This window comes from Enhydra lutris, unplaced genomic scaffold (genome assembly GCF_002288905.1).
Source record: "Enhydra lutris kenyoni isolate GAN:26980312 unplaced genomic scaffold, ASM228890v2 scaffoldscaffold25, whole genome shotgun sequence".
In the NCBI taxonomy this organism is placed as follows: domain Eukaryota; kingdom Metazoa; phylum Chordata; class Mammalia; order Carnivora; family Mustelidae; genus Enhydra; species Enhydra lutris.
Window position 1 is genome coordinate 26,480,003 of NW_019154109.1, and position 72,089 is coordinate 26,552,091.

Below are 72,089 nucleotides of genomic sequence, written 5' to 3' on the forward strand. Positions count from 1 at the left end.
GAAACTCGGGCAGGATTTCTCTACTACAGTCTTGAGACAGAACTCTTCAGAAAAAAATCATTTTTTGCTTTTATTTACATAGAATCACACAATATGTTCTGGGTCTGGCTTCTCTCACTCAGCATTGCGTCTGTAGGAGTCCAATACAACCATGTGTGTCATTGGTTCATTCTCACCACTCTTTAGGATTCTGGCAGTACGTATTGGGTTAGTTTTCAGCTTTGACCTATTGCAATAATGCTGTTGTGGTCACCCCTGCACGTGTCTCTTTTGGTGAACGCACGTGTGCATGTCCGTCGGGTGCATCCCCGGGAGTGGAACTGCTGAGTCGTAGAGGATGCCTCTGAACTCCTTCAGTAAAGATTGCCAAGAGTTTTTCAAAAGTGGCTGTACCAATTTACACGTGAACCACCAATGTACCATTGGGCACGGGCTTCATGAGAGCCTCCCCGATGTCTAATGTTCAGCCACGTTTGAGAACCATTTTTATAGAAGCTTCCCAGAAGCCTCAACGGAGTGATCCAGATTCTTTCTTCTACACTGTTTCTCAAGAAAGTCCTGACATCCTTCCCAACTTTTGAAATTTCCAAGCCTGGTTACTATACAACTATTCTTTGACAATTGTCACACACACACACACACACACACACCCCACTACCACTACGACTAAGTAATAATGTATTGTGTATAGCATGACATCATGTACATCCTGATAGTCACATCTCTAAGGATCTATACCCCCATTCGTATTCGATTATAACCACCCTTGTCTCGTGGGCTTCCTGTCAGATCTATTCAGATGTAGGTCCGCACACAGTGGAAAATCTCTAGTTAACTTCCAACGACCCCTCAGCCCACCTTCTAAAGCTACTCTCAGCTGTCAGGGGTATGTCAGCAAGGACCTTATTCAGAATCTGGTAGAGAAAGATTTGTTTGTATTATATCTTAAAAGGGCAGAGATATAAGAGTAGATAAACAATAATTGATCTCTTTGAAAACAGCATTAGGTCATGCTCTCCCTGTGGCTTAGCAACCAGACCATGCACATGTGGAAGGAATGTCACATGGAAACTGAATCCCAGGGGTTTGGAGACTCAGCTCACAGAAATGAGGAGGAAGGTCGGATACTGCTCAAACTCCGTCTAATGAAATCTTGTTGTAATGGTTTCATTTCTAGGAATCATGTTCTTGTTTTGCAACAACTGGGGACCAATTTGTTTCTCTGAAGCAAATTAGCTACCAAAAGCAGTACTCTTCCTATAGCAAAAGGAAAAGGAAAATGATAAACAGAAGCCCCCACCCCTCAGCTTTTTCTCCTTGTAAGCTCTTTGAGGGAGAGAACAGATAACTTTTATTACAGAGGTAACTGGAATATTCGGACTGGAATGGGGAACACAGACTAAATGGAATTTTGTAGAACCAAAAAGTACTGTTTTGGAGCCTAACCTTCAGATTTCAGTGCAAAAACATACAAAATCTATTTACAGTCTTGTTAGCAAGTCATTAAGAGTTTAGTACAAACAGTTGCTTCCGGTTTACAAACCCATAGCTTTCAAGGTCTTCCAAAGTCTGAATCCAGCCACTTGTTCACACCTCATTCCCTCTTTTCCTTCCACCTATGTTATCCCATCAAGCTACTCATTTTCCCTAAACGTGCTATAGGTTGTCATGACTTTGTGACTTTTCATCTTATTCCCTTCAGTTGGATGACTCCCTCCCCTCTTCACACATTCCAATCTTATTTCCATTCTTATTTTCAGACCAGCTCAAATATCACCTCTTCCAGGAAGTCCTCCTTAAATTTTCCGAGTATTAGAAGGTGTTTTTTCTCTCTGACCCAATAGTATTTCTTTACACTTTTGTTTAGTGTTAACTATACTGAATAATTTTATTTAAACTTTTTATTCCCTATTGCACCTGGACCATATCTTGAATTAGATTTGTCCAAGAGAAAAGAGAAGGATTTATGGCATGAGGTTAATGATTGTAGAGAACTCCCTGTATTAAAAAAAAAAAAAAAGAAAAAAGAAATGAGTCATCTGATGGGGCATGGGAATGGCTCCCTTTTATAGTGACTCTTGGGCCCCCTACTGTGGCAGGGGGATCCCCCCAGGCAATCTTCTCCTTAGACATTCTCAACACCAGCCCTCACCAAGATCACTGCGGGTGCATGGCAACTACTGACTTTATGAGAATAAGCTTCCCCTATGGACGAACACGAAGAGGGAAGATCAAGCAGGGCTTCAGGAAGGGAGGATGGAGAGGGGCTTCAGGCAGTTCATCTCCCTCCATGATCAGAGAACACAGAGGGGAGAATCGATCAAGGGTGTTTTCATGGGATTTAGATTGCTTTTGTCTTGATTAATCCCTGTAGGAAATAGGTTTCGATCTCTATAAAATAATGATTTTCTTTGCAGCAGCTCCGGCTCACCAGCCACCCCCATGTGTCAGGTCTCTCACGTGGTGGATAGCCCAAGCCTCCTTCGCCAGCCCTCCCCCACTCCCAGGCCAAAGATTTCATGGCCTAAATACATTCTATTTGATTCCAAAGAAGGATTAGGGTAATAGCCAGAAATTTTCCACTGGATCTGAGTAAGAATAACAAGGGAGAATTACAGGAGTCTGAGGAACAGTTCACTGGCTTATTCCCTTGAAGGCATTCCCCTGTAGTCTCATTTCTCTTACATCAGGCTAGGGCTCCATCAAGTTTTATGACAAGTGTTGACTTATGTTGAACATTTATTTATCTTTTGGCCTGTGGCTTTATTTACTAAATGCTTCTGTGTCTAAACTGCACTCATCTCACAAATAATTTTTCCTTCATGAAACCCTCTTGCCTGATTTTTGAACTACTTAAAGGAAGATTTCCGTAATCTAGTCTTTAATCAAGCAAGTGACATGAAGTCTGTGTTCTACTTGATCTCTCTACCTGCCTCATTTGTCTGCCTGTCCCATACAAACTTTAATAGGAACTGATTGATTTAGACTAGTGGTTCTCAAATTCCAGTGCGTATTGAAACCAGTCAGAGGGTTTCTGATTCAGCGAGTCGGGTACAGGGTATGAGAATTTGCCTTTCTAGGAAGTTCTTAAATAGGGCTAATATTGCTGGTCCAGGGATTATCCCTTGAGAACTACTGATCCAGAAGAAGCTTGTCACAGATTGAAGTGTGTTAGTACAGATTACTCTCTAGATTACTTCTTTCTAGAAGTACTTTCTAGATTAATCTCAGGGAGCTCTAGATTACCAGCTCTAGATTACTAGCTCTAGATTACTCTCTGGGAGCATGGATGGCACAGTTGGTTAAGCATCCAACTCTTGGTCTCAGCTCAGGTCATGATCTCAGGATAGTGAGATCAAGCCCCCTCCAACCCCCCAAAATATAAATAAATCCTTAAATTACTCTCTCACCTCCTTAACTCAGACCATAATATTTCAGGGAGATTTAAATCTTATACAGCATACACATTCCTTCTTAGGCTGGTTTCTGCCTGCCTTTGCTTTCTTTCCAGGATGCTGTGCTGTTTTGGTGGTCTCCTGAACATCCAAAAGGCTTTTTCAACTCCTTCGCACATGTTGCTCCTTCTGCCTTGTCTGGCAACTTCTTCTTTGACCTTCAAATTCAACTCACACCCCATCTTTCCTAATGATTTTCTCTGAGCAACATCCCCTCTCTGCCTCCCCCCAGGCTGCTCCTTCTGACCCTCTCCATGTGCACACACACAGTTAACTCATTTGTCCTCTAGCTACCACGTGATGGAGTATCTGCTTCTACTTGTACTCACCACACTGTCATTCTGTCATGCTGGCCTCTTCTGAGTAGCAGCTCTTTGGTGGCTGGGATGATGTCTTGTCATTTGGGGGCCACAGCCAATGAGTCCTAATATGAATGCACATCTGAGGTTTGATATGCGTTTCATGTGGCTGTCGTGAAATAAGATGGGGAGGGAATAAAGGCATCACGGTGGTGAATGGGCAAGAATCCTAGAAGGCATGGCAATGACGATTAGGGGGATGTGGACCAACTACTTGAATATGGCCAGTGCCCATGGCTGTAAGGCTCATGACTGTAAGTTGTGCTAAAGATAGTGACAACGGTTAAGGCAAGAGCCAGATGCCTTGGGTGTACTGAAAAAAGCAATGTGCTCCACTCTGACAGGTCCATCCTGAGCAAGAAGCCCAGCGAACCGCCTTTGATTCTCTCCAGAAGTCACCTTCCTTGCTTCACCAATAGACTTTTCCATTGACGCCATTTGCTCAGAGGGAGGCTTGCTAAGTGCTTCAGAAGAGTGCCCTGGCCTTGACTCCAGAGATTCCAGGGAGAGGTGACACGCAAAGATGGGAAAGTCGGGTAGTGCGTGCAACCTTGCAAGACCAGAGATGAAACAAGGGCGATTTGTCTCTTTAGACACATGAATTCCTAGGGCTCTGCAAATACACATGTAATGAGATTTTTAAAAGAACATTTCCAGTCTTTGGAAAACGTAGACCCTCCAAATTGGCAGTGTTCCTTTTGTGTGGAAGGTGCCAAAGAAGGAAGAATGTTTACCTGTGGTCCAAGTATTGCCCCCCGCCCCCCCCCTAAGAGAACTGGTCAAAAAAGTCAACACTGTCTTTTTGCCTTCTGGCTTCATCAGTTCTGTTGAGGAAAGAGCCCCACCCTGGACACATGGCTTGGCTGTGCTGCTCACGGCAAACCTGGAATGGGGAGGATTTGATGGGGGTGGGCGCGGGGGGGGGGCGGATTTCCATGGAAGTACCTTTGCCCAAATATGGATCTTCTCTGGCATTGAGCTCCCCAGGACTGAAACCAGGTTACATTCCAAAGCCCTCAGCTGGGAGTGGCCTTCCAATGCCTACGCTTTAGTCTAAAGGAAAAAGTCTGTGCAAGGAGGGCTGAGAGCTGATTTTAAACAGAGCAGAGCAGAAGGTGACAGATGCAGTGTAGAGAGGAGAAAACACTAGGGAAAGAGTCCAGCAAGAGATTGGTGGATTGGGGAAAATGTTGTCACTGTGCTAAGGGTACAAAGGGACCCTCTCTTTCTTCTAATGTTCTCTGACTTCCCATTTGAAAACTGGCAATGATGACCACCCCCCACTCTTGCCTTTTTGATTCGGGGACAACCTTTTTCTTTCCACAGAGAACATATACTCCACAACTGCTACCATTTTTCTTCCAGCCACCCATTTGGAGCCTTAAGTTCCATAACTTTATGATTCTTCACGATAAAAAGTGGGAGGGTATAATTAAGTATGTGCCAATTCCTTCTGATTAGTTGAATTTTTGGCAATGACGAGAGTTTGTAGTCGGCTGTGTGAGGTGCATGGGAGGGAGTATTTAGGTTCATAAGATATAGGACACTGTAAGGGCTTTAGCCCTGCTCCAGTCCTCCAACATTACACTTTATTTGGTTGCAGAAAAGCATGTGGGTGCACCTGAACTGGCCAAGAAACCACTTGAATTCTGTCCCGTGAGATTTCCATTAGAACTTTATTTTGTTTTGGTGTGGAGCATTCCAAAGCAGGATGGCTTTGCAGAATGGGACGCAGAATCCATCTGTTCCATTTGGCCTATCATTTCCCAAGCCAGATGTGGCCTTACCTTCAGCACACCCTGCTGTCTACCCCTAGACTGGACTGCCCTAGTGGTCCTAAAGGGAAGATGACCTTACAGGTTCTCCACTTCCAGGGGCCACTTTATCTTTATCCCTTATCCCTCTGGAATGCTCTTGGGCACCTGGCTGGTATTAGATCAGGAATGGCTGTGCCCAATGTCTCCCACCAAAGTAGGGGAAGTGATTAACCAATCTCCCCTCCCCACCTGGGGCATTAGGTTAAGACTCTTTAAATATCATGTAGTTTCCAAGCAGTGTAGAATTCTTTCTCACCTCTCTCCCTTCTGCCTTCTGGGGATCCCTAGAATCAAAGGTAGCTATGCCAGGTCGCTATTTCCTCGGGACACACGTTTTCCTTACCTGGTTTGCCAAAACCCAGTGTCATGGCTGTGTGTTCTGGCAGTCTGGCACATACTTCTCCCTGCTGTAAATGGCAGCCTGGTGTTTCAGACAGCACAGCCCCGTGTGCTCATGTACAGATGTATGCATCCTACCCCTAGGCATGGTTCCCTCACTTCCTGACCGTCTGGGGGCCCTTTAGGAGCTCAAGAATAGATAGGTGTTGAGAGGTAATCACAAAGATGGTGCTTGCTGGGAGCTCTGGCTGGGGACCAGGAGCAAGCTCCCTCAAGGGTCTTGGGCTCTCTGACCCGCAGCAAGGTTTGGCACTGCGGCGTAAGAACAGAAGGGAGCGGGGGGGAAAGGGAAGGGTAGTTAAGCCACTTCACCACCTGCTTCCTTCTTCAACCTCATGTCTCCACACAGGAAACTTTTCTCACACCAGAGCTCTACATACAGGCAGGGATCTGAGCTACATCAAAATCTCAAGAGTTAGCAGGTGCTGCATCGGCCACATCAGGGGAGAGCTCCTTGAAGATCATTATCCTTGGGGTGGTGCTGGTGCCTGGGAGAATCCAGGGGAGGAAGAGGAGCTGGAGAAGCTCTTGAAGAGCTCTCTTTTCTCTGCCTTAGACGGCCAGGAGCACCTGGACCACTCCTGGGGCTGCCAGCTTACTTGCCTCTGACTCACAGGATGATGGTGATTAAATTTCATTATCATCTGGTTTCCAGCTCTGGAAGCTTTTGGGTGTAGGTAGGCCACACACTTCAGCTCTGCCAAGGGGTTTTTGACTAATGCGCTCTGGCATTGAATCACCATAGCTTTTCACACATTCATAATTACTCTTCTGAAGTAACACGTATTTCACTGTTATCTCCGGATAAGAGGAGCAGAAAGAACAACAGTGTCATTTAACTCTTTTCTTCTAAGAGATGGAAGCAATTTGTGACCTAGTTTTTTGTTTGTTTTTTGTTTTGTTTTGTTTTTTGTTTTTTTGCTTTAGTATCCTGAACTCCCTTGAGGCCAAAGAAAAGAACACAGCCTTGACAGCTGCAGGGAGGACCAAATGAGGAAATGCAATCACAGCCCCCATACGTGGGAGCAGAAACGCAGGTGCTCTCCAGAGGCACAATTTTCACATGGACGCTTCTTTGGGGATAGGATCTCAATAGGATCTGATTTCCTCAGATGCGCCAAGGGATCCATGACCCGGGGAAGGCCACATCGCAGCCTTGGCCAGTGCTTTACTCACCGTGCTGGGCCAGGCACTGTACATAAAAATACAAAGAATGATGCCCATGGGTGATTTGATGGAACCCCATTATTCTCCAGTTTTAGTTTGTTGTGGAACAGGTCGTTTTGGTTTTCTATCTCCCGTGGGTTCCTCATTAGAAGGATGTTCAACTTACATGACAGTTTCAAATCAGGGACCCCCAAATACAGGGTAACAGTGAAGTTGAGTTTCCAGAACATGCACAATCTCATTTAAGACTTTGGGCAAAAAAGTGGAAGAGCTCCTCCTAGATCCATGCCAAGCCAGGAATAAGAGAGACAGGAAACCGGCTGTCTCGATGAGTGTTCAAAGAAGCCCAGATAAAGGGGCCGGAAGCTCTGTACTCAAAGCAGTCAATATTCCCAAACCACATCTACATTTGAGTAACTGATTTTCCAAACACCTAAATGCACCAGGGCATTCTAATCTGGGTCCATATGCTCTTGGTTACCCCCCCACACACACATTCCCTCCTCAGTGGTTTGCTTCTGTTGGTCGACATGGGAGCTCTTGCTGTGTAAGTGGGCGTAGAAGGAGGAATTCTGGTCACAGACAGAGGGGCAAGGTAAAGATAGAAGCAGAGGGGGTGGAATGGAATCTTTTCCTACATTTCTTCATCTGAAAGAATGAACACTCTGACCTCATCATCTCCCTTACTAATATTTGCTGTTTTATCATCAGGAATATTACTACTAAGGAGTTACTCTCCAGGATCTATTCTTAGCCTTCCATCTTGCAGACCAAAAAGGAGGGAGTGACTCTTTAAAGGTCGCATGGCTCTTCAGCAGTGAAGCCGAAGTTAGAAGAATCGTCAGACTTCTAGTTCTGCACTGTTCCCAGGGCAGGATCTCCCTTCTCAGGTGTATTACAGCAGAAACAGGGACTCCCGGTGGCCAGGAAGCCCTTCACACTCCAAAAAAAGAAAGAAAGAAAGAAAGAGAGACAAAGAAAGAGAGAAAGGAAGAGAGAAAAGAAAAGAAAGAAAATGGGCATTCAGTAAAGTGACAAAGTAAGTGAGAGAGATTTGTATTCTGTCTGCTCTTAGTGCAGTCTGGGAGCAGGTTGGTTTGTCTCTGCCCCACCTCTGCACAAGTGGCCCTTGGTATGGGTGGACCAAATATGCACGTGGCCATGGGTATGGATGGGCCACGTAGACGCGGGAGGCCATCCCTGTGGGCGGCATGCTCACTACTCTTCTCTATGACGAGTGATGAGCACATCCTTTATTTGATAGTCTCCACTGTGACAGGGGCCTTAAGGAAGGGAGACCCAAGCCTCTGAACGAGGACCCTTTATACTCATGTTTATATAAAGAAAGATTTATATTTCTATAAAGCCAGAATATCTGTCTCCTGGACTAGAGAACCATATTATGACCCCCACAAATTCAAATAAATCACGTACAAAGTGAGCAGGGTGAACATAAGGGGTAACATGGCAGGCAGAGCAGGCAATGGTTCTTCCTACTTGAGGATGGTCTCGCGGCTGCCTCTCCAAACCAAACCCGATCAGTGCCAGTAAAGCTAATTTGGTCTGAGTTGCTATGGGAACGAAGAAAGGAGTTCCTGGAAATGGAATAATAATTGCTGTCATCTGAAAGGGCAGCTTTCTACTTCAATATCCTCCCATATGTCTGCATTGAAGTGGTGTTAGCAAAAGGGTGTCAGAAGTCATTTGCATGCTTGTTGGTAAGAGGATAACTTCCAGTGTGGGGTGTTGCTCTGCTGAGCTGATTTGCCGAAGGACAGTTTTTCCATTGTTTCTGGACCTGCATTCTTTTTGCAGTCCTATATGATTTAGCTGCCTGGGAGAGGATCCAAGCATTGTGCTTCTCATCAGACGTCAGACTCATGGTCCAGGTCAGACTGGGAGCCACACATTTGCATGTGGTCAGAATGTATAGCTTGGCACCATATTTTTTTTAATATTTTATTTATTTATTTGACAGAGAGAGACACAGAGAGAGAGGGAACACAAGCAGGGGGAGTGGGAGAGGGAGAAGCAGGCCTCCCGCCAAGCAGGGAGCCCGATGTGGGGCTCGATCCCAGGACCCCGGGATCATGACCTGAGCCAAAGGCAGACGCTTAACGACTGAGCCACCCAGTTGGCACCATATTTTTGACAAACACCTGACAAACACTAGAAACTCCCTGGGCCTCTTTACCCAAAGAAATGCTTGTATTTTTGCAGAGGTAGGGAGGAAAGGGAATGCTCATGGATACAGGGTGCAAAGAACCAATGGCATCAGAAGCACATACCTGAAAGATGGTCTTTGGGGGATCAACTGGTCCTTTGCTATTTGAAGTGCAGCCCATGTGCCAACAGCATTGGTGTAAGCCAGGAGGTAGTTAGAAATGCAGAATCGCAATTCCCTTCCCAGACTTGATGAATCAGAATCTACATTTTAACAAGATCCCCAGGTGATTTGTTTGCACAATGAAGTTTGAGAAACACTGGTCTCAGGTTGTGTTTGGGAAACACATTTTCCTAATTTTACCAACAAGGGATCACAAAGCAAGCCCTGAGAGAAGGAATGACTTGCCCAAGACCTGCCTGAGGATCCGTAGTGGAACCAGAACAAAATTCCAGTATCTCTGAGGGAGAGACTTTTGTCACTACTCTATGAAGCTTCTCAGAAGCTGTGGTTGGGAAAGAATTTTAGAAATGGCAACCAAGGAGCACCTGGGTGGCTCAGTTGGTTAAGCATCTGCCTTTGGCTCAGGTCATGATCTCAGGGTCCTGGGATCAAGCCCCACATTCAGCTCTCAGCTCTCCCTCAAATAAATAAATAAAACCTTTAATAATAATAATAATAAAAGAAAGGGCATCTAAGAATTTCTGACCTTGTCCTTAGTTTTATGCCATCGCTGGCACTGTCCCTTCCAACCTCAAACTGGCAATATTGTTAGCCCTGCTGTGCCTGAATTGACCAGTCTGAATACCAATTTTGTGAGTGCTCCATTGGCCTGTGAAAGTAACTCATAGAAGTTCTCTTCAAGATGAAAGCAGAGGCAATTGAGTCTCTGCCCTTCTCTTCCCTCTCTGCAGGACCCCAAGAGGGGCAACTGATGGCTTGGTAAATTACTCCAAAGAGGAATTCTTCTTTCATTCTCTAAAAGCTGGAAGCAAGAGCTTTTCCTGATAATTATATGAATGAACAAGTGAAAATGAGGGACATAAAGAGACATCAGATGCTTTTGGCCTTCTCAGGGATCAAAAACAAAGCTCTCTCTGGGCTAGAGCATGTTGGGGTGGGTGTCCCATGTTCCATATATGAATCAGCTGTGTGTGGGTGAATGCAGACTGTGATAGTTCTTGCTCTCCCTTGGCACCCTCTACTTCATCTCACCCGAAAGATGAGCCTGTTAGAAAGTGACACACGTCCTGCTTCCAGACATAAGAGATGCCTGGGAACATAATAATTTTCTGTAACTCTCAAAGCCTGGCATAAACTTGGCATTTCTCATTCCTACTGTCCCACTTCTCCCTGTTCTGGGCCAGTTGGTCATCACATCATGGAACTCTTGAATTCCTAGTTCCCTGCTTTTGTGGTAGCCTTTTGTTTCTGGTCCCTGTTGCTGTATACAACCCACCCCAAAACTTCATAGTTTCACACAAATAGAGTTTTATTATCTCTCATGATTTGATGGGTTCCTGGAGTCTGTATCTGGGCATTTCTGCTCTACATCAACCCTGCTGAGACTGTAGTCATCTGGCATCTTGGTTGGTGGGAATATCCAAGATCATATGCCTTGGCAAAGACAGATGGAGAGCTGGGCTGATCTGGAATGTTGGTAGAACTGGCCATCTCTCCCTTCTCTCTCTCCACTTGGTCTCTCCAAGTCTTCTTGCTGGCAAGCAAGACTTTCTACATGGCAGCTCAGGGCTCCCCCAAGCACAAAAAATCAATGTTACCATGCCTTTTTAAGGCTTAGGTCCTGAACTGGCACAGAATTATTTCTATCATATTCTGTTGGTTAAAGTGAGTCACAGGAAAAGCATGGACATATCAACCACAGGATTCTCACAAAGCCCTCTAGGAACACACAGTTTCCTCCTTTTAGTGAATGACTATCCAGTACCTTCTTCAAAATCAAGAGTTTTTAACCAAGAAGTCTATAGGTGGGTTCCAAGGGAGTTTGTCAATAACCTGAAGTGGTATTTTTACACAAATTTTGAGTCCTGATGAATATGTACACTTTTCATATGTTTGCTTTTCTGGGGATAGGATCCCAGGCTTTCATCAGATTCTCAAAGGGATTCATGACCCAGAGAAGGTGGCATCACAGGAAATGTATACCCTGGACACCCTTCTAGGAATGAGTCACACCTAGCTCTTCATATCATCTGCTCAATATTCATGTGTTGATGTGGATCTTTGGAGGATACATTATATGTGTTCATGGTGTATCTCACTACATAATTTTGAAATTCTACTAGGTAAAAGCCATATCTTTTATTTATTTCCAGAATCCCTAGTTTTTAGTGCAGTCTTTTAAAATAAGAGATTCTTCATAGCGCACCTGGGTGGTGCTGGACATTTAAGTGTCTGACTTTGGCTCAGGTCATGATCTTAGCATCCTGGGATCAAGCCCTCCACCCCCCAATTCTGGGCTCCATGCTCAGCAGGGAGTCTGCTTGCCCATCTCCCTTTTCCTCTGCCCTACCCCCCAGCTCATGTTCTCTCTGTCTCTCAAATAAATAAAATCTTTAAAAAGAATAAATAAAAATAAAAATAAATAACAGATGCTCCATAAAGGATGTAGGCTGATTTCCTATGAAGGATTTATTGGATCTCGATTTAAGAGGAAGGTACATAGAACACTAACCACCACTAGCATTATATTTATCGTATATTTGTGTCCTCCTTTCTGGTATAAAAAGCCTTTATTTTATTTGCTACTTATCTAAATAGATTCTACAAGTTCAGTGGAGCAGATATTACCATAACGTTATTTTGTACCAAGGAAACTGAGGTTTTCATAATCTCTCTCAAGGAATTAGAGAAAGAACCAGAGCTAAAATCTGATTCTCCTGATTTTTACTCTCCCATTGTGTAGCATGAGCCTCAGCGACGAGGAAGGGGAAGACAGGTGGCCCAATGTGAAAAGCTAAAAGAGTAAAAATTCAGGTGTATGGAGCCCAGACTTTGGAAGTTTGCAAGTGGAACATAGTTTAGTCTTACAAGAAACCAGAGATGACATAGTGTGGGGAGAGAGCTGTCTTCCCATCCCCTGGCTATGAGGCTTTCCTTGGATGCAACCTCTTTGTGCCCCAATATTCTCAGCAGTCAAACCAGTGAGAAGTGGTTCCCATACTGACAATGCAAGAACCACCCAAGTAACTTCTCGAAATTACACACCTCTAGCTCCCATCTCAGAGATATGGAGTGCAATTCAGAAATTGATTTTCAAAAGTCTCCATAGATGATTCTGCTGATTATCCAGGCTTGGAAGGCTTGAGCTAGATAACCTATAAGATCCCTCTATCTTGCTGTCCTGAGATATGGAGAAACCCTGGAGTGGTGCAGGATGGCTAGCTGTGCAGAAGCTTTTGAGTTTGATGTAGTCTCACTTGTTTATTTTTGCTTCTGTTGCTTTAGGTGTCATATCAAAAAAAAAAAAAAATCACTGCCAAGACTAATGTCACAGAGCTTTTTCTCTACGTTCTTCTAGTTTTATAGTTTCAGGTCCTACTTTTAAGTCATTAATCCATTTCAAATTAATCCTTGTGCATAGTATAAGATGGGACTAGAAACCCAACAAATCCTGTTCTCTATGCCCTAACCCAATGTCTAGGTCTTTAAGTCTTTGCCCCTAGGAGATTCCCCTGCTCCCAATACCCTTAACCACTGACTGTTTTTCTGAATTAACCCACATGAACCCTCAGTCAAAACCAAATGTCATCACCTACTAGAAACTAGATACTGAGACCTGATATCTCACACGTCTTCTGAGATCATTGATTAGGTACCTGCGTACTCCTGAATTTGACCAAAGGTCACTAACATTAGCCCATTGAAGACTATAAATTAGGAATACTGGCCTCTATTTATGAATCCTAATTATCCACTATTTAGGGAGTCTTTTCTCTAGGGGTAGGATCTCTCTGGTAGGCATATGGTCTAAGTCAGTAGTTCTCAAGCTTTTGTACAAAGGAGGATTACTTGGCGGGCTTGCTCACAATTGTAGGTCTCACCACAAGACTTTCTATTTAGCAGGCAGGGACTGCAAATTTCCATTTTTCATGAGTTCCTGGGTAGTGCTGATGCTGCTGGTCCAGTCTGAAGACCATACTTTGAAAGATTCTCATCTAACTTATGCTCACATATGATAATAAAAATTTATCTGAGCCTACAGTTTCTATGTATATTCTGCTTGGTGATGTCCAAGATATGATGATCATTCATTCCCATTTTATACCCAGAAGAGAGTGGGAACATTTCCCCAGCCTGAGCTGAACACATAAACATCCTTATATATACCTGTCCTCTCTTGAATGAAGGAGAGAATCCTGGTAATCAGATGTTACAATATCCTCCATTTTCCATCACTATTAGGAGGAATTCATGAGAGAAGAGTCAAGAGGGAGGGTCCCTGAAGGATAAGTCAATAAAGTGGACCTTCTTGAATGTGTAAATGAGTGTGAGTGTTGCCCACTCTGACAGCAGATGGTTGGCTGCATCAGAATGGAGAGTCATGCTTATACCAAATTATTTGGATCTTAATAATAATTTGGCAGATTATATCAAGAACTAATTTTCTTCAATACTCCATTCAATTAACTTATTTGCCTGGAAACTACTTTATTACCAATTTTGGCAACACTCACACTTAAGGTCATCTTGCAGTGCACAGAGTATACTTTGGGGGCAGTTTTTGTCCCTTGCCCCTTTAAGGGCTCAGACTATCATGAGACTGTTGAAAGGATCTATCATTTGCATTGGGAAAGGTTAATGTATTCCTTTCAAATATACACTCCTGTTTATGCAAAAGCATGTCTCTTCTATTAGCCCTGCCATAGCCCTAGTCCAAGCTTGTATTTGAAAGCGGATGATTTCAGGTAGATATAAAAGGATTTCTGGAGCAGAACATGTTCTTGTTAATGAATAGGATGGAGTTTTATGTAGTCAAAATCACCTGGAAAGGAACTGGTTTTCATCATATAGAACATTTAGATTCCTATTAAATATTCCTGTGTGTTATGAGAAGGACAGTTCTGCCCAGTAGTTGTGCAGGCAGACACTCTTTACCCTGTGATGGAGGCCATCTAAGATGGGGGACACTGCCACATGTGTATGGCTGCTTGTTAGCAGAGCTATTGACCAGCTCAGGATGATTTGTGGGTCCTCACTCCACAGGTCTTCTCTAACAGTCCGGCAGTAGAGAGAGGGGCAAGGGAACCCAACACACACTTTTCAGAGGAGGAACCTCAGGCACTGTGGAAAACAGATGGTCTCAAAGTACCAATGACAATTTTAGAGAGAACCAGCTTCCACAATTTTCATCCATTGACTCTGACAAGAATTTGGGAATGTGGCCATTTTAAAGTCATGTAGTGAAAACTACTTGCTTGACAAAATAGGAAACTGAGGGCTATTGAAATTAACTCCTAGTTAATTAACTCCTGTATCTCTTCAGAGATACAGCTAGTTAGAAATAGAGTCTGGACTTAGACCTCGCTGCCTTGACTCCTAATTCAGTGTTTGCTCTGCAATCTTCCTTCTCTTTGACTGAAAAATTACATGCGGAAGATCATTCTCAATCACGAGAATAATGTTATCATTAAACAGACACTTTTATGGTATGACCTAAGGAAGGCCTGGGTAAAACTCCTGCTCCAAATATCTATCCTAAGGCTCATTAGTTTGTCACTGGAGTTCTACCTGTGGAATCTCAAGACTTTTTGTTCTTGTGTCTTTGTATGCCAGACCTCTGGGAAACCTTGACCTTACATCTTGTTAATCATCAGTTTAAGAACAAGACCCTGAAGAAGTCAACCTGGGACCCCTGAGGGGGCTCGATGACAGCCAAAAGAAAGGTCAGTCAGGCCAAAGCAGATGCCCTGCCAAGGTCTGTAGGGATTGAATCAAGCCCAGGAACTTTATAGAATGTGACAGTCCCTGAGCAGAGCTTATCATAGATACCTCTCTGCCCCCTATATTCTCAACTCTCCTAGGGTGTAAACTGGTTACATTTTTTTCAGGGAGATCAAAGGAAAACACTTGACACCAAATGGCAGTAGGAGGTGTGTGTGAGAGAAAGAAGAAGGACTTTGCTGAGATGGACAAGGTATTTATATGTTGAGCGTTTATATCTATTTTGTCCTATTTTTACCACCAATTAACTCATCGTCTTCTCCCCAGATGGATGCCTCTCTGAATCTAGTTACAAAGGAATCCCATCAAGTCATGGATCAGAGCATCACCCCAACTGCCTGGGACCTGGATCTGTGGGACTCAGGAGTGCTTACATGTTTCTATGGGATGGCTCAGGATTGTAGGCATAACTTCCCCTTTCTGATTAAGTCCCCATCCATTCTGAGCATGGAGATGATGGAGTAAGAGACACTGGCAAGAAATAATATAAGCCAGGAAGGTAGACTTGGAGTCAAGTTCAGAATCTTCAACTTGGGAACTGGATGATCTCACTCAAGAGTTTCCTCCAGATGATACTTACAAATACTCTATCAGAGTCATTGTTCTCAGACCTATTGCCCCAGACTGCAAATCTCTGTTTCCTATTGTGTAAAATGGGAATTGTTTATCATTTTATTGCCACACACCATACTATCTAGGGATTCAGTGAAGTAACATGTGAGGTCTTGATCTCTAAGAGGCATATATGTGACAGCTATTATTTTGGTTCTGCACATAATATCATTCCTTAAAGTGTGTGTATGTGTGTGGTGAGGGATGAGACTGTAAGAGGGGATACTGTGAAATCTTCGTCAAATTCTCTCCTATCCTCAGGTTGAACATTTAATTGACAAACACGGTAAATCATTAAATAATTCTTTGTAGATCATTGCAGACTCTTTTGTGTTCCATTTTTCTACATATGATGAACCAATATGAGAGCCCAGATTGAAGATTTCAGGGGGATTTAACTCACTTCCAGAGCCCTTGGGTTTTGACAACTTTGTTTCTCAAAGTGGGAACCCAGCCTCTCATTTCCCATCATCTGACTCTCCAGTTCTTACTTTAAGGAGTGAAGCTCCGTGGGGAAATACCGTTGACTACGCATCCGATTCCTTCTCATTTGGATCACTTTCTCAGCACCCAGTTCATTTCCAGAAGCACATCAACTCCAAGATATGCAAGAGTCTGGGACAGAGCATTCTCTCTCCTCACCTGCTAACGAGATAAGTTCAGCAAGTTAAGGCAGCCACAGGAATAACAAACCCCCTAGCACACACTTCCTCTAATCACCATGTTTGTGTTCTTGCCAGTCTGAAAGTGATTTCTGTGATGAAGCGAGGTCTCACTCCATTTCCTCCCCTCTCCTAATTCTGGCCTCCTCAGGAGTATCTGTAACATTTCCTCCTTTCCTGGTAGGGTTTTGCCACTAATTAATGCATTTTTTCTACTGATGGCATTGTGGGTTAGCTTAAGCATCTGGATCCCATCTGCTGCCCTTCCAGAGTCTGAGAGGGCAGTGGGGACAGTGACGGGTCGGGGGACAGAGTTTATCACTAACCTTCATCTCTGGTGCTTTGTATCTTGGTGAGAAGATCAGAGATAGAGGGGGAATTAAATATCACTTATGGGGCACCGGAAGCACACCTTCTGATATTTGTACAAGTAATCAATTAGTAGTAGATTTTTACAATAGATCTAATGTCCTGTAGCTCCTAAGGGTGATATAAAACCCAAATATGGCATGGGAACTTGCAGAGAGAGAAAGAAAAGGAATAAGCACAAAACCTCTGAGAACAAAAGGATCTACATGAGTTCACTTCTATGCCCCTTATTAGGCACCTTACAGGACATCCAGTAACAAGAGTGACCATTTATTAGCACCTATCATATGCCAGCTGCTATGATAGATCTAAGCCTATACCACCTAAGTGTCAGCCCCAGACGGTCCCTAAGTGCTCCAGCTTCCTAAAGTCTTGTCTTTTCACATGGAAGTAACAGTTGGCTTGAATGTCCATCTTAAGTGTATCCGGATACTCAGAGCCCTTCTCAGTATCTCCAAGGAGTCTCAAGGGGCTCATAATTTTTCCAATCCTTCCTGGTTCTCAGTTCCTTCTTTTAAATAATGTATGTGACATTATCTTGCATTTTATTCTGAAAACTAGCAAAACAGATGCAAAAGAAAAAAGAGTGTAGCAAACCTTCACATTTCAATCACCGAGCTTCAACCATCCATGGTTGAATTTATCTAATCAATTTCTTCCCCTTCCTACCATCACCAGATCATTTTAGAGCAAATTCCAAACATAGTATTATTACCAGAAGCGATACTATTTTCATATATATATATATATATATTGTATTTTATTCAGTATATGTGGCAAACAGACTCTAATGTGGTTCCCATGGTTCCCATTCCTTGGTGCTCACATCTTTGTATAATCCCCCTCTCTTGAGTGTGGGCAGGACATTCTTCTAACCAGACTTACTTCTAACCAATAAAACATGGCACAAGAGACAGAATGCACATGATTAAGTAACATGAGACTGCAATATCCATCTTTCTAGGAGACTCTCTCCCTTGGTGGCTTTGCAGAGGCCAGCTGCCATGTCATGAGCTTTCCTAGGGAAAGGGTCACAGGGCAAGGAAATGAAGGTGGCCTCTAGCTGAGAGCTAACAAGAGACTAAGACCCTCAGTCAGGTAGCTTGCCGAATTCTGCCAGCAGTCACATAAGCTTAGAAATGGACCCTTCCCCATCCTGGTGGACACCCTGACATAGCCTTGCAGAGAACCCAGTTAAGCTGCATTCAGATTTGACCTACAGAAACTGAGATCATACGTGTGTGTTTTTTTAAGCCTCTGAATGCATAGTAATTTGTTACATAGCACTAATTAACTACTACAATAAAAGCATAAAGACTTCTTTTTTTTTTAGGGGCACCTGGGTGGCTCAGTGGGTTAAACCTCTGCCTTCGGCTCAGGTCATGATCTCAGGTCCTGGGATGGAGCTGCATCAGGCTCTCTGCTCAGCAGGGAGCCTGCTTCCCCCTCTTTCTCTCTGCCTGCCTCTCTGCCTATTTGTGATCTCTCTCTCTCTGTCAAATAAATAAATAAAATCTTAAAAAAAAAAAAAGACTTCTTTTTTTATTTTATCACAATAGCATGACCACATTGAGAGGTAATTCCTTAATGTCATCAAATATCCAACTTCTCTCCAAGGTTCCCCAGTTACGATTTTCTTTTACGGTTTGTTTATGCAAATCAAGACCTAAAAAGTCTGCATATTACTTTCAGTTGCAATGTTTCTTAAATCTCTTTTAGTTCTGAGGTTACCTCTCTTTTTTTTTTTCTTTACATTTACTTATTGAATAACTGGGTCATTTGTCCTACAGAGTTTTCCACTTTCTAAATCTGTAAAGCTCATTTATTTTATTTTATGTTATCTTATGTTATTTCATTTAATTTTATTTTTAATTCCAGTACAGTTGATATACAGTATATTAGTTTCAGGTGTATAATACAGTGGTTTAACACTTCCATGCATCACCCAGTGCTCATCACAAGAGCCCTCCTTAATCTCCATCAGCTGTTACCCCCATCCCCCTACCCACCTCCATTCTGTTAACCATCAGTTTGTTGTCTATTGTTAAGTTAACTCTATAGTTAAGAGTCTGTTTCTTGGTTTGTCTCTCTCGCTCGCTCGCTCGCTTGCTCTCCTCTCTGTCTCTCTCTCTCTCTTTTTCTCTAAAGCTGTTTGACTTTCAGTAGTGTTAACATGATCCTTTAGCCCCTATATTTTGAATAAATTTATAGATCCAGAGGTGTGATTAGATTCTCATTTTTTTTTTTGAGAGGACAGGATTACTTTCTACATATTGTTGTGTACGTCTGACTGCATCATACTGGAAACTCATAATATCTAGAATCTGCTTTGGGGGATGTTAAGAAAAATCATTGGGTATAGGTATTGTCGGCTTGATCGAATCATGATAAAGTCTCTCAACAACCTTTCACTTAATAAACTTAATAAACTTACCTGCCATTAATGATCCTTTCCGAGGCTAATACTTCATTATGGTTACAAAATAATAGAACTAAATTATTGCTCTCCACTTTATAGATTTCCTCTTTCATGTGCCATCTTTTCCACTTGGGCTCTTGCCTCCTGACATGGTGCTAGGGTGACCAACTTGTCCCTGTTTGCCTGGGATTTCCCTATTTTAAGCACTGAAAGCCCCACATCCAGAGAAATCCTTCTGTCCTGAGCAGACATGGAGAGTTGGTCATCCTACTTGGTATTGATGCCTCTTCACTTTCCTTTAATGCTTTCTCCTCCTTTATTACCTGAGTCCAACTCCTCAAACCCTTCTTCATTTCTTAAGTAGTCCTAGCCTGAGTCTGGCCCATCAGCTTATGCCCAGAGGCCTCACCTTCCAAGTAACCCTTTCCATAATAATCTGCTTCTTAAATAATGAGAGCTCCCACTCTTTGAAAGGAATTCTAAGCTCAGTTCTTAAAGTAACAACTTATTATAGTCCTGCTAGACTTATAACCATCATGGAATATAGGTATTTTATATTCCCATTTAAATTTTTTTTTTTTTTTTTTTTTTGTCAGAGAGAGAGGGAGAGAGAGCGAGCACAGGCAGACAGAATGGCAGGCAGAGGCAGAGGGAGAAGCAGGCTCCCCGCCAAGCAAGGAGCCCGATGTGGGACTCGATCCCAGGACACTGGGATCATGACCTGAGCCGAAGGCAGCTGCTTAACCAACTGAGCCACCCAGGCGTCCCTATATTCCCATTTTAGAGATGAGATCCAAGTAACACATATGTACAAGTATTATATAAATAATAGAGTGTTGCAAGAATGGGGAATATTTCAGTGTAAAAAAGGAAGTGGTAGGAGATATAGCTCCATTAAAATGGATAGTAAAGGGTTTTTTGTTTGTTTGTTTTTTGTGTTTTTCTGTTTTGTTTTGTTTTTTTACTTAAGATTTTTGTTAAAGAGTTTGAACCCTACTGCTATGGGCTGAATTGTGTCTCCCTCAAATTCATATGCTAAAGCTCTACACCCCAGTGTGGTTGTATTTGCCCACAGGGACTTTAGGAGGCAATTAAGATTGAATGACATCATAAAAGGTGAGATCCTAAGCTAATAGGATTGGCAGCCCACACCATACCCACACTATGGAAAAGCCATTTGAGCAGTAAGAAGGCAGCCACGTGTAAGCCAGGAAGAGGGCGCTCAGCAGAACCCAAACCCACTGGCACCCTGAGCTCAGACTTCCGGTCTCCAGATGGTAAGAAATCAATTTCTGTTGCATAAGACACCCAGTCTATGGTATTTTGTTATGGCAGCCCAAAAAAACTAATACACCTACCTTATAGACAATGCTGAATTACTGGAAGATTTTAATAATGAAAGCAACATGATCAGATTTGTATTTAAGGAAGGAGGATTTGTGGCAATGTGGAGGGGTGAGCACAAGTTGGGAAGAGTTAGAGGCAAGAAGAAAGCGAGGAGGCTGGGGAAGCTGGCCACATAAGAGATGGGGGGGGGTGGGGATCCTAGAGTGACTAATCTGCATTTTATTCTGAAATGTGTCCTTCAAGTAACTTATCACTGACACCTCACAATCAAGTAGTGGAGTAATGAACTGAAATATCAGAACCATTCTCTTCAACATTTCTAGAGAGAAATTTTGCAAAGATACAGCTCATGCACCTCCCTGAACTATTAGCACACACAGAGGCAGGAATCACAGGAGAATCTTCTATCAAGTTCATGGTAACATAGGGTCAAACTCCCTAATGTAGAGTTGGGGCAGAGTAGCCTTGTTGAAGGAGGGCTAGAAATTGGAACTAGAATTCTGCTTCCGATTCACTGGTCTCTTCAATGGAACTGTTGTCTTCAGCCTCACAGAAGTTCTGAGAAACAAATAGATCCACCCCGCCACTGAAAGACACATGAGTGTGCCTGACTGGGCAGCCAGAGAGGCATCTTGAGAGACACCATGAGAGAAACTAGTAAAGAGGCCCAGGGTTTCCATCCTCCCCTCACTCAAGATTCATCACGTTACTTTTGCTGTAAAGGGGAGGGCATCTAGAAAGACACATGAGTGTTCGTGGTAAAGGATCTTATACACCAGTAATTCCATCCTCCATTTCACTGAGCCTCAAAGAGGTACAACAACTAACCCTCAGTTGTGTACAGGGTCTGCACCAGAGGTGGGACCTGGTGTTGGCCTCCTGAAGCCCAGTCCGGCATTCTCGCTACAAACACAATCTAGACGGCACTCTTCTTATCTCACCCTTGGAAAAGAGAGGCTTAATTCGGGTTGCTCTAAATGTGATTGGCTTTTAAGTTCCCGAAAGAGCCTCAACATCTCTTCATGTCCCCCCAACTCCCTGTGTAAGATATACACACATTGTGGAGACTGCCAACCAGCTATGTTCTGTCTTGCAAAGATTCTCATGGTAAGAGCTTCCTGATTCGAGAAAACAATTCATACAAAGAACACAAATTACTGGGCTCTTTGTCTTCTTCTTCAGATTTCTTAAATCTATTAAAAAAGAAGGTTCTCTATTTCTATGTCACCATTATACTTTATCACCTAAAAAGAGGAAGACATGAGTTGATGAAAACACCAGATTCCAGGCATCTCCCTTCCCCAGAGGCAGTACAGTAGGTGATGAAGTGCATGGGCTCTGGTCAGTGGAAACAAAATGTATCTGTAATATGAAAGTAATTTTTTAAACAATTACTCACTTCCTAGGGCTTTTGTGAGGATTAAATGATGCAATCCATGCAAGGCACTGTGTCCAGATTCTAGCATATGGTAAGCACCCCAATCAGTAGAGTTTATTTCTCTTAGAATGAAAAAGAAACACGCACAGATAGCTTCTCTCCAGTAAGGCAAGAATCAAGATTGAAATACCCTGTATTGCTTAGAGAAAGATGTCATGGCAAGAGATTTAATATATTTTATTTTAAAGTAGAAAGTTATGTGGGCAAAACAGATTTATCTTCCAGAGCTTAGTCCCAAAGCCCACATCGTCTTTGAGTAATCTCTACAACATACTTATTATATGGGGGCATTGCCTGCTTCTGGATTCAGTGATGTCATCCATCATTACCATAGTAATAATAAGGCCAATAACTTGAACGTAGGTTGTAGCAGCTAAAAGGAAGGGTAATCAGTTTGCAAATAATTAAACTGAAATCCATAGCTACTTAAGACTCAACCAAAATTCCTGGGGATAGTTTGTAATCAGCTTAAATCAAGATAAGCCTTCTAAAAGAACAGAGAATGAAAACCTAAAACAAGCAAAAAAATCTAATCATCCTATCTTTATGGTTCATTTACTATTCCGGTGAGTCACAGAAAATTAATAATACCCCGGAGCCTAGAAACAAAGACACAGGCAAAATTCTTTCCATTTAATGGATAAAATTGTGATGATTCTCAAACCGATTTTTTCATGAAAACAAGGCAAATGCACCCTATTTTATGTTGAAAATATTGATCCCTTACATTTTTCTTTCTATAATATTATAGATTTCAAAGTTAAAGAATTTTAAAAGCAGAAGAAATCTTCCAACACGATTTTATAGATTTTTAAAAAGCCAGTATTAAGAAGGCTGATGTGATGTGACCAAGTCCCAGTACTCCTGAGGAACCCAGGGAAGATCAGGACTCCAGTATGCCAAGCCACAATTTGTCTTTTCTATGACACTAGGCTACCTTTATTGAGACTCTGACATTTTCATGTTCTGCTTCAACAGAACTTTTCTATCTAGTAAGGAGGTGGAAGATATTGAATCTCTTCCCAGCTGCCCCACATCCCAGCAAAAACAAATAGTGATGTGTGGGGGTTGACAGCATCTCAGAAGTTTCCAAAAATGCCTCTGATCTGAGGGAGGGTACAATCCTTATTTCCATCTTGCAATTATTCTCCTCTACAATCTAACTCCTGCTGAAAAAAAAGAGCCCTTTTTCCCTTCCAAACTTTCTCTTCTCTCCCATTGTCTTTTCAAGCATCTTGCCAAAGAAGCTGGTTAAGAGGGCCCTGTGTGTTCAAGAGATGTAAGCAATTATATTCCCTTCAGTCCTCTCTGCTCTTGGGCCACAGTAATGAGTGCTCCCTTGGAAAAAGAAGACCCATGAGTGACTGCATTCTTCATGCTGTTTCCCACTTAGTTCTGCAAACCTCAGTTTGCTAGGCAGATCCAAAGAAGACCTTTTTGATTGCCTCTGTTCCATGCAAGATTTACTGAATGGTATAAGCCTGGGTAAAAAAAGAAGAGGTCTGGATCTAACCTCAGGGGGCCTGCCCTGCCCTGACTCTGGCCTGGATTTTGAATGCTTCATTTGTCCTACTGATATCTATAACGGATGGCAGTAACTTTCTACCTGCAGTCTGTCCATCATCCCTTCATCTCTTCTTAATCCTTCTCACAGTCACTGAAATAGTCTTGTCAAGCTGGATTTTTCATGGTCTCTCTCTTCCTTGGCTCAGTAGCTACAATGTCCACTATTCAGTGTGATAGAATCCAAACTCCTCCACCTCAGGATATACCATTCCACTCTAGCCAAGCCGACTGGTCTGGATTACCTCTTGCTCGGCTCCTTGGCACACACTGCTTTGCTCTTGTCATCCCACAGCTACAGTGTCTTCCTGTCTCACCACTTCCTGGTTCCAGCCTCACTTTTCAGTTGGGTCCCCCTTGATCCTCACCAGAAAGGAGGCGCCATAATGCTCAGAGCAAGGCAGGCAGCTGTGCCCCACCTGTCCATCCTCCACTAACCTCCAGCAGGAGACTCTTAGACCTGGACTAGCAGAGCTGCCCATGGCCCATGTCTTCCTACCCGCCATAGCAGCCCTTCCCTAAACGTGGTCTTCTGTCTTGGTCCTTGGTGTTGGGTCCTGGCTGAGTTATCCTGCTCACAAGATTAACTCAGACTTCATTTTTCCCTGTTTCTCAACTTTAACCAACAGCCGGGGCTCCATTCTCTGTAGACTTGATCACAAGACATTAAGTGCCTGCTCAGCCTGCAGACTGAGACCCAGCAAGCACCATTCACTGAAGTGGTTCGATGCCAAAAATAACAGCTCCCATCGGTTGTGTTTATTTACGAATTTAATATTGATTTGTAATTTTATTTATATTATGTATTTAATTTGTAGGTGTTGTTTATGTTTTATTATAACATCATGAAATGTTTTATCAACATTACATTAAACCTCATGAGAACCCTGATCATCAGAATATATTCATATTTGAATTTTTCATATGAAGAAATGAATGCTCAGAAAGGTTGAGTAACTTCTTTTTTCCATTTTTTAAATTTAAATTCAATTAATCAACATATAACATATTATTGGTTTCAGAGGTAAAGGTCAGTGATTCGTCAGTCTTATATAATACCCAGGGCTCATTACATCACGTGCCCTCCTTAATGTCTATCACCCAGCTACCCCATCCCCCACCTCCCTCCCCTCCAGCAACCCTCAGTTTGTTTCTTATGGTTAAGAGTCTCTTATAGTTTGTCAACTGTAGGACATTGAATAACTTGGCCAAGATCATACGGCTTATGAGTTATAATGATATCTTCTTTCAAATTTGATCTTAAATCCACCTTCATGAACACTTTCCAATGACTATTGACACCTTTGCTCCTGCTCTCAGTCTGTGCTGCTGCTTCATGGCCTCCCTGTATCACAGGCTGTAACCATCTGTGTGTCACCTTCATAATGATCCTCAAGGACAAGGATCTCTTCACAACAAAAAATGTTGCCTCCTCCAAAGACAGAGAACATCATAGGAAATGGTGTTGTTTGACTCATTCGACTTTCAAGCACCCATGAGTGAATTGGGAGATAGAATGATTGCTGTTTAGAAATACAGATTAACTCCCCTGGGTGGCCTCTCTGATCAGTGACTCAAGCTTCTTTACTGGGTGGGCACAGTAAGTCCTGAGACTGCACTGCTTCCTATGGACAGAGGATATCCCACCAGGAAAGGCCCATGGCTTCTTACTCATGAGGCTTCCTGAGAGCAGCAGAGCACAGCCTACAAACAGGGAACCACAAACCTTTGCAGTGGGCAGGCATACTATCACTGCTTAACAGAAGAGGAGATGGAAGTTCATAGCATTTAAGTAACTTGTTCAAAATCATTCATTAGAAAGAGGCAGAATTAGTTCTCAAACCCAAACCCCTTTCCTCCCATCCACTGCTCCCTGTTACAATACACACTTGCCTTTTCTTGCATGAAAGAACTCAGTGACGCAGGCTCCAGATACAAGAGAGAATGCAGCACAAGAAATTTCCATTTCTAAAGATAAGTAGACACTAACAACTTCCAAATTCCCTAGCTAAAAATACTTTGAAACAACGGTGACTAGACCACAGCCTAATGCAGCCTTGATGGAAAGATGATATTATTCTCCAGACTCCCAAACTCTTTTGTTCCATCAGATGTACATATCCCTTTGCCTTATTCCCTCTGGGTTACAGGAATTGCACAGACAGTGTCTGAATGACCAAGGGCACCAGGGATCTATGATAATTCAAATACACAAACATAAGGCCTAATTTTAGACTTTCTGAGCATAGTGGACATTCTGGGGGTCTGAAGTGCTTCCGTTTCGGTTGTTGGTTTTGGTCTATGGTTTCTTGTTAATTAACAGGGTTGGCTTAAAGGTCACCCAGTGCAGTCAGCCCCATCATAAGAAATGGAAGAAGGTCTGAGCAGTGGAAATCACTCAAGCTATGAATTGCATTTGGAAATTGCATCTTCACTAACAGTCAGGAGCTCTATATGTCTTGCTATCTGAGCTTAGAAGCTCATTTGCTGACTGTCAAGGACAAAGAAAACTTATTTCTCAGTTGCAGAAAGGGTGAGTCTCTGCTCACCTACAAAGGGACAGGCAGGCTACTCCCACCAAAAATATCTTTCTTACCTTCACATGAGTCACTGGCATTCTATTTCTGGTCTTTGTGACCTTTGAAAAAGGTCTCTCCATGGACCCAAGGACAGCAGTGACCTTCATGTGTTTTCACAATGCTGCTACAATATAAGAAGCTGGAATTGTGGCAGTGGGGATGTCTCTGTTAGCAGAGAAGGACCCCGTATATATACTAAACCTTCCAGGGAAGGAGCACTCAGTGAGCAGAAGAGAAGTCTCCACAATGTCCACCAGCCTGGTGAGATGGGTACACTGTACAGAGCCAAGGCAGGCTATGAGAAGCATCCATGGGACACACTTTGTTAAATCCTCCTACTACGTGCCAGGAAGTGTACTGGCTTGTGTGAGAGCAAAAAGCATCAGTCACAGTCTCCATCTTCATAGATAGCACCATCTAAGGGAGAACCAGATATATACTTGAAGAACATATATTAGAATGTAATGTATAAAATCTTTTGGAAGTCCAGAGGCAAGAGCAATGAATTCTGCCCACAGTTGGGTGGAGGAGTCAGAAAAGTCCTGATGGATAAGGGGTCACTAGAATTTGGTATTGAAGGATTAAGATAAACTCATTCCAAGTACAGAAGAATAAGGGAAAGACAGTCCAGAGAAAACCTATAAACAAAGACAGAGATGCAAAAGGACCTATTTGGAGGATAATGGGTACTTTGGAACAGCTCAAGCCAATGAAAGGTTTTGAGCAGAAGACCTGAGTTAGCTTTGCATCTTAGAAAGGGGATTCTGATGAGTGCCGGGATGGGGTAGAAGGAGGCATCTGGGCCAAAGATGACCATTTGGAAATTCACCTGCTTAAGTAGACCAGGTGAGAGCAGTGGAAGACCTGACTAAGGCAAAGGCCATGGGGGAGAGAGGAGGGAACTCCTGTCTGATGTAGACTCTGGATGCTTTGGATAGATTTTTTAAAATCATATTTGAAAAATGAACTAAATGGGTGTATGGTTTCCGAGCATCCAAAACACTGTCACCTTCATGATTTGATGTCAGTCATTCCCTAAACACTTTGAAGGAGGCAGAGAAATCATCTGATGATGCTATTTCATCTTATTTTATTCTTCGTTTAATCCAAGGTTTCAAGTTTATTTTCATAAAATTGAACAAAAGACTTTCTTATTTTTTTCTCCATTCCTGTATTAATTTTGTTCTTGTATTTTCTTTTTTTCTTCCTTACTTTATATTTTTAGGTGAAGTACAGTTGACATATAATGTTATGTCAGCTTCAGGTGTACAACATTATGACATGATTCTATACATTATGCAATGCTCACCACAAGTGGAGCTACCATCTCTCTCCATATAATGCTATTATACCACTGACTATATTCCCTATGCTGTACTTTTCATCCCTGTGCCTTAATTTACTATATAACTGAAAGTTAGTACCTATCATTTCCTTCACCTAAGTCTCCTGTCCCCTCCCTACCTCTCTCCCCTCTGGCAACTGCCAGTTTGTTCTCTGTATTTATGAGTCTATTTCTCTCTTTGTTGTTTGTCGTCCATTTGTTTTATAGATGCCACATATAAGTAAAATCATGTTTGTTTTTCTCTGTCTGACTAATTTTACTTAGCATAACAGCCTCTAGGTCCATCCATATTGTCACAAATGGCAAGATTTCATTCTTTTTATGACGGAGTAATATTCCATTGCGTGTATATGTATATGTGTATCTTCTGTATCCATCAATTCACCAGTGGACATTTAGGTTGCTCCCATATAATGATACTATTTTAGAAAGAGATGCTCAGAAGAAACTGAAACCAAAAAAAAAAAAAAAAAGAAGGCAGGATGTTGTCCAAACCATGGGACCTTCCTCCTGGGCAGCGACCCTAAGAGATACAAATAGGACCCTGGATGCATGAGGACGAGGGGATGCAGAAGTGTCAGGAGAACAGAGAGACAATCACAGAGAAGGTGAGATCAACTTCCCCTGGTCTTCCTATCAATACACAACCATGTGTTTGTGTTTCTGACCTGTAAACAAGGAGAAGAAAACCTGCCTTGACTCCATTGTCCTTACATGCTGCCATCCCAGTCCTCCAAAACATTGTCCAAACTTGCTGTCTCCAAAGCCTCTCTTTTCATTCTCCCTTGAACCAATTCTAAGAGGGTTTTCCTCAACCCCTCTCCCCGACAATTCTTGTCAAAGTCATGAAAATTTCTCTCTATGCAGACTTAATGATTAATTCTCAGTCCTTGTTTCACCTCAACTACACTCAGCTTTGAACACAGCTGACCACTCCCATCCTTGGCTGCACGTTCTTCACCAGGCTCACAGGGTGCCCACTGTCTTGGTTTCCTCCTGCCTTGTTGATTCCTCCTCCTCTGTCTCTCATGGGTTCTTCTACCCACAACTCCATGTGGGAATGGCCCAGGGCTCCGACAGGGGTCATCTTTTCTAGTGATGCTCACTTCCTGGGTGATCTCAATTGCTCACTGAGCTTTAAATTTCTTCTGTTTGCTGAAGACTGACAAATTTAAACCTTTCTACCTTTAACCTCCATCTCTCACCTGAAGTTCAGGCTCATATATTCAGCTTCCCACTCAACACCACTTCATTTTTCTAAGTAAATATCTCAAACTCAATGTATCAAAAACTAAAATTCTAATATCCACACTCCTCCAAAAATGTGTTTCACTCTCAGATATCCCTACTCTTCCAGCTGCTCAACAAGATTTCCAGGAGCCATCTTTGGCTTTTCTCACATACTTCACACCTGATCTAGCATCTGTTTCTGTGTGTTCTACCTTCAAAATGCATCCATAATCTAACCACTGCCCACCAGTCCCCCTGATGTTACCCTATTCTAAGCATCCATCATTTCATCCCCAGATGACTGCATGTGCAGTCCTGACACACACAAAAAAGTTAAAGTCCTAACCCCCCAGTACCTCTGAATGTGACTTTATAGGGTCATTGTAGGTGTAATCAAGTTAAGAAAAAGCCATTTAGGAGGGAGCTTAATTTGATAGGATTGAACAGACACACCCAGAGAGAAGGTAAGGTGGAGACACATAACGAGGACAGCCATGTGAAAATGGAGGCAGAGATGGCATCGTGCAGCCACAAGCCACAGACCTGGAGCTACCAGAAGACACACAAAGGATCCTACCCTAGTGGCTACAAACAGAAGATGATCCAGCCAGCAGCTTGAATTTAGACCTCCAGCCTTCTGACCTGTGGGAGAAGAAAGTATCTGTTGTTAAGCCAGCCAGTTTGTGATGTTTTGTTACAGCAGCTCTAGGAAACAAATACACTGCAACAACCTCCCAACTGTTCTCCCTGCTTCCACTCTTATCCTAAATTTATTCCCAACAGAACAGTGCAAATAATCCTCTAAATATAAATCATAACCTGTCATGTCTCTACTCAAAGCCCTCACCTGGCTCTCTACCTTACTCAGAAGACAATCAAAGTCCTCATAATGTAATTATCTATGAGTCTCCACATGTCCCCATTACCTATGACCTCACCTTTTGCTACTGTCTCTCTCCTGTACTCCCATCCGGCCACCTTCCTGTTCTTCAAACATGTCAGGCATTTTCACATGTTAGCGTCTATGCTCTAGCAGTTTCCTGGAAGACAATTTCCCAGATATTCACATCCTTCAAACCTTGACATCAATGTCAAGGACACATTTAGTGTCTCCTTAAAATCTCCCCCACCCCCTGACACCCCAACCATCCTCATTAATACTGTAATCTTCCCTGCCCTCATAAATCCCAATTTCCTTCATCCTGATCCGCCTCTTCGTTTATGCCATAGCCCTTACTGTCTCCTATCATACTTTATAATTTTCTTATCTACTTTATTCATCTTTATTGTCTACCTCAACCCATTAGAATGTAAGTTTCAAGGGGCAGATGTTTTTGTTGCTTTTGTTCACTGTTTTATCCTAAGCATCTCAAACAGTACATAGCACATATTGGAATTTAATAATTATTGGTTGAAGTATCAAATAAATTTTTTGCTTTATCATTTTTCCTAGAGATAGTCCTAGGTTAAACATTGACTGAAACAGTGGTGTGCGCGTGTGTGAGCATGTTAGCATGTGTGTGTGTGTGTGTGTGTGTGTGTGTGTTGAGGAAGGGATACAAATTGGAATTGGGTTTAAATCCCAACCCTGCAATTTCTAATGGGAAACTAAAGTGGGGGCACATCAAATGCTTCAATTCCATCATCGTAGAACAAACCCAATTTAATATATATTCCAATATAATAAAATAATTCTTACATCGCAGAGTTGGAAAGAATAAATTTGAAAATATATTCAAGTGTTCTGGTACACTAGAAAATACACTAAGAATACTGCAATTAGTAGCATTTTGTGTGTTCTGGTTTTTTCTTCATAGTTCTATTTTTTGTCAACATTCTCTGATTAACCTAGGAATTCAGTTCACCAGGAAGACGTGGTATGGGAGAAACGGCATCTGGTTTAGCACTGGGCCCTTGTTTTGGCTTGTGGACAGCAGCATATAAAGCCCCTTGCCATAAGGGAGGGCCTTGAGGTGCCTGCAGGGCAAGCTAGCTAACTAGACAATATCATATTGGCCTGGGCTTCCTCTGGCTTTACCTCTGACGTGCACAGCACAATTATCTTTATCCTTCTATTTTTTTATAGCACTTTTGACTCACTGGAAATGTACCTAAGCCAACAATCTCTCCTTGTGCTTTTTACTGAGCTCCAAATTCAGATGTTCAGTCTAAAGAAATCTTGGCTGAGGTGAAAAATTCCTTTAAACTCATGTGTTCTGAACATTAACTTGCTCAACAATATTCTTGCCAGCGAAAGGAGAAAGTCATACTGATAAGGAAGAGGAGGACCAAAGAGCTCCAAACCCAGAGTTACGACTCTGGTACAGTGCTCTTCCTAACAAGGTATGAAAACCTCAGATAATTTGCCCGCTTAACTTAGGTATCTTTGATCTTATTTGTAAGTGGCGGAAGAAAGCTATGTTCATTTTCTCTAAACCTTGAGATTGCCACGCTGATGGTAAAATCCGTCTTTGGATTTAGAGTCCTGGCAGAGTCCACACATATGGGGTTCAGGGATATGGGTGGAGCAGGAAGAACTGCAAGATTGTGGTATGGGCAAGCAGCTCGAGTGACCATCCAGCTCTGAGCTGGATGACGTCCTGCTCTAAAAGGTAGTTCCTTCTTTTGCGAAACAGAAAAATAGCACCCACCCCATTACATAAGGATTAAATCATGTCATACACATGCCATATTCACTATAGGGTTTTTTTTTTTGTTTTTTTTTTAATTTAAGTTTTATTTTTTTTAAACATATAATATCTTTTTATCCCCAGGGGTACAGGTCTGTGAATCGCCAGGTTTACACACTTCACAGCACTCACCATAGCACATACCCTCCCCAATGTCCATAATCCCACCCCCCCACACCCCCCCATTAACCCTCAGTTTGTTTTGTGAGATTAAGAGTCACTTATGGTTTGTCTCCCTCCCAATCCCATCTTGTTTCATTTATTCTTCTCCTACACCCTTAACCCCCCATGTTGCATCTCCTCTCCCTCATATCAGGGAGATCATATGATAGTTGTCTTTCTCCGATTGACTTATTTCGCTAAGCATGATACCCTCTAGTTCCATCCACGTCGTCGCAAATGGCAAGATTTCATTTCTTTTGATGGCTGCATAGTATTCCATTGTGTATATATACCACATCTTCTTTATCCATTCGTCTGTTGATGGACATCTAGGTTCTTTCCATAGTTTGGCTATTGTAGACATTGCTGCTATAAACATTCGGGTGCACGTGCCCCTTCGGATCACTACATTTGTATCTTTAGGGTAAATACCCAGCAGTGCAATTGCTGGGTCATAAGGTAGTTCTATTTTCAACATTTTGAGGAACCTCCATGCTGTTTTCCAGAGTGGTTGCACCAGCTTGCATTCCCACCAACAGTGTAGGAGGGTTCCCCTTTCTCCGCATCCTCGCCAGCATCTGTCATTTCCTGACTTGTTAATTTTAGCCATTCTGACTGGTGTGAGGTGGTATCTCATTGTGGTTTTGATTTGTATTTCCCTGATGCCGAGTGATGTGGAGCACTTTTTCATGTGTCTGTTGGCCATCTGGATGTCTTCTTTGCAGAAATGTCTGTTCATGTCCTCTGCCCATTTCTTGACTGGATTATTTGTTCTTTGGGTGTTGAGTTTGCTAAGTTCTTTATAAATTTTGGACACTAGCCCTTTATCTGATATGTCATTTGCAAATATCTTCTCCCATTCTGTCAGTTGTCTTTTGGTTTTGTTAACTGTTTCCTTTGCTGTGCAAAAGCTTTTGATCTTGATAAAATCCCAATAGTTCATTTTTGCCCTTGCTTCCCTTGCCTTTGGCGATGTTCCTAGGAAGATGTTGCTGCGGCTGAGGTCGAAGAGGTTGCTGCCTGTGTTCTCCTCAAGGATTTTGATGGATTCCTTTCTCACATTGAGGTCCTTCATCCATTTTGAGTCTATTTTCGTGTGTGGTGTAAGGAAATGATCCAATTTCATTTTTCTACATGTGGCTGTCCAATTTTCCCAACACCATTTGTTGAAGAGGCTGTCTTTTTTCCATTGGATATTCTTTCCTGCTTTGTCGAAGATGAGTTGACCATAGAGTTGAGGGTCTATTTCTGGGCTCTCTATTCTGTTCCATTGATCTATGTGTCTGTTTTTGTGCCAGTACCATGCTGTCTTGATGATGACAGCTTTGTAATAGAGCTTGAAGTCTGGAATTGTGATGCCACCAACTTTGGCTTTCTTTTTCAATATTGCTTTGGCTATTCGAGGTCTTTTCTGGTTCCATATAAATTTTAGGATTATTTGTTCCATTTCTTTGAAAAAAAATGCATGGTACTTTGATAGGAATTGCATTAAATGTGTAGATTGCTTTAGGTAGCACAGACATTTTCACAATATTTATTCTTCCAATCCAGGAGCATGGAACATTTTTCCATTTCTTTGTGTCTTCCTCAATTTCTTTCATGAGTACTTTATAGTTTTCTGTGTATAGATTCTTAGTCTCTTTGGTTAGATTTATTCCTAGGTATCTTATAGTTTTGGGTGCAATTGTAAATGGGATGGACTCCTTAATTTCTCTTTCTTCTGTCTTGTTGTTGGTGTAGAGAAATGCAACTGATTTCTGGGCATTGATTTTATATCCTGACACTTTACTGAATTCCTGTACAAGTTCTAGCAGTTTTGGAGTGGAGTCTTTTGGGTTTTCCACATATAGTATCATATCATCTGCGAAGAGTGATAGTTTGACTTCTTCTTTGCCGATTTGGATGCCTTTAATTTCCTTTTGTTGTCTGATTGCTGAAGCTAGGACTTCTAGTACTATGTTGAATAGCAGTGGTGATAACGGACATCCCTGCCGTGTTCCCGACCTTAGCGGAAAAGCTTTCAGTTTTTCTCCATTGAGAATGATATTTGCAGTGGGTTTTTCATAGATGGCTTTGATAATATTGAGGTATGTGCCCTCTATCCCTACACTTTGAAGAGTTTTGATCAGGAAGGGATGCTGTACTTTGTCAAATGCTTTTTCAGCATCTATGGAGAGTATCATATGGTTCTTGTTCTTTCTTTTATTAATGTGTTGTATCACATTGATTGATTTGTGGATGTTGAACCAACCTTGCAGCCCTGGAATAAATCCCACTTGGTCGTGGTGAATAATCCTTTTAATGTACTGTTGAATCCTATTGGCTAGTATTTTGGTGAGAATTTTTGCATCTGTGTTCATCAAGGATATTGGTCTGTAGTTCTCTTTTTTGATGGGATCCTTGTCTGGTTTGGGGATCAAGGTGATGCTGGACTCATAAAATGAGTTTGGAAGTTTTCCTTCCATTTCTATTTTTTGGAACAGTTTCAGGAGAATAGGAATTAGTTCTTCTTTAAATGTTTGGTAGAATTCCCCCGGGAAGCCGTCTGGCCCTGGGCTTTTGTTTGTTTGGAGATTTTTGATGACTGTTTCAATCTCCTTACTGGTTATGGGTCTGTTCAGGCTTTCTATTTCTTCCTGGTTCAGTTGTGGTAGTTTATATGTCTCTAGGAATGCATCCATTTCTTCCAGATTGTCAAATTTGTTGGTGTAGAGTTGCTCATAGTATGTTCTTATAATTGTCTGTATTTCTTTGGTGTTCGTTGTGATCTCTCCTCTTTCATTCATGATTTTATTTATTTGGGTCCTTTCTCTTTTCTTTTTGATAAGTCTGGCCAGGGGTTTATCGATCTTATTAATTCTTTCAAAGAACCAGCTCCTAGTTTCATTGATTTGTTCTATTGTTTTTTTGGTTTCTATTTCATTGATTTCTGCTCTGATCTTTATGATTTCTCTTCTCCTGCTGGGTTTAGGGTTTCTTTCTTGTTCTTTCTCCAGCTCTTTTAGGTGTAGGGTTAGGTTGTGTACCTGAGACCTTTCTTGTTTCTTGAGAAAGGCTTGTACCGCTATATATTTTCCTCTCAGGACTGCCTTTGTTGTGTCCCACAGATTTTGAACCATTGTGTTTTCATTATCATTTGTTTCCATGAATTTTTTCAATTCTTCTTTAATTTCCTGGTTGACCCATTCATTCTTTAGAAGGATGCTGTTTAGTCTCCATGTATTTGGGTTCTTTCCAAATTTCCTCTTGTGATTGAGTTCTAGCTTCAGAGCATTGTGGTCTGAAAATATGCAGGGAATGATTCCAATCTTTTGATAACGGTTGAGACCTGATTTAGGACCGAGAATATGATCTATTCTGGAGAATGTTCCATGTGCACTAGAGAAGAATGTGTATTCTGTTGCTTTGGGATGAAATGTTCTGAATATATCTGTGATGTCCATCTGGTCCAGTGTGTCATTTAAGGCCTTGATTTCCTTGTTGATCTTTTGCTTGGATGATCTGTCCATTTCAGTGAGGGGAGTGTTAAAGTCCCCTAAGATTATTGTATTATTGTCGATGTGTTTCTTTGATTTTGTTATTAATTGGTTTATATAGTTGGCTGCTCCCACGTTAGGGGCATAGATATTTAAAATTGTTAGATCTTCTTGTTGGACAGATCCTTTGAGTATGATATAGTGTCCTTCCTCATCTCTTATTATAGTCTTTGGCTTAAAATCTAATTGATCTGATATAAGGATTGCCACTCCTGCTTTTTTCTGATGTCCATTAGCATGGTAAATTCTTTTCCACCCCCTCACTTTAAATCTGGAGGTGTCTTCGGGTTTAAGATGAGTTTCTTGTAGGCAACATATAGATGGGTTTTGTTTTTTTATCCATTCTGATACCCTGTGTCTTTTGATTGGGGCATTTAGCCCATTCACATTCAGGGTAAGTATTGAGAGATATGAATTTAGTGCCATTGTATTGCCTGTAAGGTGACTGTTATTGTATATTGTTTCTGTTCCTTTCTGATCTACTACTTTTAGGGTCTCTCTTTGCTTAGAGGACCCCTTTCAATATTTCCTGTAGAGCTGGTTTGGTATTTGCAAATTCTTTCAGTTTTTGTTTGTCCTGGAAGCTTTTAATCTCTCCTTCTATTTTCAATGATAGCCTAGCTGGATATAGTATTCTTGGCTGCATGTTTTTCTCGTTGAGTACTCTGAATATATCATGCCAGCTCTTTCTGGCCTGCCAGGTCTCTGTGGATAAGTCTGCTGCCAATCTAATATTTTTACCATTGTATGTTACAGACTTCTTTTCCCGGGCTGCTTTCAGGATCTTCTCTTTGTCACTAAGACTTGTAAATTTTACTATTAGGTGACGGGGTGTGGACCTATTCTTATTGATCTTGAGGGGGGTTCTCTGAATCTCCTGGATTTTGATGCTTGTTCCCTTTGCCATATTGGGGAAATTCTCTCCAATAATTCTCTCCAATATACCTTCTGCTCCCCTCTCTGTTTCCTCTTCTTCTGGAATCCCAATTATTCTAATGTTGTTTCGTCTTATGGTGTCACTTATCTCTCGAATTCTCCCCTCGTGGTCCAGTAGCTGTTTGTCCCTCTTTTGCTCAGCTTCTTTATTCTCTGTCATTTGGTCTTCTATATCGCTAATTCTTTCTTCTGCCTCATTTATCCTAGCAGTGAGAGCCTCCATTTTTGATTGCACCTCATTAATAGCTTTTTTGATTTCAACTTGGTTAGATTTTAGTTCTTTTATTTCTCCAGAAAGGGCTTTTATCTCTCCGGAGAGGGTTTCTCTAATATCTTCCATGCCTTTTTCGAGCCCGGCTAGAACCTTGAGAATCGTCATTCTGAACTCTAGATCTGACATATTACCAACGTCTGTATTGATTAGGTCCCTAGCCTTTGGTACTGCCTCTTGTTCTTTTTTTTGTGGTGAATTTTTCCGCCTTGTCATTTTGTCCAGATAAGAGTAGATGAAGGAGCAAGTAAAATACTAAAAGGGTGGCAACAACCCCAGGAAAATATGCTTTAGCCAAATCAGAAGAGATCCCAAATCATGAGGGGGAGAAAGGGGATAAAAAGAGGTTCAGAAAGAAGAAAAAGAAAAAAAAAAAAGAAGAAGAAAAAAAAAAAGGAAGAAACAATTAAAAAAAGAAAACCAATAAAGAAAAATATATAAAAAGGAAAAATATATATATATATTAGATAAACTAGTTAAAAAACGTTAAAAAAGAAAAGGGTAAAAGTTAAAAAAATTTAGCAGAAGAAGAAAAATAAATTGAAAAAGAAAAAAAATTAAATTAACTGCAAGGCTAAAGAATCATGGGGAGAAAGCCATGAGTTCCGTGCTTTGCTTTCTCCTCCTTTGGAATTCCGCTGCTCTCCTTGGTATTGAAACTGTCCTCCTTGGTAGGTGAACTTGGTCCTGGCTGGGCTTCTTGTTGATCTTCTCGGGGAGGGGCCTTTTGTAGTGATTCTCAAGTGTCTTTGCCCCGGGCAGAGTTGCACCGCCCTTACCAGGGGCCGGTCTGAGTAATCCGCTCGGGTTTGCTTTCGGGAGCTTTTGTTCCCTGAGCGCTTTCCGTAGAGTTCCGGAGGGCAGGAATGAAGATGGCGGCCTCCTAGTCTCCGGCCCGGAGGAGCCGAGAGCCCGGGGCCCCACTCCTCAGTGCGCCCTCAGAGAACAGCGCCGATTTACTCCCGTCACCCTGCCTCCGGCCGCGCTCCGAGCTGACCGAGCCTGCGACCGGTTCAAGGTAACCCCGAGCTGAGAGTCACTCCTCGGCTCTGTCTCTGTAGCCGGCTTCCCTGTTCTAATACTTGTAAGCTCTGCGACACTCAGACACCCCTGATCCTTCTGTGACCCTGCGTGGGCTTCACCCCGGTTAAGCCTCTGGAGCGATGTCCCTCAGCGGAACAGACTTTTAAAAGTCCCGATTTTGTGCTCCGTTGCTCCGCCGCTTGCCGGGAGCCGGCCCCTCCCCCCGCGGTCTATCTTCCCGTCGCTTTGGATTCACTTCCCCGCCAGTCCTACCTTTCAGAAAGTGGTTGATTTTCTGTTTCTAGAGTTGCAGTTCTTCTTCTCTTCGATCTCCCGTTGGATTTGTAGGTGTTTGCAGTCTTTAGATAAGCTATCTAGCTGATCTCCCGCTACCTGAAGTAGTCTCAGCCTGCTACTTCTCCGCCATCTTGACTCCTCCCCTCACTATAGGGTTTTAACACATAACAGAAGCCTCCTGAATGGTAGCAATTATTATAACTGAAATAACCTTGAAGTCACATTTGTAATCACCATTCACCAAAAGAGTCATTTTAACTAGAAGAGATAAAGTAGTTGGACTTATTTTTTTTTTTTTTTTTAAGAAATGAGTCTTGTATTAGGCCTGAAGTTTGTATAGAATTTTCACAATTAGAGGTGGACACAGCTGTGTGAGGGGATTTTGTCTTCTGCCATGCTGTGGAGCAAAGCTTGTTCCACTTCCATTCAGCTGTGCAGGTTGAATTGACCAAAGCAATCGTTATAGAGAAGCCTAGTCCCGTATGGGTGGGGCAGGAACTTGTGAGGAAGCATTATACACCACTAAACCAGGCCCCGGACATGCCTCGCAGATTTTATGGAAAGAACTCTTCTTATGTCCGTGGGGGGTTGGATTCAAATGGAAAGTCAGCAGATGCAGTTTATGGACAGAAAGAAATTCATAAGAAATGATGTCACAAAACTTTCCCAATTGTCACACTAAGAGGTGTAATCCTCATGCCATCTCAGAATGATGGTGTGGTGGTCCAGATGATGGGGTTGCTCTCTGAAAACAACCAGGTTTTTAGGAGATTCATGAAGACATTTGCCCTTGGTCCTAAGGGCTCTGTTGCAAATAAGTTCTACATTCATATCTCCAGATACCAAGATGAGGTCTTTACTGGCTTTGTCACTGAGCCTCAGGAGGAATCTGAGGGAGAGGGAGAGAAACCTGAAGAAAGACAGAAGACACCTGAGGTGGTACTTGATGATTCTGGAACTTTCTATGATCAGAACTGTCAGAATGACTTGGAAGAACATTTAGAGGAACCTGTTGCTGAACCAGAACCAGAGCAAGAACCTATCTTTGAAATCCAACAGGAAAATCTGAGCCAGTATTAGAAGAAACTACTCCTGAGGATACACAGAAGAGTTCTTCCCCAGCACCTATGAACATAGATCAGACCATACAGAAGGACTTAAGGACATTTTCTTGGGAATTGGTGACCTTCCATCCAATGAATCTATTCCAGTTACTGGGATACCACTTCATGTTGTTCAAGTACCAGCTTCATAGTCTTGAACGGAGTCTAAGTCTGAATCTCAAATTCCACTGCTGAGGCCTCAGAAGGATCAAAGAATGTGAGAACAACAAGTTAATATTCCTCCCCAGAGGGGCCCTAGACCCATCCATGAGGCTGGTAAGCAAGGTGAGGCTGAACACCAAAGAACAGTGAAACACCCTGATAGTCACCAACCTGCCCCGTGAGGTGGACAAATTGAAACTTCAAGATTTTTTTTCAAAGTTATAGGAATGTGGTAGAACTCTGCATTAACAGTGGCAGGAAATTACCCAGTCTGGGGTTTGTTGTATTTGACGATTATAAGCCCCTCAGCCACAGGCCCATTATGTTCAAAGGTGAGTTCCATCTGAATGTGGACGAGAAGACCCAGGAAGGAGACCATCAAGACAACCGCCAGTGAGGACCTAGAGGCCCTGGAGGTTGGCTGGATGGTGGACTGAGCAGCCCTCTCCATGGAGGCATGGTGCAGAAAGCAGGATTTGGAGTGGGAAGGGCAATTATCCCAAGGCAGGGAATTGCTCCTCGCTGGTCTTCAGGCAGCAGGACAACTCATCCAGCTTCTGCAGAATGGTGAATTTCTTACACCAACGTTTGGTGTCCTAGAGTATGTAGAGTATGACCCTGGTCTACAATAAACTGCTCAAGATTGTACAATTTTACTTTTGGTGTTAATGATGTATGCTCCCTCTCTCTCCCTTCCTTCTCCTCACCTTTTAGCCCTTCACTTCCAATTTTGTGCAATGATATTTGAGGAAAAACAGATTTTTAAATATTGAAGGACTGAATTTCCTTGCTTCACTTTAGCATATTCAGACTGAAGGGGTTTTTGTTTGTTTGTTTGTTTGTTTTGTTTTGTTTTGTTTTTTAACAGCCATTTCCCAAAGGAATGTGTCTTGCTTTTTACTTACATTTGGTATGCTTCATTCACTTGAATATTTCTATTTTCGATGTGTTTCAAAAGTCTGTGAGAAACACAAGATTTGGTAAACATCTTCATAGCAGGAAAGAAAAGAATTTTCACAAGTAGAAAGAAAGAATAATGGCCCTTTATGTGGGAGAATGATCAAGAACAATGCTGAGAAGGTAAAAAGGAGCATAGGGTCTTTTGGAACGAAAAGTACAAAATCAAATGATTTGGTGGCAAATGATAGACTCATTAGAAAATAATCAGATAGTGAGGTAGATATTTGTTGCTATTGCCCATCCAGCTGCCATCTGCACCCCTTAGTCAAGTAAAAGAACCCTCCTCGTTTGTGAAAAATCCATCTCATGCTACTCAGGAAGGAATGACACCTCCCTCCAATTACACAGGAATTACCAAGTACAAAAATGAGCAATCAACTATTACAAAACACCTAAAGAAACTAAAATCATTGAAGAGGCAAAATGTTCCTCAAATTGAGGAACTAAATACTTGAAGAGGCAGAATAAATAAAACAAGAAAAAGCAATCATTAGAAGAAATGTAAATATCTTCAGAGAGCTATGGCAGGATTTTACATTCATAACAAATCAACTTCAAAGAAATTGGAAATTAATAGTTTAAAAAGGAAAGAAGAAGGCTACGTAGAGAGTTAAAGAGGGGATTTAGCAGATTAGATCATTAAGTGAGAAATGTTTTAAAACACAATACAAAAGATGGAACAGATGACATAAAAGTGGGGATATCAATCACACGAGGCAAATTTGAATGGAGCTTTAGAAAGAATTTCTACTGGGTTTAGACTGTTGGAAAGAATGAAATCCAGAGCTGTCCACTGTTATATGAAAGACAAAGCCAGCAAATAAAAGAAGAACTGAGCAATAAGGAAGGATAACACTAGAATTCCACTTCTGGCCATGTTGGAGAAAGAAGGACTGGACTTATCCTCCACACAATACAATAGCAAATGGGACAGAATATATGAAATAGCAGTCTTGAGACACTGGAGAGTAGGCAAAGCAGATCTTGTATCTCTACAAGACAGAAGACCAACTAGAGGATTTTCCAGATTGCCACACAGAAAGGAGAAACCCAAACAAAGAGCCAGAGGTGAGAGTCCAAGGAGGCCAAGTCAATGAGATGTGATGGAATGGAATATCCAAAAGAAGAAAGATGCATGGGAAGAGATCTTGGTAGAAAAATCCCCTCGAAACTTTGGGTAAGTACTGATCTATGTATGAGTGAAAGGAAACTTCCCAAGATTAAGAAAAAGACAATGAAAAAGTGCAGCTGGACAATTTCCACACCTTACATAGGGCGGGGATTCATTCATGTCCCCAAAAGCAGAGTTAAATGACCTCTTAATACAAGGGGCCTCAGGCAAAGCCCTCAGAAGATTGTGGCTTCAGTCACAATGTGAAATTCTCCCTAGACCAAAGGCAACTCTGTGCATGCCTTAACAAAAATTAAAAGTAACTTCAAAACGATTCAACCAATCCCAAGTAACTTAAGCAAATGTCATAATGCCTTCCAACTCTACTTAAAAAAGAATACAACACAACTTCAGCACATGATGAAATAAAATTCCCAATGTCAGGTAAAAACTTACCAGGCAAGAAAAGAGCAAGAAAATGTGACCATAAGCAGAAGAAAATTAATCAATAGGGGGGAAAAAAGATCCTTAATGACAGAATCAATGGAATTGATGGACATTAAAACAGCTGTTTTAAATATACTCTATAGGAGGGTTGGCAAACTTTCTATAATGGGCCAGATAATATATGTTATGGGATTTGAAGGCCAGATGATCTCTCTTTCACTTCTGCTCATTTGGCCACTATAGAACAAGAGCAGCCATCGACAAGTCACAAATGTTCACGCCAAAAACTGGAAACAACCCAGAAAACCATCAGTTGGCAGGTGGATAAACAAACTGGGGTACATCCACCATTAGAACATTAGTCAGCAATAAAATGAGTAAGCCATTTCAATAACACAATAAAAGGGATGAATCCTAGGAGTATTTTGCTAAGTGGAAAAAAAAAAACAGTCTCAAAATGTTTCATACTATATGATTGCTTATAAAAAAAATTCTAAAAAAGGCAAGACTCTAGTGACAAAAAGCATTATCAGTGGTTGCCAGGGACCAAGGGTTGGAAAGAGGGGACTGACTGCCAAGAAGTGTAAGGGACCTTTCTGGGGTCATGAAAACATTCTATATCATGATCGCAGTGATGGTAACAAAAACTCTTCACATTTTTCAAAACTCATTAACTACATACTTGAAAGGGTATTTTTTTTTATAAAAGTAGATTTTTTTCTAAAAAAGTCAACTATAGAGATCTTAGAAATGGTTAAGAATTGAAGTGTTAAACTGAGCTTCGTAATTGGCTGAATAACCCAATGTGCACAGCTGAAGAGTGAATCAGCATGCTGGTAGAATACGCCATGAAATTCTCCCCCAAAAGTGCATAATGTTCAAAGACTGGAAAGTATGGTATAGTTAGGAAATGTGCGGTATAGACCTAAAAATTCCATTTTTTAAATGTGTATTTAAACGCATGTATATGAATGCTAGTGTAGGGACAGTTTGGAAGGATGTATGCCCAAATGTTCAAGTGGAAATGAGAAGTAGAGGAGAGAGAGTTTCCACATTTTGCTCCATTTGTTAATTAGTCATTCTTTTCCCTACTCTATTCTAGAACTCACAGGAAACAACAGCAAAGAAAATCAAAGTACCAACTTATTAGCAGGGCTATACCTCCAAATCATAGTTCTGATAATGGACCGAAGTTCAAAGCCTAAAGATGGGTTTGAAAGGCCTCCTCCTCTTCCTGAACCCAAAACCAGATTTCCAATTAGCCGCAAGTATAGGAGGCCAAGGAGATGGGAGTGCTTGAGATTACTGAAGGAAAAAAGGAAGAGAGATTTCAATGCCAGGCTCTTCTCTTATAGTCTTGGCCCTATGGGGGAAAAAGAAAATGTAAAGGGCATTTGGAAGAAGAAAATGACAGAGAGACAGACAAACAGACAGACAGACTTGGTTCTTAGGTTAAGAGCAGCTGGGGCAGGGAGCAGGGGAAGTAGAGAAGAAAACCCTGTGCCTGACCCCTGGTACCTCTTCCCAAGAGTGTTTCCCAGGAACAACCTTAGAATCAGACTAGTGTCTTCTGCCTTGGGTGAGGGATAAGAAAGAAAATGTGAAGCATTTCCCTTGGATCAGAAGAATAGTTAAGAGCTTGTCTCCTCCTCCATTCTATACTCCCATGCTGGACTGGCTACCTATTCCACAGAGCACTATGCAAAGTGAAAATGCAGGACCTCTCATTCAAAACTTGCTGAGAATTTCAAAATGGTAACAGCAGAGTGTTTAACCCAGTCCAGGGCCCTCCGAGTGCCAGGCTCTGTGAGATTGTATACTCATGAAGGCGACCCTGCCCCATCGTATGTCAGTCTTTGAAAACACTGTGCTTTAGGCACAGCCTTCAGCCAACAGGATGTAGCTGGAGGCGAGAGATTGAGACCATTAGGGGATCTGGGGCACACTTTGCTGACCCTTCTTCTCCTCTATATCTGTATCAGTCAGGGTCTCAGCAGAAATAGATGGCATCCTCAAAAAGGGGTGGGTTAAGGAAGTTAGATAAGGGAACTTTACATTAAAATGTGGCAGAATTCAGAGAGGATGGAAAGCCATACATTTCCCAAGTGAAAGAGCAAGGGGAAGGTGTGGCCCCTAGAACTCTGTTGGTGGAGCAAGGGAAGGCCTGCAGCCCTCCGTGAAGGGATAAACCAGTCCACCGAAGGTGCTGGGGAGGTGGGTCAGAAGAAAAATATCCTGACCCTTCTCACCTCCTGCCCCTGGATCTCCTGCCAGGGCTTCCCACTAGTGGAAGCAGAAGCCAGAGGGTCAGGCAGTTGGATAATGCTGCCCATGGAGGTCTGCCTCCAGGGCACAAGACTGAAGTTCTGGTAAAGGATTCTGGAGGTACAGATGGAAAGTGCAGCCTGGAACCAGGGAGACAGGAGGAAGAAGGCAGCCCACAGAGTCTCCTGAGAAGAGCTGGAAAAAATTATCAAGGTCACTTCCAGCCCACAGTAGTCGCAAATACACAACATATTCTCTTTCCCTTATCCAATTAGACCCAGTATCCAACTTAGCACACCAGGAGGGTTACACAGTGAGCACCTAATGGCACCAGAGACTAAATAATATAATGCCAGCCATGTAAAAATGCCCCAGATTTAGACCATGCAATCTCTTTCCCAGAAATAAGAAAGTCACAGCCTAGAATATGAAATATGTGAGGAGAGGGAAAGGTGCCCTAGGGACAGTCATCTGAGAAAGCGTGAATATAGGGGATCTCCCTGATGAGCATGACCTCTTTAAGGAATATTTAAGATGCAGTGATGGCAGAGATTCCCCGTAGGTGATTTCAGAGAAGAGCAGTCAATTAAGCAATTCCAAGGGCTTGGGATCATTCTGTATCCCATAAACACAGTCAACGCTCCCCTACGTAGTAACAGTTTGTGCTGAAAAATCTAAAGCAATTACTTTTGTCCTCCCAGCCTTTCGAGCACCTACTTCAATCAGAAGAAAGGTTAAAACAAGTGCTAAAAATGCCCCTTTGTCACCATGAGGGCAGTGCTGTGTTTGATGGAAGTGTTCGTGATTCCTTTAAGCCTTTTGGTGGCCAGGTGACAAAGGTGGTCAATTGGGACACTCAAAAACAGCAATTGCCCAAAGAACTGGGAACAGGAACATTTGAAATCAATATCCCTTGAAAAATAAAGTGCAGCTCATTGCGTTCCTATTATAATTTTGCTTTGCCTCTGCTTTAGCCCGGAAACAGTAATGACGGTTGAAAACCATTTATTTACTCATTCTTTCCCTCACGGCATTTTGTTGTGTTGCATTCATTTTGCTGTCTTTTCATCTCTAGCTATATGTGGGACATTTTGATAATAAAAGTCAAGGGAAAACATTTCACTGTAATGTCATCCTCTAGCTGTGTGACCTCAGGCAAGCCAATCCACAGAAAAATAGCCTTTAGAAGCTGAAATGAGTTTTAGCACCATCTGCAAACACTCACCACATGGATGGGACATATAGGGTTAGAGAATAGCAGAGTCTCCAAGAAAGTGAGGATAAGAGCTTTATCCTCACAATATCCTCTCTAGAACCACCCCCTCTTCAGCATTGCACAAATATTTGTTGTTGTGTATTTTTTTTTCACTCTGAAATTTCATGACTTCATCCTGAGCTCAGTCTGCTTCCACATCACGCTACTGCTCAGTAGACCTTATTAAGACACCCATGTCATTTCATTACCCCCAGTGTGCCACAAATGGTAGGTATGACTTCTCATGAATTATTTAAATTTTCGGTCTTGGTTTCTTTATATGTCAAGTGAAATATAAATAGGATAATGTGGGTAAAGTATTTGCAAAGTGCTTGGCCCATAGGAGTATTCAACAAATGGTAGCTTGTGTTGTTGGTGGTGGTACTGATAGTGGTGATGATGGTGGTGTGGGATGGTGGAGATAGTCCACAGTGTCATCTTTCTGATTCCTATATTAGGATACTAACCCTATCTATTAGAAGGAATGTTAGGAAAAGAGTGGTGAGATGGAATTATGGTACTACCTATGATAACCAATAATGATAACAATAATTGATAAACTCAGACAGTTACTGAATATCCTCACAGCTCTAATAAGTCAGTGTGAGAGGATAGCACAGACACATGTACACACACATATGTACACACAGAGTGGATACTCAAGAAATGCTTGTGGAATGAACGAATGCCATGGGACTGAGTGTTCACAGGACCTTGACAAAGTAAGATGGCATGCCATCTCACTGTAGAGGACAAGGCATTCACTGTGACCAGGTCACCCTCTAACACAAATCATGAGTGTGAAGAATTCACATGCAGAGGCAGAAGTAGATATCAAAACCTTGGGATAACACGGTATCATGTTTATTTCTACCACGGGTGCTGTTGGTAAACATCCACGGTGGTGGGGGGTGGGAATCAGAAACAATGTGGTTGAAGACAAGAAATTGAGGAGAAAATGATGCATTTTCCCTCTTGAAAATCAACAACAATTTGCTCTGTGGTAGGTTCTTGCACTGGTAATATTTAGAAGGGGCAAATTACACAGAAAATACAATCATTTAGGGGGGAAATTTAAATGGTGATTACTACTTACAAAATTCAATGTAGTTGTATTCAGCGCCTCCTCTACTACCTTGAATAAAATTCACATATACATACAGACACATGCATGCATGCACATCAAGTGCCATCCTAACTGAAGAAGTCCAGCAACATGTCCCAGCTTCTTTCCTGGATTGAGAGATCAGACTTTTCCTTGAGAGGCCAGACCGCACCTATTCCTCTGTTTCTCCCAAGCATTCCTTCTCAGCCACTTACTACTCTGTATATACTCCCCCTGGTGCTCTCCCCTCTTTCTAGAGCATCAACTATCACCCACCTGCTGATTGCTGGCACATCTATAATTTCAGTCAAGACCTATCTCTTGCACAGCAATCCATCTAATGGTGGCGTGAACATTTTCACTGAGACGCCCTGCCGTCATGCCAGACACTGCTCCCACTGCCAAGGACATCCTGCTTCTCCTCTTACATCTTCACATTCTACATCTGTTTGAGCAACGCCATCCTCCCGGTCACTCAAGTCTGGGTCATTTCTACCTAGTTCATTCCCTTTGCTACTGTGGCTCCGTCACATGCCCACCAGGTCATTTCACTCCCAGGGACATTTCTAGTACAACATTTAATGCGTTGACCTATAATTATTCATTTGTACGGTTTTCTCCCTCATGGGTCTCTGAGCTTTTCAAAGGTAGAAAGTTACGCATGCAATAAGCACTTGATGGGTGTTTGCTAAATACACTGCAGGATTTTACCAAGTCTGAGTTGACCTATGTAACCCTGATGTAGAGCATTCCGGGTTGCAGGATACCTTCCTGCGGCCATTCCTTTCATCTGCTTGACTACAGAGAGCAAGGTTATGAAACCTCCTCTCTGGGCTCAGTTACTCACCAGAATCCGGGCACCTCTTAGACCAGCCGTACCATGCTGAGTATACAATAACCCCCAGCAGTTTGGCCCCAGACAGAATCCTAAGAAACATAAAACCTCAGGGAGGAAGGTGAGATCTGAGCAGTGTTTTGTTAATCCAGAGATGGTAGAGTTGAAAAGAACAAAATATATATAGTCTATTTGTGAAATACTATTCTCCTTAAAAGTAGATTTAGCTGAGTAATCGTAGGGACTGGCAGTTGATTTATATTCCTGTTAAGATGCAAATGTATAATTTGATCCAAGATGCATAATCTCACTGTCTCCTGTCTCAATATCACCATCTAATAAAAGGAACAATCTGCATATGACGTGACCTAGTACTTCTTGTCACGTAGTTTATTTTCTTCTTACAAGACCAAGACCAGCATCAACCTTGAAAAAGATCCCAGCTCTTCTATGAGTGAGAAGCTGATGCAGAAATGTTGGGGAAAATGCTTGTTTGCATCATGTAGGACATGTCTATCCTATGGACGTGTTCATTAGCTTTACTGTGAGGGTCATTTCACAATGGACATATATCAAAATAGCACAGTGCAAACCTGAAATATATACAACTTTCATTTATCAACTTTACCTCAATGAAGCCAGAAAAAAAAAATCTATATCCTAGGAGAGCTTCCTTTTAAGGGAGAGGAATATATATTGCTAATGGGAGAGATGTGATTAGGTCTAAGATAAATCTCCCAACTCAAATAATATTAAGCAAAGAAAAAAATAGAATGCAAAATCATATGTGCGTTCTAATAGTATTTATGCAAAAAGTTTCTATACAATTTAAGTAAACATTGAAAGAAATCAGGGAGTAAAATACACTTTAAGAGTATGGGTAGTGGGATTATATAGGAAATTTTCTTTAATGTCATAAATGCTAATGTTAACATTTTTAAGGTGAGAGTGTAATTTTAACATTTAAATATATTAATCCACTTTCCCTATTTGTTAACTACAATTCAAATGCCAGCTTGCATCTCTTCAGTGACATTACTTGAGGTTTTCAAGGATATAAAACTACGTTGAATCTCAGGATCCAAACAATTCGTAAAGTTATGTTTTTCCCTTCACCCTGACTTTGGAGGCTACGCAAGAGAATCTGTACGTCTTCAGGGGCCACCTGTCCTTCAAACTCTGTAAGTACCGGAGCTCAAGTACCATGAATAAAGTAAACACAAATCCACATCCAGTTCCGTGCAGCAGGGAGGGCTCGGATGATATGCATGCAAATCCAGCGCGGGTGAACATGCAAATCCAGCACAGGTGGGACATCAGCCCCGGAGCCCACATAGCAAAGCTTGTCTCATCTCATCCTCCGCTACTGCCCAGTCCTCTTCGCCGGCCCTGTGGACAGGCAGCTTGCGAAGAACAGAGGACTCCTTTCCAGAGGACTCCCTGACGAACGTATGCAGATCTTTTTGCCACTCATTGAATATTCAAGAACACGTCCTGAATATTAATATTTATGACAGTTCCCCGAATATATATCTGGTGTGTGACTATGAAGGAATCGTGGAGATTAATGATTTTCTTTGAGTCCCACCCATGGAATCAAATCCGCATGCTGTAGGAAGAGCTGCAGGAAGACTTCTGCAGCCTGCCGGGTCTGATTCATCTCCCTTGCCGGGTCTGATTCATCTCCCTTGAGGGCAGGAGCGGGCTGTAGTTGATAACGATGTCTCTAAAATTTGGGTCAAGGAGAGCTCCCTTCGCCTCATCGGACTGCTGCTTTATCAGCTAATTTCTCCTCGCGTCAAAGGGATAAGGAAATTGGCATGGTCACCTCATCAGGACAAGGAGAAAAGAATCCAAAGGGGTGAGGAAGAAGGGAGACTTGGGGAGAGATGTGTAGGATGGAGGGGTACCCATTCAGCCCCAGAATTACTAAGTGTCCCTTTTGTCAGCTCCGGGCCTCTGCGTCTTTGCTGCTGCGTAAACCTCCCACCCAAAAGTTCAGCCTCTTTATTCTGCACCCACCCAAATCCCACCGTATTCAAAGTCCCACTGCATCCAGCATTCTCCCCCAAGTCCCTTTTGGTGGTTCTCATCTACCCTGAATTCTTCCTGCAATTACAGCAGAGGAAGAGCCGTCTACGTGGAAAGACAACGTTGCTTCTCAATTTCTGCCACTCAGACCTCTTAAGGCCTCTCAGACCTTAAGAATTAGCACTGTCTCTGAGGTCTTCTGCGTCTCGGTTCTTTTTTCCCAAGCCTTGTCCTGCCCTGTGTGTGTCTACCTACTGAAGGGCTCTAGGCCCTTCAGTACATGCTGATATTAGACCTAAAGGAATTTTCCTAAAATATTGCTTTGATCCTGGAACTGCCTTCTTAGAAAACTTTCGTGGCTCCTCATTGCTGATAGAAAAAGTTCCAATTCCTTAACTGAGTACCCTGTCTCTCCAGTATATGGTTCCCACATTCCCTATTATCACTGACTTCCCTAAATATTCTTGAGTTACAAGAAAATGGAAACACTCTTCCTCCCTCCAAGAATCATAGCATGGTCTTTCCTCTGCCTGAACTGACTGTCCTCTTTCCACTATCTAAACTGCATGCCCCTCATAAGCCTGTCTAGTGCACCCCAGCCCATGCCCCCAGTCTGTTCTCTCCCTTAACACTTGTATGCATTACCCAGAGCACTCATTTGGCAAGCACATATTACTTTTAGTGTTCTGGAATAAAAACAAAACAAACAAACAAACAAAAACCCTCTTGTGATTCATGTCTTCATAAGAAGTTATTCAATTGAACATATGAAATTGACATTTGTTAGGTCACAGATGACCAAATACTGACAGTTTCATGTGGCTCAACATGCAAACGCAGTTACAAATACAAAGCCAATTCTATCCCCCATATCCAGGGCTGCAGGCATAGAATCCATGTTTCCTTCCGGAAACTTTTTTTTTTAATTCACCAAACAACGATTGCAGTTTTTCTGATTGCACAGTGGTTGAGAAAGTCCAGTAAGTTTTAATATTTTTTTTCTCACCAAGCGGCGTTAATTCAATCAAGAGATCTATGTCTGTATTATGCATGAGCCCCTCTAATCAACAATTATTCTTTGATTCGGAACTGGCCCTAGGTTTCTCTACTCCTGAGGGTCTCGAAAATAAATTTCTCAGAAAACTATTAAAAAAAAAAAAACCCTACTGGGGTACCTGGGGCGTTCAGTCAGTTAAGCATCTGCCTTTGGCTCAGGTCATGATCCCGGATCTTGGGTTCAAGCCCCATGTCAGGCTCCCTGCTCTGCCTAAAGCCTGCTTCTCCCTCTCCTTCTGCCGCTCCCCACTGCTCATGCTTGCTCGATATCTCTCTCTCTCAAATAAATAAATAAAATCTTTTTTTAAAAGTACTACAGACTATTTGACTTGTAAAATTATTACTTATAGCTCTGGAAGCTGGGAAGTCCAAGATCAAGGTGTCTGCATGGTCACATTCTGGTGCAGGCCCTCCTGATTCACAGCTGGTGACTTATTGTGCCCTCACAGGTGGAAGGGGTAGGAATTCTCTCTAGAGTTTCTTTTTTTTTAAATATTTTATTTATTTATTTGATATAGAGAAAACAAGTGGAGGGGAGGAGCAGAAGGAGAGGGAGAAGCAGGCTCCCTGATGAGTAGGGAGTCCAATCCGAGACTCTGTCCCTGGACCCTGAGATCATGACCTAAGCCGAAGGTAGATGCTTAAATGACTGAGCCACCCAGGCATCCTTCTAGAGCTTCTTTGATAAAGGCATTAATCTCATTAGTAAGGGTTGTGTCTTCATAAGTCAATCACCTCTCAAAGGCCCCACCTCCTAGGACCTAAAAGGTTATTTTCCTTTTAAAAGACAACAATCATTTGCAAAACTTTTAACTATTTATTTTTTTAAAATTTAGAATTTGGATTCAAAAATAAATCTAGCAATGTGAAAATTATTAACCACAATTAAAGCTACCATTTATTGAGCATTTATAATATGCCTAGTGGTGTTCTAAATACTATAACATATATTTAGATGTTTAACCTTTCTGAGTCTGAGATTTAAGTGGCTAAACAATTACCTCAAGGTGCCGCAGCTATTCTCATTAAAGCTGGAATTTGAATCCTTGCTCATTAAGTCCAAAGACCCATCTTTAACCACTGAACTACACCGGCATTCAGGCATCCTGAGAACCCTATAAGAACTCTATGTGGTTGCAAACCTAGTGTGTGCATTTGTGTAATTGTCCTGCGCATGAAGCTGCAATTGATTATGACCTGCTATGTCCCTTTGATGACAGAGAAAGCATGGGATTGGAAGGGACTGCTCCCATGGCCACATGGAGAACTCGCTGAAAATTGTCATATCACGTAGATTTTGTGGACTTCAGAATTAAGGGCTAGGGAGTACACAAATCTATTGGATTATCATGGTGTCTCGCTCCAGTTTTAAATATATTTTAATTTTAAAACACAGATGTGTTTTGTGGGAATGGAAACTTTACACAAATTTTTAATATAAGCATTAAACTTCAAAGAAATCTCTTGCTCTTGACCTACTATCTTTCAACTCTCTGGGGTTTCCATTCACTTTCCCTGCTGTTAGGAGAGTGGAAAAGTTTGAGATTTATTCTTTGATCTATTTTAAAGTCTCTGCCATTATGCAACAACATTTGGCTCATAGGAACTAGTTGATTCTCTTTCTTTCTTTCTTTCTTTTTTTTGAGAGAGAAAGATAGAAAGAGCAAGTTGTTGGCGGGGCGGGGGGTTGGGGAGGGGCAGAGGGAAGGAAAGAGAGAGAGAGAAGCTCCATGCTCAGCCCGACATAGGACTTGATCTCATGACCCTGAGATCATGACCTGAGCTGATATCCATTCAGATGCTCAACAAACTGAGATCTACCCAGGCACCCCAGAACTAGTCCATTTCTTTGAAAGAAAAGAGAGTATTTATGAATGGGGAACCTCTGTGGGTAAATTCTGCACAGTTAACACCTTTCCTGAAGCTTTTAGAAAGGTAAAGCTGTGCCAAAGGAAGTCGTCATCCATTGTTTCCAGAACAGCCTGCTTAAATCTCAAGCTCAGGCTGAAACATCTCATGCTCAGCATTTCTAAAGCCCAGCAGAGAATTAATACCTGATCTAGTGCTGTAGGCACAGGACGGCCCAATGCCTGCGACCGGAGACTATTAATCACCGCTGCATCTTCTTTCCCAGGGCCCTGAGCTGATCTGAGAATGCTCCGGAAGTCTGTGCCCTTGTCACCAAGTGATAGCGAGAATGGTAAGAAAAAGCATGGTATAGGCTAAAGCTTGAGGGCTGAGAAGTCACCCAGACCTCATAGGAATCCTGGCCCCGCTGCTCAGTTATTTACCCTTCGGGGAGTTACTCAGCCTCTCTGAACCCCAGGTTCCTGCTCTGTAAAATGGGGAGGAAGATAATAATAGTTTGTAAACTAATTGGGAATATCCAAGCGATAAATACATGTAACTCACCTAGATCAGAGCTGGGCACGTCGCCAATTTCCAAAAACTGCAACCATCACTGTGGTCATGAATTAGGAGAGACTAGCAATGCTCTCCCAGGCAGTTCCAAGTTTCCAATCACTGTCCTTTTTTCTGTTTCATATATGGAGAATAAAAGCATCCATTAGCACCCCATCCTTCCTTGTCACAGCACTGCCTGAGACCCAGCAGATTCCAGAGGCCAAGACTATCAAACCTGCCACCTCCACTTGGACTTTACAACTGCCCAGTACTTCCTCTCCCTGTGCCTCAGCCTCTTTTCTTTCTTCTCCCTTTTGAAACTAGTGTCTCATCTAATCCATTTCTCTTTTTGTCTTTTATACAAGATATCTCTCCTCTCAGGAGTTCACACTCCTGAGAGTTCCCTCACCTGAAATTCCCGGCTTCCCTCCACCTCTGTGAGAGCCCCGCACTTGGAGGCCAGACTGGGTTGGAACCCATGCTCTGATCCCCGGCAGGTGTGTGACATTCCTTGTCCACTACCTCTCTCTAACCTTCAGTTTCTTAATCGCCACAATGGGAATTGAGATTTTTAATTCCACAAGATCATGAGAACTCAATGAGGCAGCATACATGATGTGGCCAGTAGGCACATAAAAAGTGCTTGGTGAAATGTAGTCATAGTCACCTTTGCAACTATCGAAGCTCAGTGCAAAATCCTCCTCTTCCAGGACACACATCCTTATTATCGCCAGTCACACTGGTGGTCTGCCGCTCTCATGTCCGTAACTACAGGGTGCAGGAAGATCTCCATGGATAACTGAAGTTCAATTCTAGCTCCAAGACATATTCACTGTGTATAACCTTGGGTAAACCCTTCAATTTCTCAGATTCTCAATTTCCGTATCTATTTAAACATGACAAGTCACACACAGGTGGTGTAAAAATTAAAGAGACTGCATGGAAGCCCAGCATAGCATTTTAGAAATGGATTCCAAGATGGTGCCCACAAGATGTTAGTTTGTACCGAGGATACTTTTTTTTAAGATTTTATTTATTTATTTGTCAGAGAGGGAGAGAGAGAGAGAGAGAGCACAAGCAGGCAAAGTGGCAGAGAGAGGCAGAGAGAGGAGCAGGCTCCCCACTGAGCAGAGAGCCCGATGCGGGACTCGATCCCAGGACCCTGGGATCATGACCTGAGCCGAAGGCAGTGGCTTAACTGACTGAGCTACCCAGGCATCCCATGTACCAAGGCTACTTTTGATGGCAGGTATAAATTCGGTCTCTCCAGCCTGACCTTTTCAAGGGCACAGGTTTTCGTTTTGCGATTTTTAGTACAACCTTAAGCTTTTTACAAGTGAAGACCCTATGTCTCTTGGTCATTCTAGAAAGCTAAAGAGGATGCATTCCATCGGAAAGGCTTGTTGCAGATTCAGAAATAAGCAAGGAATTAGAAGGTTACTAGATGGGATGCTAGAAGGAACAGCTAACAACGCTCAGAGAAAAAGCAGAAGGAAGGAGAAAATGGCCACCATCCATCCATCCTCCTTTGCAGAAGAGATGGCTGAGGTTCTCCACCCTCCAGGGCAGAGGTAGTTGCTCTCAGTGTCCTCCTGTCAGAACCCATGACAAGACAGACTTTCTCCTCCAAAGCCATTTTTCTTCAGTGCCCAGGCCTTCCAGCCACAACTGGAGCTCAGATAATTAAAAAAATTTCTGTTTGTGCCTAATTGTGTTCACCAGAGACCCATGCAAGCCTGCTCATGTCGGGAGGATTGGGAACAGGAGCTGGGCTGAGGATCCCCCTGGGAAAGAACCATTAAGTCAAAGTCCAAGAGCATAACTCAAGGCCCGGGCTAGAGGCAGCCAATGACCTGGTAGGACCACGGGTACAGCTGGTACCTCACACAGCAAATTGGAGATTATTTTTCTCTTTTTTAAATGAGAATTTCTTTAGTACCCCTGTTATCTGAAAATGATACATGAGTCAATGAAAATCTGACAAGGAAGCTATTGTTCTAAGAGACTTTCCTTCCAACAGTCAAAAGATCTGAATTCAGTCTAGTTTCTCCCTCTGAACTTGAGCATGTTCCTTAGCTTGTCATGGGTCTTAGCTTCCTCCTCTATGGAAGGAAAAGGTTAGGCTGGAGGCTTTAAGTCTCTCCCAAGGCCAGAGTTATCCGTTCAGAGTCTCTCACCCAGACAGTCTGAGGGTTAACTACACATGTACAGACCCACGCAACCCTATTTTTGCGGAAACCATGGCCCCCGGGCATGTCTCCTATTTGCTGTGTGAATTAGTTATCTTGATTACTTTGGTCTTCATGATTTTCTACCCTTCCTGCTCGGCATCAGAAGCAATGCCCTCTGTGGTTGCCAGTGCTGATATCAAGTGTGACTGCTGGTCGCCATGACCCTCTGCTGTGCCTCCTCCCACCGGGGCTGTCAGTGAGTGCTGGAATGGCTCTGGCTAAACCACCCCTAATCATGCTAATGTCGCTGCAGCACACTGAGTTACTGCTACAAGTCGGGGCACCAATGCTCCTGAGGCCTTGGGCTCCCCATGCCCCACAGGGATTTTAGGCAAATAGTTCCCTTTCCATATGTCCCCTATATCCAATCTACTCTAAGGCTCAGGTGTGGTTGCTCAGGCGTGGCTTGGCTGGCTTGGCACTCTGCATGTCCCAGAACCATTCCTCCTCTCCAAGCCCAGCCCTCTGGCCTTGAACAAGAGGCGGGCTGCACTACCTTCTGACCTTACACTTGGTTCTTTCTAACCTCCACCTGATGAAGGCTCCTGAGTCCCTCATAAGAAAAGCTCTGCTCACAGGCCCACCCCATCATCATATTTGTTTCTCAATCATAGGATGATTACAAATTAGATTCAAGAAGAGACCCACTCACATGATTATATGAAATAAAGGCTGGATAACCTCAGCATGGGAAGCAAAAATTGAGCCTGGCTGGAGGCTTATCAGTGACCTAATACTAACTGGCAGTGGGACTCCTCCATGCATTGGAAAGGCTGGGGTCATAGCCTACCTCTGTTAGGAGAGGTACAAGGAGAAGAAGGAAGGAAGGAAGCTAGTCTTTTTCTTCTCTCTCTTTTGACATCCTGTTATATTCTTTCTCTACTTTTTCCCCACCCCTGGGACGGCTGAGGAATCATAGCCTGCCTGTTAATAAATATTCCCTTCTAGAATTCTAGAATGTCATAATTTATTTTCTTAAGTATTTCTAAATAGGAAAACAAACCAACTGACATTTCATTAATGTTGCTACTACTATATAAGTCAAGACCCCTATTTGCCGTGAGCTTCTGCTGTCATTAGGATTCGCCTCCTCATGCTAAACAAGTGTTCACTGAGATCAAAGAGCAGCTTGTCTGATTAGTCTTTGCTAATTAGCCTTCTTCCAGTCTGAATTCTTGGTGCCCTCAGGAGTGCTTGATAAGGCCCCCTCAGTCTATAGGTAAAGTGATTCTTAGCAAAACTCTCACATTCTGGGCCTTTGTACTTCTCTCCGTATTCATGTCTGCTCACTCCCCATATCCCTCCAAACGAACCCCCGACACAGAGACACCTGCACATCACACCACATACACCCACATGCATAAATTATCAAGTGTGAAATTGCGTGGTGCACTCTCTACTCAGTTTCGAACTTGGAAAAGGGATGTGTCACTGTGGTCTGGAATGATGGGAAAAGAGGGGGGGAGCACGCTCCAGGATGGTATAGTCAAGAAACACGTGTTAGCGAGTATTAGGCTATGCAAAATAAGTCAGTCAGAGAAAGACAAATATCATATGATTTCATATGGAGGGATGAGGGAAACATGTTATGGGGATGAAGGAGTGCACTTGTCATGATGGGCACTGGGTGATGCATGGAAGTGTTGTATTACTACACCATATACCTAAAACTAATATTACACTGTATGTTAATATAAAAACTAAAAATTGGAGGAGGAGACAAAGCATGAGAGACTATGGACTCTGAGAAACAAACTGAGGGTTTTGGAGGGGAGGGGGATGGGGGGTTGGGTGAGCCTAGTGGTGGGTATTATGGAGGGCACGTATTGCATGGAGCACTGGGGGTGGTGCATAAACAACGAATTTTGGAACACTGGAAAAAATTAAATTAAAAAACTAATAAAAAAACAATTTAAATTTAATAAAATAAATTTTAAATAAAAATTTTAAAAATAAGAAGAAGAAAAAGAGGAAGAAGAAGGAGAAGGAGAAGAAAGAGGAGGAGGAGGAGGACAGAGAAACATGTTAGCAAAGGGAGTTCAGGCTGGAAAGAGGAAGGGAATGGTTAAGGCCCTTTATTGCTAGGATAAAGGTTTGTCCCCGGGAGTAGTACAGGAAGAGACACAGCACAATGGCTTTTGGGATCCTCACAGGAATTGGTTGCATGCATGGAGTTCCAGCATAAGGAGGGTCTGAATTAGGGTTGCAGCAGGAATGGGGAGGGGAGAACTGTTATAAGTAATCCAGAAAGAAGAAGGAACAGAAAAAGGTGTAAAGACACAATATCTCCATTGTTTTCAGCCTGGTACTTTTTCCCGAAGCCAAGTTCCCTCTGAGGCAGATGTTGTCAATTGTCCCACTTTATCTATTCTTGTCTTCTTCCAGGGGGAACGTTCTTGATCTTTAGCTACACATGACCAGTCAGAATATAGCTCACATGCTCCAATCCCCTTGTCCTGGGAGTGGTCATATGACTAAATTTCATCCCGATGGGATGGAAGTGGAAGTGTTGGGCAACGTCCAGGTTGTGGCTCACAGTAACGGCCATGCCCTGTTTTCTCTCCCCATCCCTCCTGTGGAAAGAAGATGGCATAGGAGGCCATCTTGGACCATGCAGACCAGAAACACAGCCTTGGAATGGCAGAGCAAAGAACAAGGAACTCTGGGCCCCTATTTTTCCCAGAATGGATTTGGCTTAGATATTCCAGAGTGAGGGAACTCAGGGTTCTACTGGTGCAGTCAGTTAAGTGTCTGACTTCGAATTTAGACCAGGTCATGGTCTCAGGGTCATGAGACTGAGCCCCATATTGGGATCTGTGCTGGCCACGGTACCTGCTTAAGATTGTCTGTCTGCTGCTCGTGCCTAAGCACTCTCTCTCTCTCTCAAAAAAAAAAAAAAAAAAAAGAAAGAAAGAAAGAAAAGAAAAAGAAAAAAGAGTGGGGGAACTAATCTTTAAGCCACTCTGATTTTACCCCTGTTTTATGTTACTGAATCTACCTCCTAGTTAATACACTTTCTATAGCACAAATAGAAAACATTTCAAAAACATTAAAGTTTTAAATTAACGTGAAAAGTATCAAATGTTTTAAAAACAAGACAATTTCATATACTAAAAATTATCTCAAAGATATCACTACAATACTTCGAAAAAATCTGTTGATAAGCTTCAAAACCCTTAACCCCCAACAGGTCTTCAAGGATCAGTGGATGCCAAACTTCAAAAAAGGAGAAAGATGGTTTTTTTGGTTTTTTTGGTTTTTGGTTTTTTTCAAAAGGGAGAGAAGAATCTGGCATTCTTGGAGAGTAAACCAAGGATAGCATTCGAACAGAGATGGCAGAGATAAAGGAAAGGAAAAGGCCACCTTGTGCCACTGTGATGCTCCCTCCATGATTCCTCAGAAATCTTTAATAAAGGGTGATAAACCCAAGAATGTCTGATGTGAATGTCCTTTTTTAGATAAATTTACTCAGAGACCATCATGTCTAGACTGATGCAGAGTGAAACAGACAAGCTATAGGGGAAAGAGGCAGCAAGCTCAGAGGAATATGACAAGATTATAATCCTCTAGGTATTTCGAGAACTCTAGGAAGAAGACTGTGGATAAAAGCAACATGACCTGGATCTCTCAGGACAGGCCATTCCAGCAGACATCCAGGTCACTATAGAAGTGCAACCCCCATTATGATCATTGATGAAAACAAGAAGAGTAGGTTGGGTATTGTTGTGAAGTGTCATAATATAATAAAGCCCACCTTAGACACAGGTGAAACAGAAGAACTGGAGCTTCAGCCAGGGAACCTACAGGGTCTTTCAATTTGGCATGATCAACATTCGGGGCTACAGAGTTCTGTGCTGTGGGGGCCATCCTATCCATTGTAGCATGTGTATTAGCCTCTCTGGCCTCTCTCCACTAGCTACCAGTAGCCATTTCCCCCAGTTCTGACGATTAAAACTGTCCCCCAGGGGACAAAATTGCCCTCTGTGGAGAACCACTGCTACATAGATTTATAGGTCATCAGTATGGAGGTCATGGTTAAAAGTGGGAGTCAGCTGGGTTCTCTGGAGACAGAAGAGGAAAAGACAACAAATTACCTTGGCAGATTCCCAAGGAGAAGGAACAGCTCGAAAAGATGGACTCTGTATTGCTCAGCGATTTATTGCCTGATTGCCTAAGATGATTCTATCCAGAGAAGAAGGAAACTTCAGGACAAGAGAAGCAACATGTCATCAGTGATGATATAGAAGGGACACAGGGCAGGGATATGTTCTGCCTCCATCTATTGCTTTCTCCTTCACTGGAGAAAGGTGGCCTTTCTAGAACCCTGTCCCCCAACGTACTCAAATATCTGTTCCCTCAAAAGCAGAAATAATTCCACTTTATGACATCTGCTTATGGAACTGCCCCCATCTAAGGCCATGACAGCAGGTCTATGCCGCTTGCCATTGTACACCTAACACCTAACACATGTCTGGCACATAGTATATGCTCCAAAAATACTCACTGAATTAATGAATGCATGAATCACTAAACAAGCTGATCTCATGAGATACATTATCATCACCTTCATTTTATATGTAAGAAAACTGAAACTCCTATCCGTTAAGTGACTTTCTTACATAGGTGAAAGCCATATGACCAGTACAGCCATACCACTGAAATCCAGGCTTGTCCAATGCTAAATTCCATTTTCTTTCTGTGACACACCAGATACGTCCCATTTGTAGACGGCATTTTGAGCAACTCCATGGCCTCTCTGTCTCAAGAGCTACAAGTTTCACAGAGGACACTGGGAGCAATGTGTCTGCAGACATGCACTGTGGGAGCCTCTCACTTCTAAACTCTCCAGCTCAGGTGTGATCTCTCTTCCTGGGAACCTGGGCTATCACACGATCTACTCCACTATCCAAATATGATTCACATTCTAATTAAAATTCTGTCTGGATACACAGCTGAGTCCTCCCAGCCTATTCTCTTCCCCCAAACTACCTAACTAAAAATTGGGTAGAGAGGTACAGTCTGATTTAACTAGCAGGCTATGTTCCCAAAGGTTATTTAAGTAGATTGTTTGGAATTTAGAATATACTTTTTTGCTAAAGTAAAAAACAAAAACAAAAACAAAAACCTGTTATGAAGAGTGGCTAGGCTTCCAGTTTAGACCATTGGGGGGTCACTTAATGCACAGGCAAAATGAGTTTCAATACAAGTAGCCTTTGTTCGGGTGCCTGGAAGTTGGAATAAAGTTTCCTAAGTAAGGATAGACTCAGAAAAAGCCTTTAAAAAGATAGATGAAAACCTCCTACTTTGTCCTAAAATAAAAACTCTGCAATTGCCCTGTTATAAAACTACTGTCAGAAAGAATGGCTTACCAACAACTTCTCTAAGACACAAATCATAATTTTTAATTTTTTAAAAATAAACTCTACCCTCAATGTGGGACTCAAACTCATGACCCCAAGATCAAGAGTCACATGCTCTACTGACTGAGCCAGCCAGGCTTCTCTAAAGTTGTACTATTGTTCTTTTTTCCAAATCCCAATTTTTAATAGAACACTCTGAAATATAAATGCCTTGTCCCCAACCTTCTATACTCACATCAGCGTTTAATTATTTAAGATTACAATTTGCAACAAATTTGACTTAGAATTGTCAAAAGGATGTTGCACTGATCTATGATTATCTTTCTGCTGACTTACTCTCTCACTTATATGTCTAACAGGCATCTAACATAACAAAGCCACAACAAAACTCCCATTTCCTCTTTAAACCCCTACCCACCCTGACCAAAACATTTTTTTTCTAAAATCTTTTCCCTTTTGTTCACAAAATGAGACATTATCCACGTTGGGGGCTCAAGCCAAACATCTAGAATTTCAAGATTAATTGCTCTGTTCTATCATGATCTACTCTTCACATCCAAACCATGATAAAATTGTATCCATTCTGCCTTTAAAAATTTGTCCTGAATCTGTCTTCCTCTCTTCAACTTCACTGTTACCAGTGCACTGTTACCAGTGCCATACCAGTGCCACTGTTACCATCTGCCAAACACAGATGCCATGTCTCTCCTCCAACCCATTGAAAAGTGCTCTTAACTACCTTCCCTGAGCAATTCTTCCCCTACTGCCCAGCCTCTATACGTCAGCTGTATGGAAGAGCACAAGATTTGAAGTAGACCTAACCAGCCTAGGAGGCAGCCTTCCTTTACTCATTATACTGGCTTTGCCCAGTCCTCTTGTCTGGCCCAGAGAGATGATCACTGGATCCTCCACTTCATAAGGCAGATGGATAGAATCCTGGCTCTTACTGAATGTGACTGTCCTTCAGGTTCTAGGCTATTTGAGTACAGGCAATCTATCAATCCTATTAAAATACGTGACTTGCAAGAGGCTCGCTGGCTCTGTCAGTAGAGCATGAGACTCTTGATCTCGGGAGTGTAAGTTCAAACACCCTGTTTGGTATAGAGATTACTTAAAACCAGAATCTCTATCTATCTATAAATAAATACATAAATAAGACTTAAATTCAAGGGCACCATTACATTCTAAACATAGAATTTTCATCTAAATTCAGACTGTCCTATTATAATCAAGTTTTAGAAGTCTGCTTTTGAAGATAACTTGAGGACCAAAAATGTCACTGTGTAGCATTTTGATTGGAAAGTCTCAGTCTCTACAGAGGACACTGTCAGGACAACCCCTCACCAAAGTAGCCTTCTGGGTTCTCTCCACAGGTGTTCAAGAGCTTGGCTCACGCTGACCATTCTGCCTTTTTCACCCTGACCACTTCAGATAGGATACTCAGACAGGTCTCTACATGACCCCAGAGACCCAACCCCTATTTCTGGCTTACCTCCTTGCTTCACTTGCCCAGCCCAACAAGAGCATAAGAGAAAAAACCAATTGGTTAAATTAATTTTCACCAAACTAACTTCTCCAAGTTGGATCAAATAAATAGCACTGATGGACCTTTCTTCCAGATACATTCACATTGGTTAAGATCTTTACAGTTAGTGGGATCGAGGAAAATATAACAACTCTTCTGACGATGTGTAGAAACTTTTTTTTTAATTTTATTTTATTTTTTCAGTGTTCCAAGATTCATTGTTTACAGAAACTTGTCTGAGGAAGGGGACCACCACCCAGACAGCTTAGCTCTGTTAGAAGCCTGACCCTGAGGTTCGTTCTGCTGTGCTACTTACTGCTTATCTTCTGGACCCAGAGTACTATGATGCTGTAATTTAGTTCATCAAAAGGTTTCCAGTGTGGATTAGTTTAAGTTGTTCTTTAGGGGTAATCACTCGCTTTGGTTAGCTATTTGCATAATAGTGGAGAGTAATATTTCTTTCAAAAGGCTGAACTTCATAGGAAGCTACTAATAGTAACTCAGCCAATCATTATTGCCCATTAATATCAGAAGTTTCTCTGATGTTAATGAACTCTAGAAACAGGCTTTAATTGGTGAAAACATGACTATTTTAGTTGGCTTCAAAGATATTAATAATAAGTTGCTCTTGCTGAAAATCGGTGCTGAAAACATCTGGATTGTCTGTAATATTGTGGAGATACTCCCTTTACTTGTATGAAGTAAGACACAAGAACCTAGTGAGGCCTGTAACCTGTGTGCCCCAGGCAGTCCTACGTTGAGCCATTTGTTTGGAAAACTCCAGTTTCCTGATACCAGCTATAATCCTGGCTCCAGAATATTTGTGTGTTCAGATCATCTGAAAGAACAGAGGCTGAGTCTTGAATGGGCTTACGGGATAGGTTTTATGAACTGTTGCACCTGCTTGCTAATAGATGTCTACTTAACATGGTAAATGTAAACATTTAAAGCAGAATTTAGTCTACTTTTTTGCTTTCCTTATAATCTAGCAGCAGGATTGTTGGAACAGTTAATCTCAATCCTCCCCAATGATGAATGCCTACTATCCATGACCAAATTGGCTTAGATGAGTTAGCAACATAGAAAGCTCATAAATATTTAAGGTTAGTCCTCTTACCCCAGCTTCATGACAGCAAAGCACATCCAGGCAGCAGCAAGAGTTCAGGAGACATAGCAGACTCACTGCAGTAGATGGGAGGGTCATATGATAATTTGTAAGTCAGGGATTATCATAAGGGGACAGGTCATTGAGAAGCTCCTGAAGGGCAGGGGATAGGAAGGACTCGCTAAAGCTAATGGCAAAGCAGTGGTAGAAAGGAGAAAAATGTGGTGGAACAAAGCTCGAGGTAAGGTTCTTTCTGTATGTGGTGAGGTCAGGGGTTGCTGCTCAGCTGGGGGCGAAGGATAAAAGAAGGGTCCCATTAAAGAGTACATGCCAGTCACACCCACAGCATTTGTTCAATCAGACATCCTTGAGACCAGGACACTCATGCAGGCAATGGCTGTCCCATTCAGAAGAGGAATAATATGGGATGCGTTGTGTTTTCCAACGTGCAAAGAGTAGGTACAGATATGTGCATGTACACACACACACACACACACACACACACATACACGATGCTGACATTGGCAGAGCATGTGAATGGGTCTGTGGCAAGTAAATTTTTGTGGAAGCTTGGAGACTCCTTCCGGCTGAAGACGTAAAACAAAGAGCTTCACCAAGGCTTTATGCTGATGAATCAATTCCATCGGCATTCCCTGCTCCTACCCTCATCATGGCAGGATTTTCATATCCTAAGATATTCCAGATAATAGAACAGGATTTTTTTTCTTAGCATGTGCAATTGTTTCTGTATTTCACCCTCCACTATGCAAACACTCACCATGGCAGCCTAAAAATCAGAATCTCTAGGGATAAGGTGGGAAATATGAATTCATAAAATCTCCCCCAAATGATTCAATACAATCAAGTATAAGAACCGGGAGTTCCTGGGGTGCCTGGATGTGAAGGTAGTTAAGCATCTGACTCTTGGTTTTGGCTCAGGTCATGATCTCAGGGTCATGAGCTCAAGCCCCACACTGGGCTCTGCATCAATGCGGAGTCTGTTTAAGATTCCCTCTCCCACTGCCCCTCCCCTCTTCTCTCTGTCTAAAATAAGTAAATAAATCTTTTTTAAAACAAAAAAAGTTAATTATAAAAACTGGGTTTTCTGTGTATAATTGGGGACTTGTCTTCAATTCTCTCCTGAAAGTCATGGGGGTGGAGTCAATCTACCTTCTCTAACAGAGAGGAAATGAAGCTGTGCATGGGTTGCCATGTTCACAGGAGTTCTTAGGGGCCTTTGCAAACAGGTCCATCCACTTGCTCTGGCAGAACCAGAGCAGACCCCACAGAGCCCCTATTGCCAGGCAGATGAAAAGATGTAAGTTAGAGAAGAGATAAGAGAAAGGGTGTGAACCATAGAGAGAAAAAGGAATCTGTGAAAAGATTTTGTTTCCATAAAGTGAAGAACTGAATCCACATCTTATGGACATTCTGTTCCTCTGTGCAGGAGAATAACCAAAAGGGCTCCTTTAGATGTATGAGTTTTACTAGAAATGTGACGGTATAGTATGGATGATGTCTGGAAAATACTATTTGTTATAAATTGTGGGGGTTTTGGTGGACTGTGTGAGCACTGCATTCAAATACACACACTGGACATGGAGTATTTAGATAAATGATGTCTTTAAAATGCAAAAATTAATGTCATATTTTATAAGATCAACCTCAAACATGCCAAAAACTTTCATCACTGGTGATGTGGAGGAGAGTGTTATGCAAGGGATGATGGGAGACGCATACAGATTTTGCATTATGACCCATATTTTAGAGCTTCCCTATGACCCTGCAATTGCACTATGGGTATTTACCCCAAAGATACAGATGTAGTGAAAAGAAGGGCCATCTGTACCCCAATGTTTATAGCAGCAATGGCCACGGTCGCCAAACTGTGGAAAGAACCAAGATGCCCTTCAGTGGACGAATGGACAAGGAAGATGCCAATATACACTTTGGAGTATTATGCCTCCATCAGAAAAGATGAATACCCAACTTTTGTAGCAACATGGACGGGACTAGAAGAGATTATGCTGAGTGAAATAAGTCAAGCAGAGAGAGTCAATTATCATATGGTTTCACTTATTTGTAGAGCATAACAAATAGCATGGAGGACAAGGGGAGATGGAGAGGAGAAGGGAGTTGGGGGAAATTGGAAGGGGAGGTGAACCATGAGAGACTATGGACTCTGAAAAACAATCTGAGGGTTTTGAAGGGGCGGGGGGTGGGAGGTTGGGGGAACCAGGTGGTGGGTATTAGAGAGGGCACGGATTGCGTGGAGCACTGGGTGTGGTGCAAAAACAATGAATACTGTTACACTGAAAAGAAATAAAAAATTTTTTTAAAAGACCCATATTTACTAGCTACTCACAATATGTTATCTGGTTATCTGGGCTTTCACAGATCAAGGTGGAATACATAGGAGAGAAACTCCTTAGTAATCAATAAGAGCTTCAGATCTCAGAGCTTAGCAATAGTCTGTGTATTTCCAAGTGGTCCCTAGTGCTGGCAGAAGATGAAATATACCACAAGCAGAACTTTAACAGGGGAAGGGGATCAAGAAGGGAAGAGCAAGGACCAGGAAGGGATGGAGGAGAAAGAGGTCTCATGGTGTCTTGGTGTTACTCAAGTACAAAATAAATTAATTTTAGCTTAAACTGTTAAGTAACAAGACCTATCTGGAGAGTCTTGAATATCATACTCAGAAGTCTGAACATCAATAGACAAAGGGGGGGTATCAAAACGGTTTTAAATAGGGAAATATGACAGATCAGATTCATGGTTTTGACTGATCACATGGCTTGCAGGGTGGAGGACATCTCAATTCATGAGAAAAACATCTGGGTCATAAGAACTATTATAGTCTATTTACTGTTTAATTAACTATATAATTATGTGTGTGTGTGCCCACCTATGCATGTGTGTGTGTTGGTAACATTTACTGTGTCATATAGTACTTTGCAGTTTGTTAACATCGATTGGCACAAGGAGCCTGTGATGTAGCCAGGCATTATTATCTCTCCACTTAACAGATAAGGAAACTAAGCCTGAAGAGAGTAACAACTCGCCTGAGATCACATAAACAATGAGGGCTGCAGCCGTTCTCTAGACCAGATCACTTCATGTCTGGTATTTTTCTAGGACTCTGTATTTTCAAGACTGCCATCTTCTAACACATTCTACTAAATCCTTTAAAATCTTTTGAAATCAGAAGAGTGATGGGGAATCACTTTGTTTTCTCACAGGGAAAGATGGAGAGAAAACACGTCAAGTTTTCCAGGCCACCTAGGCAGAATGAGCAGGGTTCTCCAAACCTCCATGCCTTTGAACATGCTGTTCCACTACCTGGAACACCTTCCTCCCTCAAAGCTTTTCTATTTCCACAGCACATAGTCATCACTTCCTCCAGGAAGCCTTCCCAGATCTCCAGTGCTGGCATCATGCTCTTCCTCTGCAATTCTAATACTCAAGGGTCATGTTTATCATAGCACCTACACCATATTGTAGTACTTATTCACTGCTTTGTCTTTTCCACCAGGACCATGAGCTCCTAAACCTAAGAAACATTCCTCTTTTACTCCTATATCGCCCAATTCCTGGCACAAGACATGGCACAGTCCGAGTACTCAAAAACTGGTTGTTGGCTTGAATTTGCTAAATAACATTTGCTGAAGGAGCCACACGCAACCTACCAAGGTTAAGGTTAGAAATGAAATCTAGGGGCGCCTGGGTGGCTCAGTGGGTTAAAGCCGCTGCCTTCGGCTCAGGTCATGATCCCAGGATCCTGGGATCGAGCCCCGCATCGGGATCTCTGCTCAGCGGGGAGCCTGCTTCCCTTCCTCTTTCTCTCTGCCTGCCTCTCTGCCTACTTGTGATCTCTGTCTGTCAAATAAATAAATAAAATCTTAAAAAAAAAAAAAGAAAGAAATGAAATCTATTCGCCACAAAAAAAAAAAAAAAAATCCCTGCACCTTGCACCAATCCTATCTCTTCTAAGCTCTAATCTGCTCTGCACGATTTATCACCCGAGCAACTGTCTGAAAATGCTTTTTCCTTATCTCGCAGGGTCATAATAAAAGCTCGTTTACTTTAAGCAAATGACATTTTTTTCACTTCTATTTTTTCTCCTGTTCTTTTTTCCCTTCTATTTACTTATCTACTGGCAGCAAGAAAAGAAAAATGATTCTGAACTCTATTTAGATATTTGATATACAACGTGTTTAGACAGGGATAGCTATAAATTGCTAGCTAGGCACAGTTTGAATATCTAAAACCTGTTTGTTCTATTTTGGATTCCATGATGGCAGAGGAAAGAAGGAGGAAAAACACACACACACCACCTATGAGTAGACTTAAAGGTTCGAATGTTTATTATTTCCAAGGCAATGTATGAGTTCCTCATTAGCATCAATCACCAAAAGGAATTCATCTAACCCCACAAAAACTGGAAATTAGCAACAATCTTCAGAACTCAACCTAATCAGTCTTGGTTGAGCCCGGGTTCGATATGGCCACTCACTGGCTTTGTGAGCCTTGGCCAGGAGCGTGGCTCTCTGTGCCTCAGTTTTGTCACTGGTAAAAGGTGGAGCTGGGTCTAAATAAGACCTTGAAAGACCCAATTCCATCAATTTCTTGCAGAAGTCATCCCAACATATCTATACAGTTTGCTCTGTCATGGAGTGATTTGCTGGACTCACATGTTGAGTGACTAGACCACGTCTGATCTCTCTCTACCAGACACACGTCCTTCCCCGGAAAGGCTCTGCCACAGCTCCCAACAAGAGTGTGCCTGCTGTAATATTTCCCTTTTTTCTTAATGAAGCTGAACATTGGTATTTTACAAATGACCTAATTTGTTCTGCATCAACTACTTCCTAATCATGGAAGAGCACATCTTAAGAAATATCTTTCCAAAGTTATAAATCAAATTGATGTTGTTTAAAAAAATTCTTTGAAATAACAGTCTCTCTCAGTGCATTTGAAATACTTGATGTTGAAAAGCTGTTTGACTTGTAACATTTGGTTTTCACACTTCTGGAGAAACACATGCATTGCAGTCTGACGCTGACTTCATGGAGACCTCCGAAATTTCCGTTCCCAAAAGATAAGTACGTTCTCCGTTTAGTCTTTGAGAACTGAGTAGATATATTGAGCAGCTCAAATGCTTTTCTTCATGCCCTCAGGGTATCCAAAAATGTTCTTCGACCATCCATTATCATCAGAATAAAGGCCAACTTCTCAGCTCTCTTTCATGATCTGGTCTTAATTTCCAGATATGTCTTCCACTAATGCCTTCCCCTTCTATGAAATTCAACTAAGCCATGTTCCTCAGTTTCCATGCACACCCTGGACCTTCCCATCTCCCATCTTTGCTGATATCTGCTCCCTCTGCCAGAGTCACTTGTCCCCAGTTCTGCAGACACATTAATGACATCACATGTATGTCCAGTGCCAGCCGAGTGCTAGGGTTAATGTAAGAGGCTCTTAGGGGGCACCTGGGTGGTTCAGTGGGTTAAGCCTCTGCCTTCAGCTCAGATCATGATCCCAGGGTCCTGAGATCAAACCTCACATCGGGCTCTCTGCTCAGCAGGGAACCTGCTTCCCCCTCTATCTCTGCCTGCCTCTCTGCCTACTTGTGATCTCTTTCTCTGTCAAATAAACAAATAAAATCTTTAAAAAAAAAAAAAAGAGGCTCTCAGTACATAATGGGCCTTAATTCACACATTCATTCATCTTTATTCATTCATTTGTGGTTCCTGTACATTGTTGACCAAGCTGAGACCCTCTCTGCTAGGATAAAGAAGAACAGAACTGGCCACGTCAATTGTTACACTGTTAAAATTTGGGCCTTTGCTTTAAGATTATTAAGAATTTCAAAATAGTGACAGCAGTGCTTGACAAACACAGGTTCCTTCCTTCTGAGCCTGGAACCCTGTGTGGCCACCCAGGTTGCAAATCCATAAGGCTAGCCCTGAAAAAGACACTGCCTCTGACCCAGGAGGCTCATTAGGATGAAAAAAAACAGTGAATAAAAACAATTACTATCTGATGGTAGGTTCTGTGAAATGTGTGAGCACAGGGGGCTGTGGGGGAAGGCAGCACTCAGCCCACACTGTGGCGGGGGGAGCTTGTGAAGGGAGAGGCCAAGAAAGTCCTATGGAAAGAGGCAAAACTGAGTTTTACAGTTCAAATCAGTGTTGGGAAGGAAAGAGGGAGAGGATGGTGACAGACGTGAAATGGCTCAATACAAAGGATAAAGAAATATGTCTGAATCCTACTCCCCTCTTAAGGCAAGCACTTTCAGACATCTTTTATTTTTTTAACAAACCTCAATAAGAAATGTACATTTTGACCCAGTATATATGTGGAAACAAAGCTTCCAGATAATAATACTTACACTTACTGTGTGCAGTTTCACTTCTCTTTGTTTCTTGTAATAAATGTACAATCCACAGTCTGAAGGACTTGCTTTAAGAATTATCTCAAATGTTACCTTCTTAGTGAACCCCCCTAAGCTATTCAGCCCTGTGCCATCTGAACTCCTGTTCTGCTTCTTTTTGGCATTTTGCTTTTTAGTGCCTGTGATGTGCCCACATCTCCTGTTAGACCATAACTTGAAGGCAACTTCAAATGCCTTGCACGTAATACTATGTTTATGAAGGCCCAATAAGTGTGTACTGAGTGACAGTGCAAGCAATCTGTCCTCTTCCTCAATCCTGACCTGAAATCCTTCTTTGGACCATCCGTGCTTTGTCTTGATGTCATGTCTCACCAGTTTAACTAATTTTTTTCTTGCTCAAGAGAGCCCCTGAGCACAAATGAATAGAACCTTCTCCTTGGTCCATGTGATGACTGATATCAAGTCTGCTTCATTCTGTGTCCTGCTTCCGTGGCTTTTCTGTTAATCTAATATCAAATTCTAGTTATGGAATCCCAAGACTTCACACACTGACGCAGTCCCTGCGGCAGCACCTCTGTAGTTAAAGAGCAAATGCTCTTTTTTTATTCTCTGAAGATTATTTATTCATTTGAGAGAGAGAGAATGAGAAAGAGAGAGCACGAGTGGGGGGAGGAAGGGGGAAAGCAGGCTCCCCACTGAGCAAGGAGCTGATGCAGGGCTGGGTCCCAAGACCCCAGGATCATGACCTGCCAAAGGCAGACACTTAACTGACTGAGCCACCCAAGCGCGACAAAATGTAACTGCTCTTGACTTTACGGGTTTTTAAATATTTCAATGATGGTGTAGAATTTAACTCTAATTTTTTTGTAACCACTGAGTTCCAGAGATTTCCATGTATCTTGCCGAAATCCTTATATCAATCTCTGAATACAGTATCATTATTAGGAGTTTCCATTTTACAAATTTACACAATGTGTTAGACCCAAAGACCATGTTCTCTCCATGATGCTAATCAAATTCAAACAGTGACAAATGTATCAGCGGATTCACCTTTGGCCAACAAACCAGCTGAACACGGCAGCCCGCGGTGTGACTCTGGGCAGAAAGGAAATTGGCCAGAAGTCTTGTGGCAAACCACAGCTCCTTACCATCTGGGTTTTGTGTGAAACCCAACTTCCTGCCTCCCTCCTGAGCTTGGCACTGATGGCCTCGAGCGCCTGTTGATCATGAGCACTGGGCTCTTTCTGAGCCAGTGGTGGGTATGTCACCAGTTTGTTGCCTTGTAAAGTTGGTTTTCTTGTTTTTTTAATTTCCCTTTGGTGACAGGAGCAAGAATGTACTTCCTTCTTTGCTTAGGAGGCATGCAGAGGATTTAACATGAGTTAGAACAGAGTCCAAATGTGCTCAGAGATGTCCCCTGGCACAAGGATTCGCATCTGCTTCCAGGGGAAAGAGGACTCCTTTCCATTCCAGAGGCCAGGTCGCATCCTCCCTGGGCCTGAAGACACACGGACACCTCTTCAGAGTCTCCGCCCCAACCGGACACTTGGGACAGAGGAACTCAGAGAGTAAACCCAGTGTGAGAAGAAAAAAAAATCATGGGCTGGAGACAGTGTGAAGCTCACTGTCATCTACAATAAGGGCATCCATGCCAGAGGCAGTGTGGGGCAGTGGAAGGAGCCTCAACTGAAAAGCAGAAGATCTGGTTTCCACAGGTGCAGAGTCAAGTATCATGTATGAAAGTGCTATGTGCACAATAGAATAACACCACCAGAATCATGCCTTCTACTTGACTCTTGATATTGCAAGGTAATTGGGGGGAATCAGCTGGTTTGACTCTCTTTGGGAAGCAGAGACTCCGAGAAGGGCGCCCAGAGGGTCCCAGGTGCCCAAGGCCAGGCTGGAGTTGTGGTGCAGACCTTCTGGCTAGGCTCCCCACAATGCCATTAACTGCTGTGTGTTTCTCATGGTAGTTCACACTTCCCAGGGCACATCTGTGGCCATTCAACTAAGGAACTCACGTTAAATTGAAAATTGTACTGAATTCAGGCCTCTGTGCAGATATTTGGCTTCCAATTTTAAGAGCACTTGTAAGCAAGATCATTCCCAAACTCTCAGGTGAGAGTCTGTGTCTACCTCCATCATGTAGTGCTAATGGGCCTCGAGGAGCCCCCTGCCAAGGCTCCCATAATGTCAACAGCCCCATCTCTTGTCCGAACAGCCAGTATTCTACCTCAGCGAATACCAGCTCCAGTATGAAGAATCCCAGGTTTACCCTCAGTGGTACAACCTACAGAAAGACCAAAAGCAATTTCTTTCTTCCACAGTCATTACTTCCTCCACAGACTAACGGAAACTAAGCTGGTAGGAGCAGAGTGGCAAACCTCACACAGAGGCTGGCTGCATGGACATGCCACAGGTGCCCATCTTCAGAGCGCCCTGTGCCTGGGTTAATGCTCTGTGGTCACCATCTTGAAATTCTTGATAATTTGCTTACAAGGGGCCCTCAATTTTCATTTGACACTGGACTCCACAAACGACATAGGTGGTCCTCATAGAGCTGAAACGCTCCTATATTCTGAAAATGTCACACAGAACCTTTGGCTTTCCTCTGTTCCCCCTTGCCTTCCCCACTGAAAACAACTTCTTGTGTGTGGGTTGAGGTGGGGGTGGGGATAATTACACAAAGGTCTCACATTCTTTCTTCCATGACTTAGGAACTTTCAGACACACGGGCATCCGTAATGGAAAATAGGCAGAAAGGACACCAAGTGTTCAGCCTAGATTAAATATGAATTATTAATGTTGCATTTTCTAAATAATTCATTATATTCAATAACTCACAGATTCTAATTCAGACAGAGTGCATGAGTGTCTACTACCTGTCTGGTCTTTTACATGGATTTCTTCTTCATCAAAATGACTCAAGTTCCAGCT

The 72,089-nt window shown here is 42.3% G+C and overlaps 1 pseudogene; it reads left to right on the plus strand.

Annotated features, from left to right (window-relative positions):
* Positions 1 to 3,998: 3,998 nt before the first annotated feature.
* Positions 3,999 to 39,640, plus strand: LOC111150987 (annotated as a pseudogene).
* The last annotated feature ends 32,449 nt before the right edge of the window (positions 39,641 to 72,089 follow it).